Source organism: Bufo gargarizans, chromosome 9, assembly GCF_014858855.1.
Source record: "Bufo gargarizans isolate SCDJY-AF-19 chromosome 9, ASM1485885v1, whole genome shotgun sequence".
NCBI lineage: Eukaryota > Metazoa > Chordata > Amphibia > Anura > Bufonidae > Bufo > Bufo gargarizans.
The window spans coordinates 901,669-973,757 of NC_058088.1; the positions used below are offsets into that span (position 1 = coordinate 901,669).

At 44.7% G+C, this 72,089-nt stretch overlaps 3 protein-coding genes across 3 annotated transcripts in view; all 3 read left to right on the forward strand.

The window, feature by feature from the left end:
* The first annotated feature begins 4,801 nt into the window (after window positions 1–4,801).
* LOC122945977 (cytochrome P450 2G1-like) lies at window positions 4,802–37,933 on the forward strand. Its single transcript, XM_044305227.1, has 9 exons — window positions 4,802–4,994; window positions 6,267–6,429; window positions 9,518–9,667; window positions 10,318–10,478; window positions 13,690–13,866; window positions 14,142–14,283; window positions 24,008–24,195; window positions 34,690–34,831; window positions 37,244–37,933. The coding sequence occupies exons 1-9, from the start codon at window positions 4,815–4,817 to the stop codon at window positions 37,426–37,428; spliced, it is 1,488 nt and encodes a 495-aa protein (XP_044161162.1). The 5' UTR covers window positions 4,802–4,814; the 3' UTR covers window positions 37,429–37,933.
* A 12,006-nt stretch (window positions 37,934–49,939) lies between these two features.
* LOC122946513 (cytochrome P450 2A13-like) lies at window positions 49,940–56,454 on the forward strand. Its single transcript, XM_044306200.1, has 3 exons — window positions 49,940–50,116; window positions 51,014–51,176; window positions 56,216–56,454. Exons 1-3 carry the CDS (start codon window positions 49,940–49,942, stop codon window positions 56,452–56,454), a joined length of 579 nt encoding a protein of 192 aa, XP_044162135.1.
* A 15,533-nt stretch (window positions 56,455–71,987) lies between these two features.
* LOC122945976 (cytochrome P450 2G1-like) overlaps window positions 71,988–72,089 on the forward strand; it is a 16,739-nt gene continuing 16,637 nt past the window's right edge. The window contains exon 1 of the mRNA XM_044305226.1: window positions 71,988–72,089. This exon is cut by the window's right edge and continues 138 nt beyond it. Within this exon, the coding sequence (XP_044161161.1) occupies window positions 72,048–72,089 (42 nt within the window). The 5' untranslated portion in view covers window positions 71,988–72,047.

Sequence of the window (72,089 nt, forward strand, 5' to 3'; positions counted from 1 at the left end):
GCAGCAGCAGGCCATAGTGGAGTTTCAGCTGCAGCACGCACGGGTCAGTCACTACGGAACAGCACCACTTCACCACCAATGACTGGGCCTCCATGCGAGACCTGTGTGCCCTGTTGCGCTGTTTCGAGTACTCCACCAACATGGCCAGTGGCGATGACGCCGTTATCAGCGTTACAATACCACTTCTATGTCTCCTTGAGAAAACACTTAGGGCGATGATGGAAGAGGAGGTGGCCCAGGAGGAGAAGGAGGAGGAAGAGGGGTCATTTTTAGCACTTTCAGGCCAGTCTCTTCGAAGTGACTCAGAGGGAGTTTTTTTGCAACAGCAGAGGCCAGGTACAAATGTGGCCAGCCAGGGCCCTCTACTGGAGGATGAGGAGGACGAGGATGAGGAGGAGGTGGAGGAGGATGAGGATTAAGCATGGTCACAGCGGGGTGGCACCCAACGCAGCTCGGGCCCATCACTGGTGCGTGGCTGGGGGGAAAGGCAGGACGATGACGATTTGCCTCCCACAGAGGACAGCTTGTCCTTACCCCTGGGCAGCCTGGCACACATGAGCGACTACATGCTGCAGTGCCTGCGCAACGACAGCAGAGTTGCCCACATTTTAACGTGTGCGGACTACTGGGTTGCCACCCTGCTGGATCCACGGTACAAAGACAATGTGCCCACCTTACTTCCTGCACTGGAGCGTGATAGGAAGATGCGCGAGTACAAGCGCACGTTAATAGACGCGCTACTGAGAGCATTCCTAAATGTCACAGGGGAACAAGTGGAAGCCCAAGGCCAAGGCAGAGGAGGAGCAAGAGGTCGCCAAGGCAGCTGTGTCACGGCCAGCTCCTCTGAGGGCAGGGTTAGCATGGCAGAGATGTGGAAAAGTTTTTCAACACGCCACAGCTAACTGCACCACCACCTGATGCGCAACGTGTTAGCAGGAGGCAACATTTCACTAACATGGTGGAACAGTACGTGTGCACACCCCTCCACGTACTGACTGATGGTTCGGCCCCATTCAACTTCTGGGTCTCTAAATTGTCCACTTGGCCAGAGCTAGCCTTTTATGCCTTGGAGGTGCTGGCCTGCCCGGTGGCCAGCGTTTTGTCTGAACGTGTATTCAGCACGGCAGGGGGCGTCATCACAGACAAACGCAGCCGCCTGTCTACAGCCAATGTGGACAAGCTGACGTTCATAAAAATGAACCAGGCATGGATCCCACAGGTCCTGTCCATCCCTTGTGCAGATTAGACATTAACTACCTCCCCTTAACCATATATTATTGTACTCCAGGGCACTTCCTCATTCAATCCTATTTTTATTTTCATTTTACCATTATATTGAGAGGCAACCCAAAGTTGAATGAACCTCTCCTCTGTCTGGGTGCCGGGGCCTAAATATATGCCAATGGACTGTTCCAATGTTGGGTGACGTGAAGCCTGATTCTCTGCTATGACATGCAGACTGATTCTCTGCTGACATGAAGCCAGATTCTCTGTTACGGGACCTGTCTCCTCTGCCTGGGTGCATGGGCCTAAATATATGACAATGGACTGTTACAGTGGTGGCTGACGTGAAGCCTGATTCTCTGCTATGACATGCAGACTGATTCTCTGCTGACATGAAGCCAGATTCTCTGTTACGGGACCTCTCTCCTCTGCCTGGGTGCCTGGGCCTAAATATATGACAATGGACTGTTACAGTGGTGGCTGACGTGAAGCCTGATTCTCTGCTATGACATGCAGACTGATTCTCTGCTGACATGAAGCCAGATTCTCTGTTACGGGACCTCTCTCCTCTGCCTGGGTGCGTGGGCCTAAATATATGACAATCGACTGTTACAGTGGTGGCTGACATGAAGCCTGATTCTCTGCTATGACATGCAGACTGATTCTCTGCTGACATGAAGCCAGATTCTCTGTTACGGGACCTCTCTCCTCTGCCTGGGTGCCTGGGCCTAAATATATGACAATGGACTGTTACAGTGGTGGCTGACGTGAAGCCTGATTCTCTGCTATGACATGCAGACTGATTCTCTGCTGACATGAAGCCAGATTCTCTGTTACGGGACCTCTCTCCTCTGCCTGGGTGCGTGGGCCTAAATATATGACAATGGACTGTTACAGTGGTGGCTGACGTGAAGCCTGATTCTCTGCTATAACATGCAGACTGATTCTCTGCTGACATGAAGCCAGATTCTCTGTTACGGGACACCTCTCCTCTGCCTGGGTGCCTGGGCCTAAATATCTGACAATGGACTGTTTTAGTGGTGGGTGACGTGAAGCCAGATTCTCTGCTATGGGATCTCTCTCCAATTGATATTGGTTAATTTTTCTTTATTTTTTTCTTTATATTTTTATTCATTTCCCTATCCACATTTGTTTGCAGGGGATTTACCTACATGTTGCTGCCTTTTGCAGCCCTCTAGCTCTTTCCTGGGCTGTTTTACAGCCTTTTTAGTGCCGAAAAGTTCGGGTCCCCATTGACTTCAATGGGGTTCGGGTTCGGGACGAAGTTCGGGTCGGGTTCGGATCCCGAACCCGAACATTTCCGGGAAGTTCGGCCGAACTTCTCGAACCCGAACATCCAGGTGTTCGCTCAACTCTAGTCGGGATATATAGTGACAGATTTTGAAAATTATCTAAGGGATTTCTAGGGCATTTTCAGGATTTAGCCACCAATAAGTGGGGTCACCCCTTTCGTGGCTGGTGCTCTGCTTTTAAGCAGGGATATCCTGAAAGGGACACCCAGGGATAGATCCGTCTCCGACATCATATATTACAGTCATATCAGTCATGGTGGGCGTTTTTTCCAGATGAACAACAGGAACCGTGAGTAAACTTATACACGTTGCGCACATTGTTTGTGCATAGCATTTATCTATGTACAGTATATCTGCCTAGGATATGCTTTAGTATCTGATTTATGGTATCCAGCCACACTGTTTTTTTGTGGGCATTTATTATTATTTGTTTGATTTATTTGATTAATTTTGGAGTTTTTTTTCTACAGTGAGCTTCTTTCCAGACATATAGGGTCCTGTGAAGGGGGCGGTCTACCCCGGGCTTGTTTTACTCCCAACTTCCTACTGCTGCCACCCTGCTGACTCACGGCCATGCTACCACCCTGCCACCCTCTTCTCCTAATGATGAAAAAGCCCCCTCTTCACCCGGCTCCCACGTGCGATCGGCCACATCCTTGTCGACCACTGTCTGCACATCACTAATGTTACCCTCACTAGTCTCAGGGCCACGTCCCTGACTGCTCGCAACACCAGTTTCCGTGCAACTCTCATCATGACTACTTGCCCGCCTACTGGAGGAAGCAGCAGATCTCTCCTTTAGATCTTGGCTGGGCAGTAGCTGCTTACTGTCCTCTAGATTCTTGTCCTTGCTGAAAAGTGAAGCTAAGCTGATGGCATATATGTAATACTACTGAGGGAACAGAAAATTTCTAGAGGCAGGTTGAGTACAGGTGGGGGCTCAGAGCTTGTTCCTGGGCCATACCTACTATGGGTCGTGTCAGAGGAACCCACCGACTCTTGGCTGGAGGTGTCTGATGTCACTTGTGATGAAGTAGAAAACCGAGTCAACCATTCAAGGACTGCTGGGTTGCTGGTCAAGACACAACCTCTAGATGACACTGGCAGCTCAGTCCTGTCGCTGAGACTGCTGCTGCCACCACCCCCCTTTTTTTGCTGCTACTTCTGCCTGCTCCAGAAATTTTTGGGCCAATGCCCATTCCCTTAGAAGGGCCTGTTACCTGTCTGTCCGACATACTGTAAATTAAAAGAAATTGCAAGGGTAAAAGAGCAATACTATCAGACTACTATTTCACCCCAAAAGAAAGGATGAATGGAAATACTTTTACATAAGAAATAAACACACCCCAAAACTGGTTGTATCAAACTGCACTTTCACCTTAAAAGCAAGGATAAATGGTCGTACTTTGATATAGCTAATATAAAAAGCTGAGTGTATGTGTGTGTATGTGTGTATGTCCGCTAAAGGAATCCAAACCATCGCATTTACAATCACAACATTTTGCACATAGGTACATCAGGTGTCCAGGAAGCTTTTAGACCGAGTCCCAGCTCTCTAGCACATACCCTTCCAGAGATATTCCCCCAAAAAATGCATTAGCCAATAGAAGCCTGGTCACATGACCTTATCAGCCAATAGAAGCTGGCAGGCCCTTAGGCTCCACATACACACAGTTTTACACCAGGTTTCCATAACAACCCAGCCATTTTTCGTCAGTGCTGTAGGTCAGCTTTAAAGGGGCAGGGCGCTGTGGATGACACTGTTAAGGGAGCGGAGTGCTGTGGAGGTCACAGTTCAGAGAGCATGTAGGGTGGCCATTCAGACCACCCTCAAAAGACAAACTTAAAAACCCTGCCACAGATTCTGCTAAACAACGCCCCCAATTGCCCAGACCAGATATTTTTTATTAAGGTTTTGTAAAAAACAATATATTATTACAATAACAACCCTTTCACCCACCCTCCCACTCCCTAAATGAAGTTAAATTTAATGTAGCGGTGGATGGAAAAAAGAAAAGCACTGTTTTAATTCACTCTGCAAGAGCCTACCAGAGATTATGCTTCGCTTGATGGCAAAATTCCCAGTGACAAATTCCTTTTAAATAAATCTTGCTTATTATGCTAGTATTTACAATATATCATGCAATAGAGCAGCACACCCTGCATGTCCTCAAAGATCACGTGTTATCTGGAATGCTGCCATGCTCCTGGTCATGTATAAATACAGAGGGACATAGTACAATAGTACAGCCAGAGTTGTGACCACAAGGGCACAGAATGGCTCTGAACATTGCTTCGACTCTTCTCCTGGCTACAGGAATCACCCTCCTAATTTATCTCATTAAATGGTGGAGTAGAATCAAACAGAAGAACCTACCCCCAGGACCTACACCTCTACCAGGCTTGGGGAACGTCCTTCAGCTAAGCACCTCAGAACTACCACAGTCTTTAGTTAAGGTATGTACACTTACCTTCTATTTTACCCTAAGGCCTCATGCACACGACAGTTGTTTTTTGCATCCGCAAATTGTGCATCTGCAAAAAAAAAAAGCATTTTTTTGGGGAGGATTCATTTTTTCCCACGGATCCCTTGTAATAAATGCCTATCCTTGTCCGCAAATGTGAAAAAAGTAGGACATGTACTATTTTTTTTGCTGAATGGAAACACGTACAATGGACGCGGAACACAAACGGATAAACTATCAGCATTTTTTTGCTGACCCATTGAAATGAATGGGTCCCCATCCTATCCGCAAAAAAAACTGAACGGAGGACGAGAAAAACAACTGTCGTGTGCATGAGGCCTAAGTAGGACATGAGTTTTATATCAATTCCCACCATAAATCTCTTCAGGAGGTCAGGATAATCCAGCAATAGACAAGGGAAGCCTTAGGGAATTCGTAATCCCAGCAGCTGCTTTTCAAGTCCATCATCATATACAAGATATTTTATGACAGTCTGTATCTGATGCTCAGGTAGTTAAAAACAGACTACCATAAACAGCAGCCAATATTCTGCTGATAAATCCAGAGTAAAAGGGAATTTGATGCCCGGACTGCTGTCCTGTTGTGTTATGGAATCAATCCTGCCTAAAATGGGAGATACCTGATGTTAAGGAAATGATGTGCAGTTTATATAAACATGTGCACAGAGGAAATTATAACATAGGTCCTCTGTGAAAAATTAAAGGGTCATCTACTTTTGGCAGCACAGTTTTTGTTAGAAGGATCCCATGAGAGTGAGTAGATGACGGTGTGCCCTCACTGCATGAAGCATCAGCAATCAGCTGTTATGTAAAGCCAGCAGCAAATGTTAGATGTGCCTGTAGCACCACCACAGGGGAAATAAAGTATTACACGGTGACCACTGAAATGAATAAGCTAAATGCAGTGCATTGACCTGTTGAGTTCTCCAGAGAGGTGTTCTTTGTAGCTGCTCTCCTCTCTAGCTACTAAAGGAAAGTACTAAAATGCTACCCTTTCCCCTGTATTAACTTCCTGATGGTTTATTACTAGCCTGTGCATAAATCGTATCCCAGTCTCATGAGATCCAGAAAGGAAAGCAATTCCTACATAAGTCCTTTAGGTGAGGTCACGGTGTTCTTGATCCCACTGGACAGGATCATCATTTCTAGGTGTACAGCTCCTGTACAGACCCGTAATACTCTCATATGAAAACAGTAACAAGTGTTAAATTTACTATTTTTTCATGTTTTCTATATCTGTCTAGCTGAGTGAGACATATGGACCTGTCTATACCCTCTACATAGCCAATCTTCGGACGATAGTACTGATTGGGTACGATGCTGTGAAGGAAGCATTGGTGGACCGCAGCGATGCTTTTAGTGACAGGGGAGACACAGGAACTGGAGAATTGTTTTCTAAAGATTTTGGTAAGATGATAAAGTAAAAGAATAAAAAAAGTTTTTATTTATATCAATGTGAATTATTTTATAATACTTTACAGAGGTCATACTGTACATCTCTGATGACACCTATAATATTTGACAGATGGGGGGAGGGTCATCACAGTGTATGATGCTGTAAAAGTATACTTCTCTCACAGTAAGTGTGGTATGTGTGAAAGAGGCCTAAATGTAAAACCCGCTGAACCAACCTACTAGTTGAGATGAGCGAAGTTTTGAAAAATTCAATTTGGCAACTTCGCCAAAGTTCCCCAATAAATTTGGTTTGTTACAAATTAATTTGTCGCGAATCACTATAAATCAGGTATACCCCGACCACTCTGCCTTAGGGTACAGCCACAGGGAGCTGCTATGCTGCAGACAGGTTGCGGCCATGCTGCAGTGAAGAACAGCACGGCCAATTAGCGCACACCTGCCTTTCATTTAATAATGAAGAACAATGTTAATGGCCGCAGCACCCTTAATGGATCTTTAAACAGGGGCTGTTGCTAGTATGGGGTTTGACTGTTAGGTGGGGGGACAATATGCATATTATTGCTGTTCTGGCCTGCAATCTCCTGCAGGTTATTTGACAGTAAACACTGAATATTAATCAGCTCTGACATACCCACTTCTCCAACCGCAGCGCTCTCCTTCCCTACAAGTGGGAGCCCTATTTCTGCCATCTGCTTTTCCAACTTTACCACATCATCTAATAACGTTGAGAATATGTCATCAGGAATATCCAGCTTCTCCTCTCTCTCTGCACCTTGCTAACTTTTCGAGGACATGAAGACTTTGAAGGATGATTTCGAAAAGGTAAACTCAGCAAAAGATGAGGATGGTCATCATAAAGACCTGGCCTCCCTAAGAGGTGCAGACTGGATGGTATTGGTTGGCACGCTGGCAGTGGAATAATAAAGGCTTCCATATTATTGGTATTGAATTACATATCTTAGTTTACGGCTGATGTAGGAATAAGTAAATGTTGGAAAAAATAAATAAAACTTTATAGAATAAGTCTTCCTGCACTCTCTCTGTAGTCTCCCTACACTCCCCCTGCACTGTCCCTGCAGTCTCCCTCTCCAATATCGTTCTATTAATCATTTTTAGCAACACTGTCCCTAGTGCATAGCGCTTGCCACGTCTCTCCCTATGCTCAGCTCACAGGACAATGGTGGAGTCCACTCAGGATGAGGGTTTTATAGGGCTGTGACATCACAGGGAATGGCTATCTGCGGATTTGGCTGGCTGCATGGCATTATGGGTGATCTTGTGTTCCCGGGCTTCTTACTTTCACTTTGTAACAAATGTAGCACCATTTTAGGAAAACCTGAATCATTACTACGATGAGAGCGAAAATTCGGATTTGTTTCTATTTAATGTTTTCCTAAACTTCAGACCGAATTCCTTCTCTTCAAATGCTTCACCTCGCTCAATACTACCTACTACTTCTAGTTACTGTAATGGTTCCTACTGTGGATGAAAAAATGTTGCTGTTTTTTTATGAAAATGCCTATGAATCTCTTAATCAGGTCAACTCATTGAACGAATGTATCATAAAAATTTTTCCTACTGTTTAAATCAAGTTTTATTTTTGTTTTTAAAGAATTGTTGCCGATTTTGATTTAAAATAAATGTTCAAATTTTGCCGTTTTTGCGCTGGCTTCTAAAGGTGTCTGGTTGGCCAAGAGCCAATAACTTTGTCACGAAGCACATATTTTTGTAAATAGCAGGTACAATGACAAGGAACTCCGAAATACATGAGTGTAAAATTAACATTTTTTTTTTTTAAATCAAACTAACCTCCTCTATTCATTCGCAACGGGCCAGCCGCCGTCTTGCTTGAAGATCTCAGCCGAAATCCTGTGCGGCGCGAGATTACATCATCACGCCAGACAGCAGGATGATGTAATCTCGCGCAGCATGGGATTTCAGCCGAGATCTTGAAGCAAGAGGTTGGCGGCCTTGTCGATTTACACAAAGAAATTTGTCTTCTAGGCAAATCGAATTCATCTTGAAATTCGAATCGAATTCAAATTTGTGGGTTCGATTCACTCATCTCTAGTGTTTGTGTGTTATCAATGGGGATAGAGGAGAACAACGCTTCTACACACCTCTTATGCTGTTTATCTCCAGGGAGAAAAGCTTGAGTGAAAAATGAATTTGCCTGAACCCTCTACCGTATATGTCATCTTAGTCTGGAATCATCCATACACATAATACTGTTGGCTGGACCCTTTGAAAAAGGGCCATTTGTCCATTATTAGGCCTCATGCACAGGGACGGTTTTCTTTTGTTCCGCATCAGAGCCTCTGTTTTGGCGGCTCGGATGCGGACCCATTCACTTTAATGGGGCCGCAAAAGATGCGGACAGCACTCCGTGTGCTGTCCGCATCCATTGCTCCGTTACGTGGCCCCGCAAAAAAAAAAAAAACATGTCCTATTCTTGTCCGCGCTTTGCGGACAAGAATAGGCATTTATATTGGAGGCTGTCCGTGCAGTTCCGCAAATTGTGGAACATGCAAGGACACCATCCGTGTTTTGCGGATCCGCAATTTGCAGACCGCAAAACACACCATGGTTGTGTGCATGCGGCCTTAATCTAAGAAATGTATGGTTCATAAGCCTTATGATAAACTGACACTTCATCTTTCATAGAGATCACTTTCCAGTAGTCATTTCCTACTGTAATCAGGATTACTAAGACAGATAACACCTATATACAGATAACACGGTATCCAATATTTAGAATCGGTGACATCAAAGCGTATGAACTTCCATCTTTGTACAGTGACCTCTGCACAGAGCATGCCGAGTAAATGTTCCTATAGAAGACAATCAACATGTCTTGTGTATTGACTCTGCAGACTATATGACTGCTGTAAAGCATGTCTCTAAATGCTCTTAAAAGCAACTCAGGCAAGATGGCCGCCTCATAATCATGTACAGGAAATTAAATAAATCTACCATCAGAAATTTAGAACAGATTATAAAAAAATAGAATGTGCTTTAGCATCTGGTTTTAATTGGTAAATATAGTATACTCCCTTTAATTGTATTCTTGAACTTATAGGGGTCATTGCAAGCAGTGGGGAAAGGTGGAAAATTCTTCGTCGTTTTTCTCTGACAACGTTGAGAAATTTTGGAATGGGAAAGAGGAGCATTGAAGAAAGAATCCAAGAAGAAGCCCAGTGTCTTTCTGAGAAATTTATGAAGGATAAAGGTGGGTGAAGTTCCAAAGATATCTGTCTCCAACACTCAGGCCATACATATTAGGCCTCCTGCAAAACCACAGAAATAGGGAAACCTTCCGTGTGCAATCTAACTTTTTCTCAGTCCTATAAATATTAATGGCTATTCCTGTCCGCAAAAACAGACAATAGGACACGTTCTAAAATTTGTAGGACGTATATACGAATGCGGACAACACACGGGTGATTTTTTATTTTTTTTGCGGACCCATAGAAATGACGTGTCTATGTGCCACCATGAGTGCCCAATAGGTGTGGGCCCTACCTTTGGGACCTGCTTCTATCTCCAGAACAGGACATGGTCATGCCCAGCTGGGAGTGGAGAAGAAGTTGAGCATGCACAGCTCTCTGCCAACAACTCAGTGGTACTGTACTTAAAAAAAAATAGCTGAGCAGACGGACTTGGCTACTTTTGAAAGTGCTATTAAAATGAACGGAGAGAGACACACAAGCACAAATACCTCTCCATTCCCAAATCGGGGCAACGGGGCCCCTTTCTGTAGACAGTTGGGACTCATACCTATCTGATATTCATAGCATATCTTGTGGATAAGCCATAAATGACTGAGATAAGAATACCTACTTAAAGCAGTAATTAACCACTTTTTTTTTATACTAACAGATTCTCCAATTAACCCAACATATATATTACGAGCTGCTGTTTCTAATGTCATTTGCTCCGTTGTGTTTGGTGAAAGATTTGACTATGAAGATGAAAAGTTTTTGACTCTCATATTATGTCTTCACGATCTTCTCAAGTTGTTCAACACCCGTTCAGGGCAGGTAAACGTTACAAACTGTCTAACAGGAATATGGGTGCAATGTAATTACCCAGAATTTACACTCTGGAAATGTCTGCCTACCATCTGTCCATTTCATATTTCCAGGCACAGCAACCTGTTAACCTCTTTGGGGAAAGTATAGTAATGCACAATGGATGGACCTATGACTGAATGTCATTGTTTGGATGCCTTTGCATAGATCAGGGGTGATCACAGTCTTGGTTCAAAATTAAAACAGAACACCAAAATAAAGCTAGTTTCACACTTGTGGCAGGGAACTCCGGCAGACTGTTCCGGTGGAGAACAGCCTGCCAGAGTTCTCCAGATCCTGCATTGCCGGACATTACCGTTTTCCCACCAGACCTCATTGGCTATGATAATTCAACTTCTACCCGGTAAATATGCTGATAATCAGACAAAAACCACTGTGTGCTGAGTGCTGTGGCATTGCCTGCTGGACCTGTCAGTCAGATAATTCGGCCGCAGGTGTAAAAGAAGCCTAAGGAATCTTTGCAGTGTTCTGGTTCTGATCAATGGTCAGGTAGGTTGATACACTGCTCCAAATTAGATAGATAGATACGTACATGCACGGTGAGAGAAATAACACTGACACTCTATATAAGGTCAAAGCATAACTCTAATTTATTAGGTGGAAAAGTAGAAAGTACTAATTAAAAATAGTTTACTATTAAGTACCTACAAGGATGGAGGTGTAAATGCAGCTTCATTTTGCTTCACTTTTTATTCAAGATGCATTGAATTAATTAAAAAACATTTACTGTGAAGGTTAACATATGCTTTAACGCTATCCTGGGACAGCGATTTTCCGTTTTTTGCATTTTTGTTTTTCGCTCCTTGCCTCCCCAGAGCCATAATTTTTTATAGCCTTATGAGGGTTTGATTTTTGCGGGACAAATTTTACTTTCTAATTACATTTAATATTGCATAGGATGTAGTGGGAAGCGGGAAAAAATACTTGTGCTCTTCATTCTCCAGACCAGTACAAATCTGGCAATACCACATACAGTACAGACCAAAAGTTTGGACACACCTTCTCATTCAGAGTTTTCTTTATTTTCATGACTATGAAAATTGTAGATTCACACTGAAGGCATCAAAACTATGAATTAACACATGTGGATTATATACATAACAAAAAAGTGTGAAACAACTGAAAATATGTCATATTCTAGGTTCTTCAAAGTAGCCACCTTTGCTTTGATTACTGCTTTGCACACTCTTGGCATTCTCTTGGTGAGCTTCAAGAGGTAGTCACCTGAAATGGTTTTCACTTCACAGGTGTGCCCTGTCAGGTTTAATAAGTGGGATTTCTTGCCTTATAAATGGGGTTGGGACCATCAGTTGCGTTGTGGAGAAGTCAGGTGGATACACAGCTGATAATCCTACTGAATAGACTGTTGGAATGTGTATTATGGCAAGAAAAAAAGCAGCTAAGTAAAGAAAAACGAGTGGCCATCATTACTATAAGAAATGAAGGTCAGTCAGTCCGAAAAATTGGGAAAACTTTGAAAGTGTCCCCAAGTGCAGTCACAAAAACCATCAAGCGCTACAAAGAAACTGGCTCACATGCGGACCGCCCCAGGAAAGGAAGACCAAGAGTCACCTCTGCTGCGGAGGATAAGTTCATCCGAGTCACCAGCCTCAGAAATCGCAGGTTAACAGCAGCTCAGATTAGAGACCAGGTAAATGCCACACAGAGTTCTAGCAGCAGACACATCTCTAGAACAACTGTGAAGAGGAGACTGTGTGAATCAGGCCTTCATGGTAGAATATCTGCTAGGAAACCACTGCTAAGGACAGGCAACAAGCATAAGAGACTTGTTTGGGCTAAAGAACACAAGGAATGGACATTAGACCAGTGGAAATCTGTGCTTTGGTCTGATGAGTCCAAATTTGAGATCTTTGGTTCCAACCACCGTGTCTTTGTGCGACGCAGAAAAGGTGAACGGATGGACTCTACATGCCTGGTTCCCACCGTGAAGCATGGAGGAGGAGGTGTGATGGTGTGGGGATGCTTTGCTGGTGACACTGTTGGGGATTTATTCAAAATTGAAGGCATACTGAACCAGCATGGCTACCTAAGCATCTTGCAGCGGCATGCTATTCCATCCGGTTTGCGTTTAGTTGGACCATCATTTATTTTACAACAAGACAATGACCCCAAACACACCTCAAGGCTGTGTAAGGGCTATTTGACCATGAAGGAGAGTAATGGGGTGCTGCGCCAAATGACCTGGCCTCCACAGTCACCAGACCTGAACCCAATCGAGATAGTTTGGGGTGAGCTGGACCGCAGAGTGAAGGCAAAAGGGCCAACAAGTGCTAAGCATCTCTGGGAACTCCTTCAAGACTGTTGGAAGACCATTTCAGGTAACTACCTCTTGAAGCTCATCAAGAGAATGCCAAGAGTGTGCAAAGCAGTAATCAAAGCAAAAGGTGGCTACTTTGAAGAACCTAGAATATGACATATTTTCAGTTGTTTCACACTTTTTTGTTATGTATATAATTCCACATGTGTTAATTCATAGTTTTAGATGCCTTCAGTGTGAATCTACAATTTTCATAGTCATGAAAATAAAGAAAACTCTTTAAATGAGAAGGTGTGTCCAAACTTTTGGTCTGTACTGTATGTATAGTTTTTCTTGGGTTTTAATACTAAAAAAAAAAAAAAAAAATGACCCCAAAACTTTTTTATTGTTATGTCTACAGAGATATTTGGGGGCACATTTTTTGCAAGACATTCTGTAGTTTTTGATAATACTAATTTTGCGTGTGTATCGTGGATATTAGCTGGAGATTCAAACAGCAGGCCTCTGGCAGCTATGGCTCTGGCTCCGCAGCTGATGCCATCTTTAAAGACCTGACATCCGTCATTCATATACGGTGGATGTAGAGAAGAATTTAAAGTCAAGTCTTTCGCTGAATGCAATGATATCTTTCACTTGGCGATCCGTTGCTTCATTCTGGAGAAAAATGTGCAAATGAGTATTTAAGTGTCTCAAAGGTGGGCCCAAGCCTCTTTCAGCTGAACTAGTCCTACACGACGTAGTACCTGGTTTATCAGTCGATTTGCTGGTGACAGACTTTGTTTATAATGTCAATTTATATACTAACACATTTAAATATGGCACTCAACTAACAAAATAATACTGATGCTATGTTTTTTTTCTGTTACTTGATTTCTCAATTAGCTCTATACCATATTCCCCTCCGTAATGCCCTACATTCCTGGTCCTCACCAGAAGATGTTCAAAATTGTCAACAACATGAAACAGTTTGTTAAGGATATGGTGAAAAGCCACCGAGCCACCCTGGATGAAAACTGCCCTCGTGACTTCATAGACTGCTTCATCATGAAGATGGAAGAGGTAACATATTTATAGGGTTCCACAGCAGCAAAAATTTAAATATCTTCAAAAAAAAGATGTTTAAAGCATTCATTCTATTGGTTGCCATGGGCAACACTGCACTTTTTATTTACTCCAAGTCCTAATGTATTACATCAGCGACGAGTGAGTGGGGATTTGATAATATTTGAAAATTAAAATAAAAACAAATTAAATATTTTTAAAAGAAAATAGGAATCCAAAATTGGTAATAATTGATCATTAAAATAATGAGGAAATTTTTATTTTTTTTTAAGGAAAAAAATAATCCAGACACCGAATTTCATGATGAGAACCTAGAGGGGACAATATTTGATTTATTCTTTGCTGGAACAGAGACTACAAGTTTGACATTGAGATATTGTTTTATTATACTCTTGAAACATCCGGAAATACAAGGTGATTAGTCTCAAGTATTTTTTTATTTAAATAATACAGTACACATACAGTTGTGTGGCTATAGAACAGGGGTAGGCAACCTCCGTCACTCCAGGTGTTGTGAAACTACAACTCCCAGCATGCACACTTCCTCTGCGCTTCTCATAACTCCCATAGCATGCTGGGAATTGTAGTTTGACAACAGCTGGAGTGCCAAAGGTTGCTGACCCCTGCTATAGAAGTAAGGCTGCTTTCAGATCTGTGTTTTCCTTTCCAGTTTTGAGATACGGCAGAGGATTTCAAAACCAAAGGAAAACGCATCCGTTTGAATAATACAACCAGCTGCATCCGTTCAGAAAGGGTCCGGTTGCATTATTTTGAAAATGAACTTGCCGGGTTCGGCATCAAATACTATTGCAAGTCAATGGACGCCAGATATGGTTGTTCGTGTCTGAAAAAAACGGATATGGCACCATTGACTTAGGCCTCGTGCACACAACCGTAGTTCTGGTCCGCATCTGAGCCGCAGTTTTTCAAATACTATTGTAAGTCAATGGGTGCAGGATTCGGTTGTTCGTGTCTGAAAAAAATAGATTTTATGCCAGATCTTGTATGTTTAGTTTCCCACGCCAAACATAAAAACACTGCTTGCGATCGCACAGTTCCCAGTCATTGTACCCCTCAGATGCCGCGTTTATACATGATCACAGAATATGAAATTAATAACACAAAGAAAAATACTTACCTGATCCATTTTCTCACAATGGGCAGGCCGCCGCCATCTTGCTTGAAGATCTGGCAAAAAATCTGGCACGGCCCAAGATGACATCCACTTTGTGGACTTCATTTCGCTCATCACTATCTATAATAAGCACCTGGTAGGTGGTGGACCCTGTTATCAATTTTGCATTAGGACTAAAATGACCAATACCATTGGTGTCGTTTTTGATAAAAGTCTCCCTTCCCTACCACAACCTTCATCCAAAATCAAGGTCAATGAGGTTAATTTCAACAGGATCCATATATAACTTATATAACCTCTTGTAGGCTTTATTTTAGGAGCATAAGTTGGAGGAAATAGGGCTGGTGTTTTTTTCTTTTTTTTTAGACAGAAACCGAATCTTCCCCACGTATGATAGAAGGCCTAAGGAGTTGGAGGCAATCTGTGTGTCACCATAAGATGGTTCTTTTTGCAGTGCTTCTAGGAGAAAATATCTCTGTATAAAGATAGATGTATGTCTGTATTTATGTCTTCTGATGCATATGGAGGTACAATATGCGGCCAAAGATTTCTATGGGTGCTGTAGGGTAGAGCTGCATTGTACAGTTGTATGCATTGTGAATAAGACACAGTGTTGGACAGAGATGCCTAGGGCCCACCAGTAAAATGTATTCTAGGGGGCCCAGCTTCCTTATACTTTCAAATATTACCTGCTCACACAGCAGCAGAGAGCAGCAAAACACTACAGGATGATTGATTATGGGGATCACTGCAGCAACTTTGAGAAGGTGGGTTTCTGGTAGAGATAAGCGAAGTTGTCAAAAATTTGATTTGACTGCTTTGCTTAATTTTACAAAAAAAATAGATTTGTTATGAATTACTTCGCCTTGAATCACATTCCATTGTAAGTAGCAGATGCAATGACAGGGAATGGCGATTGCACCACCCCCGTCATGAAACCCTTCAGATGCTGATCGCGGCATCTGATATTAAAATTAAGGCTTTTCAGGCATTAATCAGAGTAAAAAAAAAAAAACATACTCGCCTTACCCTTCCATCCTTTTAAACAATAAGTGTGCATTGTACAAAAAGATAGTATTTCTTACAAGACATATTGTCACGGATGTTCCCGTGGCAGGTACCAGGAGATCAGAGAGACTGGCAACACGTGGGTTAAAATATCAAGTTTGTTGTGGATCTTATTGTGTCTGTGTTTTGGTAAATGCCACACCCCTTGCTTCAGGTGTTGCTTGTTGGTAATTGACCTTCCCTAAAAGTAGCCGCTTCTCATTCATGGAGGTGCGGTTTATAGATTTTCTTCCTGTCTTCTTACTAGCTGGTCGGTTTTACTCTGTGGTGCCTCTGGAGTTGCCAGTTTTCTTTTTTAAGCTAAGTCTTGTCTTTTCTTATTGTATTGTGTTTGTTATTTTCCCTGTTGTTTGTATCTGGGCCCAAAACAGAGACTTCCATTCGTCCATCTGGGGAGGAATGGGTTGTCTCTGGTCCTAACCTTATTCTAGGGCCTTATAGGGAAATAAGGGACTAGGTATCCTGCATATGAATATTCCTACCTTTAAGGTCTAATTCATATTGACAGGTAGTTAAAGTCCAGATTAGGGTTGTTTAGGAGGTGTCCTGTTCTTCCCTAGTTTAAAGGCCCAGTTACTGTTCCCCTTCCCTCCTGTGTTCAGTGTGGAGTTTTTCCCCCACACTGATTGTGACATATACTCTCCCAACGCGTTTCCCCTTATAAATAATCAAAGGTTCATCAGGAGACCAACAGTATCAGTATGGTAATATTATGCCATATACACAAAATACATAACTGATGAAAAAAAAATCACTGGAGCGCCCCAGACAAGTAGACATCTGTGATGAGGTAGAGGGACTACATCAAAGATAAAGTACTTTTAACAATGTGCACACGATAATGTACTTGATATATACTTAAAAAAAACTTAGCTCATTCAAGTCGATACAAAGACCAATCCAATCCTCTCACAGATTTAGGATACATGGCTGAGGGCTCCAGGGGGCAAGGAAACAGCTCCATTTTGCCAGAGACATGTGCTCACATTTAAATCATAAGATACTGGCGCGGGTCAGACCTCAATTCGTCAGCTCATTCCTAAGCTCCGCCCATCAAAATCCCATGACAAGAGTACAACACAATTATTGGGGAGCAAAATGAAACAAGCCACCCCAAATATATCTACCAATAGTCCTCGGACCCCACGCGTATCAGGACTCACATGGGATGATGATGATAACCCCTCCCAAAGCTTGTCAAGTCTCTTTTTGGGCATGGGAAAGCTCAGCAAAGATGATGATGCGCTCCACGTATGACGATCGTGGAGTGCATAGTCACGTGATGCAATCCGCGATCACGTGGCTCAACCCAAAATGACTGTGCGTTCCAAGCGCGATGACCGTGGAATGCATCAGGCAGGAAGTACAGCGCATTAAGTCTGTCTAGAAGCGCTAGCCACGCATCCAGTTGCTCGAACACCATGGTACCGTGTCCCCCCTCGCAATCCATACCATCCCCTAATACACTATACATAGGGGTATCAGGGGATGCCATATTTAGTAGATTCATGGTATTTAGAGCCATTATATGTAAATACAGCCCACCAATCCTGCACATTGGGGACAGAAAAGACACTCTGTGAGGAAAATTATGTGACAGATCTATCATCCTATTTAGTGATTAGACCTCCATATAGGTAGCCACCATTAATATACTATACAAATGCAGATATAGCGCCGCAGGGTATAAACCCTGGGGGAGGGGATGCAGACCGGGGGAAAGGACTGCATATCCCGATCTCCCCAGCAGCGCTTATGGTCACCAGGATTACTGGTACAGTGGGAATAGGAATTAACAAATAGTTTGCTTAGGCTCATGAGTTTACTTCTTGAGGAAGAAAAAGTTTTCTTTGAAAAATCATCAGTGAGATTAAAAAGAACTAATTGACCTGGTGGTGTCCTTTAAGGCTGACCCTGACTTTAATAAAAGAGAGTCTTCCCTACAGACTGCAGTAGAGAGATTTCAGGGCCTGATTAAGGAACGCAAACACAGGCAGTTTAATAAAGATCTCAAAAGTGTTCAAAGAAAACAGAGCATACCAGCTTGATAATAAGCCACCACCCATTATGAATCGGAGATATCATCCTAAGAACTGGAATTCTCAGATTCAGAATCCACCCATTTTAGAGGTAGAACCAACTATAGACGTGGTCAAAGGGGTGATGGTAGAGGACGGTTTAACAACAGGAGATGGCCAAGGTCAGGTGGTCAGAGGGGAAGGAGGGGGGGAATCATCGTCCTCTTCCTCTTTATCCATGTCTTACTTTACTACCTCTACACCCAGCGCCCGGGGGGATTTTTTAGCCCAAGGCACTCCCTATCAGTTACGGGACTGAAAAAAGTTGGGGAAGGAGTAATAGAAAGGGATGAATTACAATTAATGAAACTCTCTTCCCACGTACTCAGTGAGACCGAGAGCAATCTGTTAAAAAAAGGGACTATCATTTGTTCCCACGACTAAATTTGACCCATTTACTTGGATTAAAGTTCTTCATTTGTTTTCTAGAATATTAAAATGGCACAAATTCATGAAATATAACAATAAACTTACGTGTGAGCAACTTGGCATTCAGGATAGTGAGTTTGCAGATCTTAAGATATTTGTGAACCTCCTGGAGGAAGGTACACAGAAACCAGGACATGGGCCTTTTAGAGACCTTCGTCCAAAGAGTAAAAAACTCCCTCCCCCTATGAATTATGACTACATAGATATCCTTCTGAAAATGGTACTGCGGATATCGAGAAGCTAACCTTATCTGCATCATCATACCATAATCTCTCTGGTTATGAGACTGAGGACCTTATGAGTTTAGAAAAAGATTCTTCGATAGTTATTAAATCTGCTGATAAAGGGGGTAACATTGTTATTATGGATTGCAGTCATTACAGACAAATGTGCAAATGTGTGTTGAGTGATCGCGACTGCTACCGCATTTTATCATCTGACCTACCAAGGTCTTTCTTAAACAACTTGTGTCCATTCTTGATGAAAGCCTTAAAATAGGTGTCCATAGCGAGGATGAATACCACTTTCTGAGGCCAAGTTAAATCTAGATAGTTACTTTTTATGGATTACCCAAGATCCACAAGGGTTTATCTCCCTTGAAGGGTCATCCTATTGTATCTGGGGTGGACTCAATAACCCAGAATAGTGGTATTTATATCGATTAGATCCTGAAAAGGGTTTGTTTCAGCTCTTCCATCCTTCACAAGGGAGACAATGGACTTCCTAAGGAAAATTTAAAGCATTAATCTAAAACCATCATGCTCCCTTGCGAGCATTGCTGTAGAGTTGCTGTATAGCTTTATTCCTCCTTCTAAAGGGTTGATTGCGGTAGCAGATTTTTTAAAGACATGGGTAGTCTGTTATCAATCTCATAATGAATTCATGCCGACTCTCCTTGAGTTTGTTCTGACACACAATTTTTTCTGTTTGATTTGCATTTTTCTTTCACCAGCTCAGCGGACAGCTAAGGGGAGCCCCTGTGCCCCCTCTTATACTAATCTCCTGACTGGCTGCTGGGAAAATAAAGTGGTCTTCCCTGATAATAAAGTTTGGTGGTGTGACAAAATTGGCTTCTGGACACGTTGCATAGACAATGCTTTCGTGATCTGGAATGGTGACCTTGATGAATTTAAATAATTTGTCAGGATGTTGAATGCGAATAAGATTGGCCTGGGTTTTACCTTTGAGTTTCATCCAGATACATTAACATTTTTGGATGTTAAGGTAACCGATGAGGTAGACAGATTGGTCACAACCACTTTTAGGAAGACCACTGCTAAAAACAGTCTTCTTCATTGGGACAGTTACAACCCTACGAACCTAAAGAAAGGGATACCCTGTGGTCAATATTTGATTATGAAAAGAAACTGTTCAGAATCAAGGAAGCTCTATGGCAGCGAGAGGTTATCCCCAATATTTCTTAAGAGATGCATTCCAGAATGCTGAGATACTGGAACAAAGTACCCTCTTGGTCCCCAAGGAATCTGATTCCGGGGGGGGGGGGTTATTAGGATTATATCCTTGTTTTATGTTGGAAATCGTAAAGTAGGGAGATAATTGATAAATACTTGCGAATCCTCCGAATAGATCCGGATGTGACTGATGTACTGTTACTTTGTCCAAGTATCACATTTAGATGAGGTCAATGCTTGCGGGACCGCCTGGTCCATAGCCACTTTTCATGCCAAGTTCCGACAGGGACATGGTTAGACAGGAAACAGTTGGGTATTTTCCGTTGTAGGGCATTCTCAGACTGTCATTTCGTCAGAAATACATAGATAAATATATGTTCAGCCACAAATAGAAGTTACACTGTAAGGGATTTCATTAACTGTAGGAGCAAAGTAGTAGTATATCTTTGTCAGTGCTCCTGTCCCTTAGATTATGTGGGGAAAACATTTAGAGAATTTCGTCGTCAAATTCTTGAGCATGTCAATTACATCAAGAAAAATAACAATACTCCTGTGGCAAATCACATCTGGGAATGTCATAATGGAGATCTTAGGTCTGTCTTTTTCAGCATTGGAACTTATAAGAACTTTCCTCCTTGAAAAGGTGACTGGGACCGTAGAATCCTCCAAAAAGAAACAATGGATATACAGGTTCCGGTCTCAGGCACCATGGGGATTAAATGAGAGACTTACCTATTCCTGCTATATTTGAGGCTAGCTCCTTTCTGTGTATAATCAGCTTTAACCTCCTTTATGAGATGGAAATTATTATCGATGCATGAATGTCACAGTGGGAAGTGGGGGAACCCATGTACAATGTCAAGTGTAAAGGGGGAGCAGCTAGGCCAGGACGCCGGAATCAAGGAGCAGGTCACCTCCTATTGCGTCCCTAATCATCGCCCTAACTCCTAACCATATGAGCAGACCTAGATCGTAGGACGGCTCATACCCTGGATACCTTTGGCCCTGAGAATCCCTCACATAGGAGCAGGGGAGAGATGACCTGTTCTTCCAAGACACGGAGGAACAGGAGTCTCAAAGGGCCTAGCTGCAGGGAAAAATGCAAGACTGAATACAGCAATAGAGTCGGCAGGTAAGTACACCAGACAACACGCTTACCTGCCGCTGCCCCCACGACTGGAACCCATGCATACGTACAGGAGCCCACACACCAAACAGGACTCCATACCAACAACACCACACACAGGTATCCAGCACACCTGATACTGCCTGGGCCAAATACAGCAAGGTGCACGGCAGCCCCAGGCAGCACTGCATACAGACTTATGGTTCACCCCTCCGGGAAACCAGCCCCCTCACGGAGATAGACAAGTAAATGTCTAGCATACATGCTGGATGACAACACCAAACACACCAAACATGGAACAATAAGCTAGACATAACACACCACATACCTTACCCCATACCAAACATAGACCACATGTAATAAAGGGAAGACATAGCTGGAGAACCTGGGATGACATCGCAGATGACATCGATGTCTTACAAGGTGGCCCTCAAGGACTGGGCAGAAAAAACACCCTGGACTGGAGCAGAGCTCCAGCACCAGCGACTGCTGGAGTACCACTGACTCCGACCAGGGAGCCACAGGTAATAAAACCACACCACACCCAGTCAGGGAGTTAACCCTTCCAGAACCAGACAGAGGGAGGAAACCACTAAAAGGGGAAGTGCACACACCAGCAAACAAGCAACACGTTAACACAGGCAACAGCATGCGTGGCAACCATGTCACGCGCACACAGCAAAAGCCGAGACACTGCCACCACATGCCATAACAGCAACATGTTGCCCAGAGCAACTGCAAGCATGGCAAAAGTGTCACAGCGCACACAGCAAAGGCCGTGACAATGAAGCGTCATTATTCTCATTATTTAAAAATGGTCCTTCATCTATTTGACCGTTATTTTTGTATCATATTGGATATACTATTGTAGTCATGTGTTCTGCCTTGGATGTGGTTTTTACATGTGCTACATCTTCTGTATTTCTCAATAAGCATACTATTTTCCCCAAACAGAGGTTCAATAACCATTATAGAATAAAATTGGGGTTTTCTTTCCCCCGGTCTGCATCCCCTCCGCCATGGTTTATACCCTGTGGCGCTATATCTGTATTTGTATAGTATATTAATGGTGGCTACCTATATGGAGGTCTATTCACTAAATAGAATGATAGATCTGTTACATAATTGTCCTCACAGAGTGTATTTTCTGTCCCAATGTGCAGAATTGGTGGGCTGTATTTACATATAATGGCTCCAAATACCATGAATCTACTAAATATGTCATCCCCTGCTACACCTATGTATAGTGTATTAGGGGATGGTATGGATGTAAGGGGGACAACATGGTACCATAGTGTTCTTACAGCTGTATGCAAGGTTAGCGCTTCTAGACAGGCTTAATGAATGCTTGGTACTCCCTGCTTGATGCGTTCCAAGGTCATCACATGACCATGCGCTCTACAATCGCAGTACGTGGAGCGCATTACCATCTTAGTTGAGCTTTCCCATGCCCAAAAAGAGGCTTGGAAAGCTTTAGGGAAGGGTTATCATTATCCCATGTGAGTCTTGGGACGCATGGCGTCCGAGAACTATTGATTGAGATATTTGGGGTGGCTTGTTTTATTCTGCTCCCCAATAATAGTGTTATACTCTGGTCATGGGATTTTGAGGGGCAGATCTTAGGAATGAGCTGACAAATTGAGGTCTAGCCCGCCAGTATCTTATGATTTAAAAGTGCGCCCATGTCTCTGGCAAAATTGAGCTGTTTCCTGGCCTCCTGGAGCCCACCAGACATGCATCCTACATCTGTGAGAGGACTGGATTGGTCTCTTTGTATCGACTTGTATCAGCCAAGTTGTTTTTTAAGTATATATCAAGTATATTATCTTATGCACATTGTTAAAAGTACTTCATCTTTGATGTATTCCCTTCACCTCGTCACAGATGTCTACTGGTCTGGGGCGCTCCAGTAATTTATGTTTCATCAGTTATGTATTTTGTGTATATGGTATACTATTACCATACTGATACTGTTGCTCTCGGGATGAACCTTTTATTATTTATAAGGGGAAACGCAATGGAACAATATATGTTGTGTCAGAAAGTGATAGGGCTGTGTAAGAACAGGTTAGCCCAGGTACGTGGACAGAGTGCACCTACCATCTTGGTACATTTCTGGGCTGAGCAGTTTTACAAGGGCAAAAGTAGGGACAGATCTATTTTATCTTGATTTTCTGCCCCTGTAATAGAAATTGCCTGTAATTTTTGCTAACCGTCCTTAATAATGACATCTTTTTGGACTATATTTATCATGGTCTAATCTGGACCTTATGTACCTTTTGTATTTTAATATATGTAGATTAAAGGTTAAGTTTTAGGGAGTTACCCTCAGAGATTAGTGTTTTGTTACCTGTCTTTCAAATTATCCTAATACTCAGTGATTTTGTTAAAGAGGACCTTTCACTAGTATACAAACTAAAAACGAACTATACCTGTGGGCAGAGCGGTGCCCAGGGGTCCCCCTGCACTTACTAGTATGCCTGGGCGCCGCTCCGTTCACCCGGTATAGGCTCCGGTGTCTCAGCTCCGTCTGTTGTACTGGACTGATTTTTTGTAGGAGGCGTGTCCCTTGCTGCAGCACTGGCCAATCACAGCGCACAGCTCATAGCCAGGCTATGAGCTGTGCGCTGCGATTGGCCAGCACTTCAGCAAGGGACACGCCTCCTACAAAAAAATCAGTCCATTACAACAGACGGAGCTGAGACACCGGAGCCTATACCGGGCGAACGGAGCGGCGCCCAGGCATACAAGTAAGTGCAGGGGGACCCCTGGGCGCCGCTCTGCCCACAGGTATAGTTAGTTTTTAGTTTGTATACTAGTGAAAGGTCCTCTTAAATAATGATACTAGTCTGAAAAATATGAGCAATGTTATGTCTTTTATCTTTTTCAGAAAAGATCCATAAAGAGATTGACAATGTAATCGGGAAAGATCGTTGTCCATCAATAGAAGACAAGAGTAAAATGCCGTATACAGAAGCTGTAATCCATGAGGTTCAAAGATTTGCTGATATTGTCCCTGCAGGATTGCCTCATTCTGTCAGCAAGGACACAACCTTCAGAGGATATCATATTCCAAAGGTATCTGGGGGAATAAAGCTACTCCTTTTGGAGACCGCCAAGTTAGACTAGTAAATCTTTGTAAGCCAGACAAGCCTTCCTGAGAAAGGGGAAGCAGTATCCCCCCCGCCCCCTCTGGCAAAAACCTATTAAAAAGCTTGGTTGCTTCTTCTTATGGAGAAGGTTCTGGTTTTGGCTTATATCCCATTCCTCAGTCATGATTGATCCAAGGCTTGTTGAAAGGGCTACACATTGATATGTAGAGTATCTATCCTATAGGTAGCACTTGAGAGCCAGCTTCTGTTCTCCTGCATAGAGTTTATTATTATTCTAATCATATAACATACGCTATTAATCTTCTTAACGTTTTGACTGTCTTAGATGTCTACCTTTTGCTATCTTTTAAGCTAACATATCACGCCAGACAATTTATTTCAAACCTTGCTCTGCTGTTATTGAAAATGTATATGTAGGCTTCATGGCTAAGCAGGCTATCTACCTTTAGGGGATAGCCATGCTGATGAAGGTGTGCTGATCTTCTCGGCATCTTGGTTCAATACTTCCTATCATTTGCTAACTAGACCCAGTTTTTAACATGTTTACTAACAGAGATGAGCGAATCGAAGCTGACAAAGTAAAATTCGATCCGAAAACCAAAATATATTTGCTGTTCAGCGATGCAATTATCTGTGGTAAAGCCTTTTGTGACGTGTATTATCGGAAAAAGAAAATATATATTTGCTGCTCAGCGGTTCAGTTATCTGTTTTAAAGCCTATTTTGCCGTGTATTAGTGGCTAACCAAATGTATATTTGCCAGTCAGCGGTGCAGTTATCTGTTTTAAAGCCAATTGTGCCGTGTATTAGTGGCAAACGAAAAACATTTTTGCCGGTCAGCGGTGCAGTTATATGATTGAAAGCTGTGTGTAGTGTAAAAATTGAAATAAATTAGGGCCTATTTGCCGTTCAGCGGTACAGTTATATGTGGTAAATCCCTTTTTTCGGTCTGGACCAAATTACGTAGTGGTTAAATTCCGAATTCCATCATCCTGTCATTGGTGAATTTTTTTATTGCAAACATGCTGATTCCTTCATATATCTGTCTACACTATGTCCACACTCTAGCAGCTAGGTACTGGATATAATAACTTCATACTTGTAATTAGCAATTCGCAGAGTGGTCTCCCTAACGGCAAGCAAAATCCTCTTTGTACAGGATGCTTTCCTAAACTCTGTTCCACAATGTCCATAGAGGAATGTGGTAATAGACAACCATACATATAGTCGTCCGGTTGTGTCCAGGCGCTTTTAGGCTTCTCCCGTCACTGGTGCTTGTGGAGCACATGAGCTAATGCTGCTTCTATCTCAACTAGACTCACTCTATATCCATAAGCAACTCTGGTTTGTGCTAGGTAGCTGTAAGGCTGGTTTCCATGCTCCCTCAGCCTGGCCACAGCCAAGGGGCTAAAATGGCAGCTACATCCTGGACAGGTGCTGCTCCACACCTCCTCACACATAACTAGCTTTCTTCATGTTCTCCCTTGTATCAGCAAACCCTCTGAAACATATAAAAGGGGTGCCAGAATATTAGAATAGCAAATTTTAATCTTGAATATCGGCACTTCGAGAATTCGCGACTATTTAGAATATAGTGCTATATATTCATAATTACGAATATTCGTCATTTCTTTTCATCTGAACACATGATTCCTCTCTGCTTCTTGCTTGTGGGCCAATGACGTTATTGGCCTACAAGCAAGAAGCAGGGAAGAATCATGTGTTCACTTCAGATGGAAAAAAATATATGAATATTCTAAAAACGAATATATAGCACTATATTCTATAGTTCTATATATTCGTTTTTGACCCACGCCTGTATTGAGTGCGTAATATTCGCATTTTACGCTATCATTACCTTGCCAATTTTCCCGTAAAAAAAAAAGAATGTAGAATATAACAAATATAGGAATTTGCTAATATATGATGAATATTCTAGAAAAAATATTTGCAAAATATCACAAATTCGAATATGACCCCTGCCGCTCATCACTACTCATGACCATCACTAAGTGGGACACTGCAAATGTCTCCAACTATGCCCCTCTCGCGATTTACTCCCTGCGTGGCACACGTGTTCAATCTGGTTGTCAAGCGGTTCCTGAAATCTTCCACCCATCTGCAAGACATCTTAAAAATGGCCAGGAAACTTTGCATGCACTTCAGCCACTCGTACACTGCAAAGCACACCCTCCTTGATTCTTTGAGCTGCAGCGGCAGAATGGAATCCCCCAATATAGGCTGATATGCAACGTTTCCACCTGTTGGAATTCCACCCTCCATATGTTGGACCAACTGTACGAACAGAGAAAGGCCATCAACGATTTATTGATGATCCAAGCGGACAGGAGTACTCCCCTGTGTAACTTCGATGTCAGCCAGTGGCAGCTCATGCATGACACCTGCCATTTGCTCAGGCCCTTTGAGGAGGCCATATTATTTGTCAGTCGCCAGGACTATGGGATAAACACCGTCATTCTACTGCTTCATGTCCTGGAACAGATGCTGGTAAATCTGGCTGGTCAGGGGACTAGAGACCTGGCACCTAGAAAGATGGGGGCAGAGTTTAATACATTTGTCTGTCAAGATCTCTGTTTACAGTCAGTGAACGGGTACATCATTTATTGCAAGGATATGCAAACACCTACCAATGAGGTATTAAGTAGGTCATCGGCACAAAGGAGCATTCATTTTCAAGCTTGACCTCTGCATGTCGACGGTCTGCATTGCGAAGCTTGTCTAAAATAAAAATCCTGCAGTGCACCCCCTTGGAGGAAACTCTTGATCCGGCACAGGCTGCTTTGCTCCTTCAAAAACAATAGACTCTGTACAGCGTGACACTGATGTATAATTTCTCATACACCAGACTGAAAGCGTATTCCAAGCACCTCTCTGCCCACATAGGTGCCATGAAGCAGAAGGGTCTTGTCATTGAAGTGAGCTCAGAGCTGAACCTAAAAGGCACATATTTCTGTTTACCTGGACTCAAAGGAAAGGACAGTGGCTGTGCTCATACAGATTTCATCCAAACCTCCACTCACCAAGGCAAGCACAGAGGACCGGATTGTGTGGATAGGTTGGTTCTGCAGTATGTACACAGAGGATGATCTATTGGAGGTGTTACCAGAGACATTTACTTCCCTCCCGCTCTTCCTGTATAACGGCTCCGAGGAGCTTGCGGCTATCGTAGGGACGTGGTTCCAAAGAAACTTTGACTGTTGTTTCGGTAAGCTGGTCATCAGTTCTCAGGACCTTTTGTGGCTAGCAGAGATGTGGACCGGGTATGACGTGTCTGGATCAGTGTTGGCCACAGAGCGTGTTGCTGTTGAACCTCACATGGACATTTCTAATGCTATCCACGCAGAGGACTTCAAGACTTTATGGAATGATATTCATAAATTAAAGGACGAGGCCACGTTGGAGGAAGTGGACAATTTATTCCAATGTCTTAACTCTCATTTCTTCATATAATCCACTTATCAGCAACCCAGCTCATCAAGGTGACGGCATCTGTGGCATCAGTGCATTGTGAAGAAAAAGTGAAGTTCCTCAGTAAGGACTACCAGTGTTGGACTAGGATAACTAGGGCCCACCAATAAAATTTATTGGGCCTACAGTACGGATACATTCAAATATAATAAATAATCTAACATGTTTTTTATATGCTAAATATTTTTTTTTTTATATTTACATAGGCTGGTTGAGGCGCTGTACTTGGAATATATGTATGTAGTGCAGTAAGTCTAAAGTGTTATGTGCCACTTGTGCAGGGAGTAGGAGATTAGGGACCCACCATTCTCAGGGGCCCACCAGGGGAATATCCTGTATCCATGTGGGTCAATCCGAACCTGAGGACTACCTAATCCGAGTGTTGGGATTCATCAAGGAGCTGGCCATCAATAACATCCAGTATTGAACACATGGACGACTCTCATCTCAGACCTTGTCCACAATGTTTGGGAGCCCCCGGAAGTCTTACATGTCTTAGACATGATCCCTGCAGTGCTTACTACATGTTACACCGCTTCTTACCGTTCTGTTACAGCGCCTGTGAGACCTGCACATGCTAAAGCTTATTTTAAATAAGTGAGTACAAAACACAGAAGACATGCAAATATTCCTTTCATCTCTGTTTTGGATCCACTCCTGTTTTTTTGGCATTAGCAATACTGATGGATTACTGACCAAATGTTGACCGAGTGAAGGCAGATGCTCAACAGACAGGATCAGTTTTTTTGGGGTTATTGTTCTGACGGATCAGAGGAAGGGCAAAATAATCAGTGACGTCAACACAAACTTACTGCTGACATCCTCTCCACTCTGAAGAAAATTGGGTCAGGAGCAGCACAGCAGACGGCTTGTAAAGGGCGATCTAGTGGTCTTGCAATAGCTGGGCAAGGGGTCACAGATCCAACGTGATCCAAAGGTATATAGAAAAGGTAGGAGGCCACAGCAGCATATCCACGAAATCCTCTTTATTCAAACGAGCGCCTCACGACAAGGCATAAAATTAACAGCGACGTTTCGGCTATGACTAGCCTTTATCAAGCATGTATAACAATTAAAATCACTGCATATAAATACCCATATTAGATACGCCCACAATACTGCTCAACCAGTGAAATCTAGAAACTGCAGGTAACACCCACCCATCACTAGATGTCATCAAAATTAATCACATAAATCAGCTGACTAGAATCCCATATTCACCTGTGGGGAATTGTGTCATCCATTTCTCCTTACAGGTGATGGCGTTACGCCGTCCATAATGCGCATGTTGTCTATCTCCATCACATCATCAAACCGCGTCAACTGCAGAGCGCCGTCAAGCAATCACGTGATGTGTACGTCAAAGGGCAGCTCTCTGCTCCGCCTATCCGCATTGATGAGCGTCATCAAACAGCGGCCCGCTTGCGTCATCGGAAGCGGCCGGCTATGCATCATCAATACGGGCGGCTGAAAAGACGTCATCAAGCGGCGCCATGCTTATGAACTAAAGTCGCGTCGCGTAGCGATGTGAAAAACAGACATGCGCATAAATGAGCAGCGAAACAACAACTGAGCAAGGTTCATATGTCAAAACAAATACTGTATGGAGTGACAGATATAGAGACACATAACCCCATACATTCTGACAAGTAATACAATAAATAAGGTCCATATTGTGAATGTAAAGGTCAGGGGTGAGTGGCATGTGGGCCCAATGGTTATGGGGCCCCCATGCCAACCAGGCCGTCCCTTAAAGAAAACAAATAGGTGGGTGTATTGGGCAATCAATTATATGGTAATGCAGTTGAAAAATATACAACATTAAAATACAAGACAATACAACACAAGAGAGATCAACGTATGCCTGCCACATTGAATTCTAAATTCAACCCAAAGGGGTGTAAAGACTTCAATGTGTAGATCCACTTGAGCTCCTTCTTCCTTAATATTGCGTCCTTGTCTCCTCCTCTCCGCAAAGGTCCCACACTATCTATAACTCGAAAACGAAGTTGGTTGACCGAATGCCCTGCATCTACAAAGTGCTTTGCGACAGGTTTATCCATGTTTTTGTTACGTATGGTACTCTTATGCTTATTAATACGCTCCCTAACCTCCATGGTGGTCTCACCCACGTAGGTGAGGCTGCAGGGACACTGGATGGCATATATCACATCACGTGACCTACACGTATAATAACCATTGATTTTATATTTCTTGCCACTATATGGATGGAAAAAATGGTCCCCCTTGAGAACATTCCCACAATTGCAGCATGATAGACATGGATACGTCCCATTTTTGCGGGGAGCAAGTAATTTTTGTTTCACTGTCACATCGCATATATCTGTTTTAACCAGCCTATCACGTAGGCTAGGATTCCGCCTGTATGCCATCATCGGTTGGGAATTGAATTCTTTTATCTCTGGCAACCCCCGCTGGAGTATATGCCATTCCTTTCTTCACTACTTGATCCGGGGAGCGTGCACCAGGGAGTATACCTACGTTTAATATATTGTTTGTGATCATGGATCTACTCCCAGGCTCTGATAGGAGCACTGAGACGCCGAACGACTTGGCATATTTGTACACAGAGGATGAGATTAACAGATTGATCGGCACAGATCCCACTGATGTCTCCTTCCTTAGCACTCCCTCCATTGATTTATTGAAGCGTAAGTGCGAACAGGAGTCGAAAAGACTGACTACCATGGAGCTACATTTGAGCACTTTACGTGAATACTACAGGAATCGACGCATTCCAAGAGGGTTGCGGTCCCATCTACGACCAAACCTCTTTCCGAATGACACGGATTTTTGTAGCAAATTCAAAGCGGTGAGTAATAAATACTCTTTTGAACTGATTTTGCTTAACATAGATTATCTATGTAAAGAGGTGGACAACATCAAAAAAATGATTGTTGATTTGAACACACAAATCCAGGCTCTGTCTAATGTTGATGAATTTACGGCATATAGTGATAAGATCACACAACAGGTCCAACGCCATAAAAGCGAAACAGAACGTGTCAAAAGAGAAAAATGGCACAGAGACTTGGAAGATTATCAGGCCGGCAAAGTCTATAATTGGCGTAATCAACAGCCGCAAGGCAGACCTAGGAGGAGATACAACAGAAGGTTTGACCGTAGCCATTTTGGCTTTTCTACACTCTCTGATTCCACCGATGAGCCCTCCACGTCAGCACCTTTTTTAGGTCGGCAAGGCGACAGGGATGTCGCCGAGGTGGAAGGAAACACCAACGGGCATACAAAAGAGAAACCACCGTCGCACCAAGCTCAGTCTGTGAGATCGACCAGACGCAACCCAAGGAGATAATGCAACTGGTTGTGAACATTTCCTCCATAGTACTCACTCCTGAACAAGTTCAAGTACTTAGCCGTGGACTCAGTTTTTCTCCCACCATCGAGAGGGACTGGTTTTCTTTGGAGCTTGATTTACAGCGCTTCTTTAGAACTTTGCGTTTAAAGGGCTTCTTTGCCTCCAAAAAATTGGAAAATAAAGTATCTATAATTAACAAAATACCTGATGCATTGTTAACATGTAATGAGTTAGCACTTAAGAAACCCAGTGTCTTTTCACCACCGCATTCCAATCATGTGGTTGAATCATATATCCACATAGTCCACAAGCAGATCGAATCCCTTAAATCGACCAGCCTTGGACGTAGTAATATTTCCAAGGCTGAGCGACAAGCTATCTCTTCTTTGGAACGTGACACCCGCATTACTATCAAACCTGCCGATAAGGGTGGGGCGGTGGTCGTCATGGACACTGCTAGGTATGTTTGCGAGATTGACAGACAATTAAGTGAAGTTGAAGTATATAAGCGATTACCTGGGGACCCTAAATGGGATATCATGCGTGACGTCGGGGTGATATTGGGTGAGGCGCTACGGGATTCAGTCATCGATGATGGTCTGTATCAATATCTTGTGGTGCCTCACCCTGTCACCCCGATGTTATACATACTACCCAAAATTCACAAAAGGTTGAATGACCCACCGGGCCGACCAATAGTCTCCGGTAGGGGCTCGGTTTTCAATCCATTGTCTGTCTTTCTCGACAGACTGCTGCAGGTCCGGGCGACCTCCGCCCCATCCTATATCAAGGATACTGGCCACTTTTTATCGAAATTACAGGATTTGGAATTACCCGCCCAGTATCTATTGGTCAGCTTCGATATTGTATCACTATACACCTCGATTGACCATGCTTATGGATTGGGTGTCGTCGATGTGGCCCTGGCCGACATGGGGCTCTCCCCTGGGGTGTGCCGGTTTGTCCTCCACCTCTTGGAGTTGGTCCTGAGGAGGAGTTACTTCCTCTTCGGGGACACCTTCTACCAACAACAGCGGGGTGTGGCCATGGGGTCGAATGTGGCCCCAACTTATGCTAACATCTTTATGGCCGAGGTGGAGGACAGACTGGTTTACCGTTCCCCTTTTTTTGGGAGGGTCCTATGTTGGTGGCGCTACATCGACGACATCTTTATGATTTGGACAGGTACAGTGGATGAATTGGATTCTTTTCATGTCCACTTGAATGCGGGAGTCCCTGGATTACAATTCACAGTCACCTCTTCGACTAGTGAGTTGCAGTTCCTTGATGTAAGGGTGTACGTGACCGGTGGTCGGTTGGCTACTGATCTCTATCAGAAGCCCACTGACAGGAACACCCTTCTGATGCATGATAGCTATCATCCACGGAAAATGCTTGACTCCATTCCATGGAGCCAGCTTCTACGTGTGAGAAGAATTGTCTCTGATGAGGAGGTGTGCACACAAAAAGTGGATGCTATGTGCACACGTTTATGGAACGGGGTTATCCAAAATCTTTACTTGATAGGACTAAAAAGAAGGCGAAGTTGGTTGACAGACGCACTGCACTACAGAAAACAGTGAGAACTCCATCCGAGGCTAGGATTCCGTTTGTGTCCATCTTCGGTCGGGATAGTGGTGATATTGCCCACGTCCTTAGAAAGGAATGGCATATACTCCAGCGGGGGTTGCCAGAGATAAAAGAATTCAATTCCCAACCGATGATGGCATACAGGCGGAATCCTAGCCTACGTGATAGGCTGGTTAAAACAGATATATGCGATGTGACAGTGAAACAAAAATTACTTGCTCCCCGCAAAAATGGGACGTATCCATGTCTATCATGCTGCAATTGTGGGAATGTTCTCAAGGGGGACCATTTTTTCCATCCATATAGTGGCAAGAAATATAAAATCAATGGTTATTATACGTGTAGGTCACGTGATGTGATATATGCCATCCAGTGTCCCTGCAGCCTCACCTACGTGGGTGAGACCACCATGGAGGTTAGGGAGCGTATTAATAAGCACTAAGAGTACCATACGTAACAAAAACATGGATAAACCTGTCGCAAAGCACTTTGTAGATGCAGGGCATTCGGTCAACCAACTTCGTTTTCGAGTTATAGATAGTGTGGGACCTTTGCGGAGAGGAGGAGACAAGGACGCAATATTAAGGAAGAAGGAGCTCAAGTGGATCTACACATTGAAGTCTTTACACCCCTTTGGGTTGAATTTAGAATTCAATGTGGCAGGCATACGTTGATCTCTCTTGTGTTGTATTGTCTTGTATTTTAATGTTGTATATTTTTCAACTGCATTACCATATAATTGATTGCCCAATACACCCACCTATTTGTTTTCTTTAAGGGACGGCCTGGTTGGCATGGGGGCCCCATAACCATTGGGCCCACATGCCACTCACCCCTGACCTTTACATTCACAATATGGACCTTATTTATTGTATTACTTGTCAGAATGTATGGGGTTATGTGTCTCTATATCTGTCACTCCATACAGTATTTATTTTGACATATGAACCTTGCTCATTTGTTGTTTCGCTGCTCATTTATGCGCATGTCTGTTTTTCACATCGCTACTGCGACGCGACTATTAGTTCATAAGCATGGCGCCGCTTGATGACGTCTTTTCAGCCGCCCGTATTGATGATGCATAGCCGGCCGCTTCCGATGACGCAAGCGGGCCGCTGTTTGATGACGCTCATCAATGCGGATAGGCGGAGCGGAGAGCTGCCCTCTGACGTACACATCACGTGATTGCTTGACGGCGCTCTGCAGTTGACGCGGTTTGATGATGCGATGGAGATAGACAACATGCGCATTATGGACGGCGTAACGCCATCACCTGTAAGGAGAAATAGGATGACACAATTCCCCACAGGTGAATATGGGATTCTAGTCAGCTGATTTATGTGATTAATTTTGATGACATCTAGTGATGGGTGGGTGTTACCTGCAGTTTCTAGATTTCACTGGTTGAGCAGTATTGTGGGCGTATCTAATATGGGTATTTATATGCAGTGATTTTAATTGTTATACATGCTTGATAAAGGCTAGTCATAGCCGAAACGTCGCTGTTAATTTTATGCCTTGTCGTGAGGCGCTCGTTTGAATAAAGAGGATTTCGTGGATATGCTGCTGTGGCCTCCTACCTTTTCTATATCCTCTCCACTCTGTCAGGGGGCTCTACTTGTATAAGCGTTTAATAGAACAGGTTCTGTAGACATTTATGTGGAATCAGCTGATGAGGGTGTAAAAGGAGTGCTCTTCTTCTTGACGCTAACATCGACCTGTAAGGCTGAGTTCATACTTGAGTTATTTGGTCAGTTTTGGCCTGTGACTGCCCAAATAAGTGAAGTGTGCAGTGATTCTAAGAGCGACGCCTGTCATCTGCATGTCATACTGACTCACAGTATTGTTTCCCTACCACAGCAGACTCCCTATACGTGTTACTGCAAGGCACAGTGTTCTTCACCACTATAAAGGCTCTCTGCAGCTAGGAAATAGCAGTTTTATACCGCGATTCGCCACGTATATATTCGGATCGAACTGAATTTTTCCCAAAAATGAATACATTTTGGAAAAATTTTGCTCATCTCTTTTTTCTAACTTTCAGGGTACCGTGGTGTTTCCAGTCCTGACCTCTGTGTTGAAAGACCCAAAACAATTCAAGAACCCAGAAGAGTTTGATCCTTCACACTTTCTTAATGAGAATGGTTGCTTTAAGAAGCATGATGCATTTATGCCATTCTCTACAGGTAACCTTATTAGTTGATCACCAATTTTTAGCTAAGTTGAAAAAAAAATCTGTAACCAATGGCTGTGCTGGGTGAGCTTCATATTGGGGCTTGTTCACACGACCGTGGTTTTGTTCTGTATCCGAGCCGCATTCCATTCAATGGGGCTGCAAAAGATGCAGACAGCACTCCGTGTGCTGTCCGCATCCGTTGCTCCATTCCGTTGACTCGCAAAAATTATGAGTCATGTCCTATACTTGTCCGTTTTGCAGACAAGAATAGGCATTTCTATAATAGGCCTCCTGTTCCGTTCTGCAAATTGCAAAAGGCACACGGGTGGCATCCGAGTTTTGCGGATCTGCAATTTTCAGACCGCAAAACACGGTACGGTCATATGAACAAGCCTTTAACCTGGGTTTGGTATTGGAAAATATCAGAGGACGTTTGTGGTTGTGGATCTATACTGTGTTTTATGACCAAAACATGGCAGAGCTGTGAAATCAATTGCCTTGCCCATTCGTTATATGAAGAAGGTCAGAGCTATTGTCCATAGTAGAAAGGTTGTTCTCATTGACATATCATAACAAGAAGGACAATCTCTTTATTAAGGCCCCTTTCACATGGGCAAGAATTCCGCGTGGGTGCAATGCGTGAGGTGAACGTATTGCAACCGTACTGAATCCGGACTCATTCACTTCAATAGGGCTGTTCAGATGAGCGGTGATTTTCACGCATCACTTGTGCGTTGCGTGAAAATCGCAGCATCCTCTATATTCTGCGTTTTTAACGCAATACAGGCACCATGGAATTGAATGGGGATGCGTGAAAATCGCAAGCATCCGCAAGCAACTGCGGATGCAATGCTATTTTCACTCATTGTTACTAAGGCAACGAGGGATGAATTACCCAGGACTCTATTTACTTTATTATTTTCCATTATACCATGGTAATAATGAAAAATGATAGCATTCTTTAATTTAGAATGCTAAGTAAAAGGTCCATTGTGGGGTTAAAAATTAAATAAAATATAACTCATCTCATCCACTTGATCGCGCAGCCAGGCTTCTCTTTTTACTTCTTCTTCTTGCAGGACCTGGCTGGAAAAGGACCTTCGGTGACGTGGTGAGCGCGGTGACGTCAGTGCAGGTCCTGCTGAATGAAGATAGAAGGTTCTTCTATCTTCATTCAGCAGGACCTGCACTGACGTTACTGCGCTCACCATGTGGTGAGCACGATGATGTCACCGAAGGTCCTTTTCCAGCCAGGTCCTGCAAGAAGAAGAAGAAAGAAGACAGGCCCGGCTGCGCGATCAAGTGGATGAGGTGAGTTAATTATTATTATTTTTTAACCCTACAATGGACCTTTTACTTAGCATTCTGAGTTTAAGACTGCTATTATTTTCAATTATAACCATGTTATAATGAAAAATAATAAAATAAACACCGATCCCAAACCTCAGTGGGTACCACAGTCAGTTTTTTATCACACGCGTGCAAAACTGACTGCACCCGCGCAATAAAAACTGAACATCGGAACGCAATCGCAAACAAAACTGACTGCAATTGCGTACCTACTCGCACGATTTTCCCTGATCGCAGACGCAACGCATCCGGACCTATTCTGGACATGCTCGTCTGCAAGGGGCCTAAAGGGCCCTTTCTATGGGCCGAGAATTGCATAGATCATTCAAAGTAACGCTCGCTAGGGATGATCTAGCAGTGTAAATGTACAGCCGATTTTCCTGATGAACGAGCAAAATGTTTGTTCATCAGGTAATTGAATAGTTTGTGCAAACACAAAAATCCTAATTTTCAGAGATTCTGCTGTGTAAACAGGTTCTGCTTCCGGTATACAATGAGTCATGGGGAGTTATGGGGAAGAGGGATGGCGTTAGTGATCGTTCCTTACCATTTCTGGAGGAGATCGTGCATGTAAATAAAACGGTCTCCTCCACCAGTGAGCAGCAGATTGTCAGGAAGGAATGCTTCCTTCCCAACAATCTGATGTAATATCATCCCGTGTAAAGAGACCTTGAAGGGCCGTTTTACTGGCTAAGGCAGAGCTAAATCCCACGGATCAGTGCCGGTCACCGGGGTTCCTGTCAGCCCCATGGAGAGGCCTGGTACGTCACCGGAACTCCTAAAAATTCCTTTGCCCGGCGCAATTTAGTGCAGGGCAAAGGAGAGCATCGGAGCATGGAACGGGGGCTGTCGGGGTGAAAATGGAGGAATGTCCGGGTTCAGCTCTGAACCCGGACAACCCCTTTAAGTACACAGTACTAATGTAACAGAATTAAATATGTCCCTGGACTATCTCTTTTGTGCACTTATTGAGTTAAGATAGCTTATCAGATTTACCTTCACTAGAGTGGAAAACTACCAGTATCAAATTTAGCTTGACTTCTTAATATGTATGCTTGCTGTATCTTCTTAGGCAAACGCTTATGTATGGGAGAAGGCCTGGCTCGCATGGAGCTCTTCCTCTTTATCACCACCATACTGCAAAAGTTCACCTTGGAGCCTACAACAGACAGAAAGAATCTGAGCATAGGACCTAAGCCCAACACCAACGCTTCAAGACCTCATTCATATCAGATGAAGGTTGTCCCTCGCTTCTGAGTTGAGGAAAAACTTCTTGCATAGAGGAAACCAAGAAGATCTAGAACATGAAGAAAGCTCAACATTTTTAAGAGTTTTTCTGGGATTTTATAGGTCATCAATGTCAGATCAGTGGGGGTCCGACACCCAGCACCACCGCAGATCAGCTGGTTGAAGAGAAGCCTACTCGCTATCATCAGTGCAGCACTTGAACCGCATGTGACCTTCTCTATTGATGACCTATCCTGGGGAAAGGTCATTAATATTAAAATACTGGAAAACCCCTTTAAGAATATCAATTAAAACACACACACAAAAAATAAAAAAATGTTAAAAAATAATATAAGAGACTTCTTATGGGAAAAATCCCTGTAAATTTATGTTGTTTTTAGTATTGGTCATATCTGATTATTGTACATAATTTTTAGCACTTTTAACTCCCTTCTCTGTCCCCCAGCGCCCCCACCCTCTCCTCTCTTCTCAGCTGAGGACTTTGCCAAATATTTCAAACAAAAGATAGTCCACATCAGAGAAAGCTTTACTACACAGTCCCCACAGACCCTCTACACAACTGCTCGTTCCTCTCCCCCCAAAACCCGCTTCTCCACCATTACAGAAGAAAAACTCTCCACTCTACTCTCCAGATCACATCTCACCACCTGTGCACTTGACTCAATCCCATCCCACCTCATCCCTAACCTCACCGCAGTGTTTATCCCAGCCCTAACTCATCTCTTCAATCTATCACTAAACTCTGGTGTCTTCCCCTCTGCTTTTAAACATGCCTCCATTACACCCATCCTCAAAAAGCCTTCACTTGACCCATCTTCCTTGTCCAGTTATCGCCCCATATCACTTCTTCCGTATGCCTCAAAGCTACTTGAACAACATGTCCATTCAGAACTGTCCTCCCACCTCTCCTCCTGCTCCCTCTTTGACCGCCTACAATCCGGCTTCCGAACCCACCACTCAACCGAGACTGCCCTTACCAAAGTCACCAATGACCTACTGACAGCCAAAACCAAGAAACAATACTCTGTCCTCCTTCTCCTTCACCTGTCCTCTGCCTTTGACACGGTTGACCACTCCCTTCTGTTGCAAACTCTCTCATCTCTTGGCATCACTGACCTGGCCCTCTCCTGGATCACATCATACCTCACAGACCGGACGTTTAGCGTCTCCCACTCCCGCACCACCTCCTCGTCTCATGCCCTCTCTGTTGGTGTCCCGCAAGGCTCTGTCCTAGGACCCCTGCTCTTCTCAATGTACACTTTTGTCCTGGGACAGCTCATAGAGTTCCATGGCTTTCAGTATTACTCCTATGCTGATGACACACAAATCTACCTCTCTGATCCAGACATCACCACCTTACTATCAAGAATCCCACAATGTCTATCTTCTATATCATCCTTCTTCGCCTCTCGCTTTCTTAAACTTAACATGGATAAGACAGAATTCATAATCTTTCCCCCATCTTGTTCAACCCCCCCAACAGACCTATCTATCATGATCAATGGCTGCACATTATCCCCAGTCAACAAAGCCTGCTGCCTTGGAGTGACCTTGGATTCTGCCCTTTCCTTCCGACCGCACATCCAAGCCCTTTCCACCACCTGCCGCCTCCAACTCAAAAACATCTCCCGCATCCGTGCTTTCCTTAACTTCGAATCTGCGAAAATGCTGGTACATGCCCTCATTATCTCCCGCCTAGACTACTGCAACATTCTCCTCTGTGGCCTTCCATCTAGCACCCTCGCACCCCTCCAATCTATCCTCAACTCTGCTGCCCGACTAATCCACCTCTCACCTTATTACTCCTCTGCCTCTCCCCTCTGCTAATCCCTTCACTGGCTCCCCATTGCCCAACGAATCCAGGGCCGTCCATAACCTGTCCCCTCCCTACATCTCTGAGCTACTTTCCCGATACTTCCCCACACGCACTCTCCGATCCTCACAAGACCTCCTCCTCTCCTCTTATCGCCTCTTCCCACAATCGAGTCCAAGATTTCTCCCGTACATCCCCCATACTCTGGAACTCGCTACCCCAACATATCAGACTCTCACCTACAGTGGAATCCTTCAAAAGAAACCTGAAAACCCACCTCTTTAGACAAGCCTACAACCAATGACCCTGCTGCCTCTATACCGCCATGACCAACTTAACCCGCACCTACTGTGTCCTTCTCCCACACCATGTAGATTGTAAGCCCTCACGGGCAGGGCCCTCTCTCCTTCTGTACCAGTTTGTAACTCATCTTGTTTATGATTAGTACAATTGTCCGTGTTATGTATGTGCACTGCTTATCATATGTACAGCGCTATGGAATGAATGGCGCTTAAATAATAATAAATAATAATAATATAATTCTAATCTTCTTCATGATTTTTTGCTTTTGTTTGTTTAATTGAAGCATGTATGGTGCCTGACTGGTACACTAAGCTAAATCATGTGTTTCGCTTGTGAATTATTTTGGATAAAGTTTCTTTGTGTATCTAAAGCTGTGCATAACTATGGCTAGGCTGAGTTCACACTTCAGTTATTTGATCTGTTATTTCCATTAGTTATTATGAGCTGAAACCCATAGTGAAGCCTACTCAGAGATCAGGTGTAATGGAAAGATCCGCACCTGTTCTGTTTTTTTGACTCGCACCTGGTTTTGGCTTATAATTAGGGTTGAGCGAACCCGAACTGTAAAGTTCGGATTCGCACTGAACTTTAGGATTTTTGGACTCCGAACCCAAACATTTCAGTAAAAGTTTGTGTTCGGTGTTCGGCGATTTAAGCAGCCAATCAACGAGCGTTCAACTCTTGTGCCCTTAGAAGCCATCACAGCCATGCCTACTAATGGCATGGCTGTAATTGGCCAGTGCAGCATGTGACACAGTCTCTATATATAACTGGAGTCACGTAGCGCTGCACGTCACTCTGCTCTGATTAGTGTAGGGATAGGATGCTGCTGCTGTGAAGGAGAGAATAGGAAAGAATCTGTTATCAGAACTTGTTAACTCTGCGATCTACAGCGATTTTGTTTTGTGGGTGCAGTGCAACATTTTTTTACCGTGCCCTGAGCCCAGTGACGCAGAAAAATAACTTTTATCCATCTGTTAGCTATGTGGGCGTCGGCGGCCATTTTGTGCAAGTTCAGTGCACCAGTAAAGCATTTGTGCCAGGGACAATAATTTAACCCTGTTCTTTTAGTTCGGTGGGCAACATATACCCATTTTTTAAGTGCATATGTGCCAGGGGAAGGCAAAATAATATAGGGAATCGCTCTGTGAGTTCAGGGACCCAGTGGGTGACTGTCATGGAACCATGAACCAGACGTACAACAAGAGATAAGTGGAAATAAGAAGGCTTTATTGAAAATCAAGCTGTAAGCAAAAGTCCAAACGGATGGCTAAACCGAAGCAGGGTCTTGCGTAGACAGGGGTCAGGAACTAGAAGGGTAGTCAGACGAAGCCTGGATCAGGAACCAGCAGGGTAGTCAGACGAAGCCAGGATCAGGAACCAACGGGGTAGTCAGACGAGGCCAGGATCAGGAACCAGAAGCAGCAGCAGTCTTAGAAGCATGTGAACACAGGAGGACCAAGCAAGGAACTGAAGCCACAGACCTCCTATATATATGAGCTAGGCATCCAGCTCGTCCCAGTGGGAAGGAGAAGCCGCAGGGTGGGAGGCTACAAGAAACCCAGAAACCAAGATGGCCGCCAGCACATGTCAAACGAAGGAGAACAGTAAGAAGGTAAGACCATGACAGTACCTCCCCCTCAAGGGCCCCTCCTCCGCGGAGTAAGGAACGGTTTCTGAGGGAAGCGTGCGTGGAAGGCTCGGAGCAAAGCAGGAGCATGGACATCTGCGGAGGGAACCCAGGAACGCTCCTCTGGACCATAACCACGCCAATGGACCAAAAACTGCAACCGACCGCGGACCAGGCGTGAGTCCAGGATATTGCTCACCTCATATTCCTCACGATTGCCCACTTGGACCGGACGGGGCCGAGGAACCGAGGAAGTGAAACGATTACACACCAATGGCTTCAACAGGGAGACATGAAACACGTTGGAGATCCGCATGCCAGGAGGAAGCGCAAGGGCATAGGCTACCGGGTTTACCCTGCGAAGCACTCGGAAGGGACCAACAAAGCGAGGCGCCAGCTTGGGAGTGGGCACTCGAAGGTTGAGGTTGCGGGTGGACAACCATACACGGTCTCCGACCTGGTAGGAAGGAGCGGGCGCTCGTCTGCGATCAGCCTGGAGTCTCTGGCGCTGCGCAGAGACCTCAAGGGACCTCTGGATCTGTACCCAAGAAGCACATAGGACGGAAAGGTGATCCTCCACAGCCGGAATATCCTGGGGAGAGAATACCTCCAGTAACACGGCAGGTTGGAACCCATAATTTGCCATGAAGGGAGACGTCCCAGAGGAAGAGTTCACCGCCGTGTTCCTGGCAAACTCAGCCCAAGGCAGGAGGTCAACCCAATTGTCTTGGTGATCGGAGACATAGCAACGAAGGAATTGCTCCAAGGCCTGATTGGATCGTTCTGCGGCCCCATTGGACTGAGGGTGGTAGCCCGAGGAGAAAGAGAGATGAATCCCCAACTGGGAGCAAAAGGCGCGCCAGAACCTGGACACAAACTGACTCCCCCGATCCGACACAATCTCCTTGGGCAAACTGTGCAACCGGAAGACCTCCCTGGCGAAAATCGTGGCCAACTCTTGTGCAGAGGGTAACTTCTTGAGAGGAACACAGTGGCACATTTTGGAAAACCAATCCACAATCATGAGAATGACCGTATGGCCTCGGGATGCAGGGAGGTCCACAATGAAATCCATCCCCAGGTGTGACCATGGGCGCTCCCCGGTGGCTATGGGTTGCAAAAGGCCCAACGGAAGGTGCCGAGGGGACTTACTCTGGGCACAAACGGAGCATGCCGCTACATATGCGGCGATGTCGGAACGTAGAGAAGGCCACCAGAACAGACGTGAAACAGCCCAGGACAGCTGATTCTTACCAGGATGCCCCGCGGCCTTGGAGTTATGGTAGGTTTGCAACAACCGAGTGCGCAACTCCTCTGGCACAAAACACCTGCCGTTGGGTCTCCCAGAGGGAGCACCAGATTGAGCCGCCAAAATCTGCTCACCCAGGGGAGAGGTCAGGCTGGTGCGAATGGCGGCCAGGATCTGATTCGGAGGTATGACCGAAGTCGGAATCGACTCCTCCCCGGACAGCTCGGAGTACTGCCGTGATAAGGCATCCGCTCTGATGTTCTTGGAACCGGGTAGGTAGGAGACCACGTAATTAAAACGTGACAAGAACATTGCTCATCTGGCCTGACGTGGTGTCAATCTCTTGGCCTCAGAAAGGTAGGTCAGATTCTTGTGGTCCGTCAGGATGAGAACCGGAACCACCGAACCCTCGAGCAAGTGCCTCCATTCTTTAAGGGCCTGCACGATGGCCAATAACTCCCTGTCACCAATCTGATAGTTGCACTCCGCGGAAGACAGTTTCCGGGAGTAAAACCCACAGGGAAGCAGAGGACCCTCTAGTGTTCTACGTTGAGACAGAAGGGCGCCTACTCCCGTCTCAGACGCGTCCACCTCGAGGACAAAGGGCAACCCAGGGTTGGGATGCGACAGAATCGGAGCCGACACAAAGGCGGACTTTAGAGCCTCAAAAGCTCGGATGGCCTCGAGCGGCCAGACCTGGAAATTACTGCCCTTCCTGGTCAGATCCGTGAGAGGCTTGGCTAGCATAGAAAAGTCCCTGATGAACTTCCGATAATAATTGGCGAAGCCCAAAAAGCGCTGCAGGGCACGGAGACCACTGGGCTGGGGCCACTGTAAGACAGCCGAAACCTTCTCAGGATCCATGGAGAACCCCTCAGCGGAAATGATGTAACCTAAGAAGGTTACCTGGGATCGGTAAAATTCGCATTTCTCAAGCTTACCGAACAGCCTGTTCTCTCGTAACCGTTGCAACACTCGTCTGACATCCATAATGTGGGCCTCCATGGATTCAGAATATACCAAGATGTCATCCAAATAGACCACCACACACTGCTGCAACAGGTCACGGAAAACATCGTTGATGAATTCCTGGAAGACTGCGGGCGCATTGCACAACCCAAAGGGCATAACCAAGGATTCATAATGACCGGTCCTGGTGTTAAACGCGGTCTTCCACTCATCGCCCGCCTTGATCCTTACCAAGTTATATGCCGCCCTCAGGTCGAGTTTGGTAAAGACCGTGGCCCCTTTGAGGCGATCGAACAGCTCGGAAATCAAGGGTATCGGGTAAGCGTTCTTGATCGTGATGCGATTGAGACCCCTGTAATCGATGCAAGGCCTCAACTCACCGCCCTTCTTTTTCACAAAGAAAAATCCAGCCCCTGCCGGGGACGAGAATTTGCGAATGTGTCCGCGTGAAAGCGCCTCCCTCACGTACTCCTCCATGGCCTCATTCTCCGCTACCGACAGTGGATAGACTTTGCCACGAGGAGGAACGGCACCAGATTGTAACTCTATGGCACAATCGTATGGGCGGTGCGGAGGTAGGGCAACCGCGCGCACCTTATCGAATACATCCCGGTACTCTTCGTATTCAGGAGGCAACAGAGAGTCCGAGGAAGTACACAGCAACTTGACAGGCCCATGGATGCAACTAGCCCCACACTGCGGTGACCACGAGAGGATCTCGGCCGATCTCAAATCGAAAGTCGGATTATGCTTCTGGAGCCAAGGGTACCCCAAGACCACCGGGTAGTGTGGAGACGAAATCACCTGGAGACAGACCGACTCTCTGTGAACGGCACCAATGGCTATCCCCACTGGAAGGGTCTCATGAGTCACGTGTGGCGGCAGAAGGGGTCTGCCGTCTATCGCCTCAAGAGCCAGTGGGGAACCTCGAGGCTGCAGAGGAATGGAATTGGCGGCAGCGAACACACTATCAATGAACAAACCACCAGCACCAGAGTCCACCAACGCCTGGGTCGTCACCGAGCCCCCGACCCAGGAGAGGACAACAGTGATCAGTGGTTTGTCAACACGGGAAACCGGGGACGAGGAGACTCCACCCAAGATCTGCCCCCGACAGGATCTCAGGTGCGAGCGTTTCACGGACGGTTCGGACATGCCAACCGAAAATGCCCACCGAGACCACAGTACATGCATCGGCCCTCGCGTCTCCGGAGTACCCTCTCCCCCTCGGACAGGCGAGCAAACCCAGCTGCATGTGTTCACCCCCAGACAAGTCATCCCCAGGAGGCGTGGGAGGAGAGGGAGGCACGGGTGGGACAGCAAACGTAGGCGCCAATCTGTTAGAAGACCTCCGCAGGCTCTCCTTAAAGGAAGGCCTCTCCCTGAGTCTGGTGTCAATCAAAATCAGGAAAGAAATAAGAGACTCGAGCTCCACTGGTAGGTCCTTAGCTGCAACCTCATCCTTCAAGGCATCCGAGAGACCATGAGAGAAAGCAGCGACCAGAGCCTCATTATTCCAGCCCACCTCTGCTGCCAGGGTACGAAACTCAATGGCGTATTCAGCTACGGATCGTGAACCCTGTCTGATGGACATAAGGAGCTTCGCAGCAGAGGCAGCACGAGCCGGCACATCGAATACCTTCCGAAGAGAAGCAACAAAACCGGAAAACTCGGCAACCACCGGATTGTTGTTCTCCCATAAAGGGCTGGCCCAGGCCAAGGCCTTGTCCGAGAGCAGCGAGATCAATAAGCCCACCTTTGATCTCTCAGTAGGAAAGGCATGTGGCAGCAACTCTAAATAAATGCCCGCCTGGTTAAGGAAACCTCGGCACTGAGTTGGCTCTCCCCCAAAGCGCTGTGGAAGGGGGGCAGAACCGGTCATACCCCGAGACACCGCAGGCGCAGCAACAGGTGTCGGGGTAGACTCTTGCGCAACAACCGGAGCGGCAGTAGGAGCGGGCCCAGGAGCGACAACCGACCCATCGGCAACGGAAGCGAAATGAGCCGTGCGTTCAAGCAGGGTTTGCAACGCCACAGCAAACCGACCCAACAGGTGATCCTGCTGATCAAGTCTGGCAACCAGCGTAGGTAGCGAGGATGGCCCTGTACCGTCAAAATTCATGGCTTGGTCCTAATGTCATGGAACCATGAACCAGACGTACAACAAGAGATAAGTGGAAATAAGAAGGCTTTATTGAAAATCAAGCTGTAAGCAAAAGTCCAAACGGATGGCTAAACCGAAGCAGGGTCTTGCGTAGACAGGGGTCAGGAACTAGAAGGGTAGTCAGACGAAGCCTGGATCAGGAACCAGCAGGGTAGTCAGACGAAGCCAGGATCAGGAACCAACGGGGTAGTCAGACGAGGCCAGGATCAGGAACCAGAAGCAGCAGCAGTCTTAGAAGCATGTGAACACAGGAGGACCAAGCAAGGAACTGAAGCCACAGACCTCCTATATATATGAGCTAGGCATCCAGCTCCTCCCAGTGGGAAGGAGAAGCCGCAGGGTGGGAGGCTACAAGAAACCCAGAAACCAAGATGGCCGCCAGCACATGTCAAACGAAGGAGAACAGTAAGAAGGTAAGACCATGACAGTGACATATTCATATTTTTTTCTGTAAAGTACAATCCAAGTAAATCAATCTATTAGATTCTGTGGGGACGAATTATTTATTTTTTGCTAAAAAGTATATTTGCGCCCTGAACTGCATTTGTGACAGTCCAATACAAGCGTTAAATACCGCTGTTATATTCTGGTTTAAAAAAAAACACCCATTTTGTGCAAGACCCTACATTTGGGGCCTTTGCTGCATTTGTGACAGTCCAATACAAGCTTTAAATACTGCTGTTATATTCTGGGCTTAAAAAAACACCCATTTTGTGAAAGACACTACATTTGGGGCCTTTGCTGCATTTGTGACAGTCAAATACCAGCTTTAAATACTGAAATTATTATCTGGGTTTAAAAAACACCCATATTGTGCAAGACCCTACATTTGGGGCTTTTGCTAAATTTCTGAGAGTCCAATATAAGCCTCAAATACTGCTGTTATATTGTGGTTTTAAAAAACACCCATTTTGTGCAAGACACCACATTTGCGGCCTTTGCTACATTTCTGACAGTCCAATACAAGCATTAAATACTGCTGTTATATTCTGGTTTTAAAAAAAACACCCTTTTTGTGCAAGACACTAGATTTGCGGCCTTTGCTGCATTTGCGACAGTCCAATACAAGCATTAAATACTTCTGTTATATTTTGGGTTTAAAAAACACCCATTTTGTGCAGAGCCTAAATTTGGGGCCTTTGCTGCATTTGTGACAGTCAAATACAAGCTTTAAATACTGCAATTATATTCTGGGTTTAAAAAAACACCCATTTTGTAAAAGACACTACATTTGGGGCCTTTGCTGCATTTCTGAGAGTCCTATACAAGCGTTAAATACTGCTGTTATATTGTGTTTTTTTTTAAAAACAACCATTTTGTGCAAGATACTACATTTGCGGCCTTTGCTGCATTTCTGACAGTCCAATACAAGCGTTAAATACTGCTGTTATATTGTGGTTTTAAAAAAAAAAATCGTCAGGCAAAATGGGAAATATTCAGAAAATGTTGAGGTCTAAAAATACAGAGGTCAAAACTCAATAGCAGGGTATATGAAAAGACACCTTAATTACAGGCAATTGTGGCCAGCAGATGCCTGCTTGAATAGAGCGCTCCCCATGTCACCTGGAACATCCTCCAACGTGACCTGAGATGTTATCACTGATTACGACATCCCTCCTGATTGGTCCCCAGACAAAGGATGCCGGCAGGGCAGCCCACAATGGAACGCGCCTGCCGGCTGTCACGGCCAATTTATGTTTGACCGTGACGCTGTTCCCGGGGGCAACGTGTAGTTTTCTGTTTGCACGTACACTTTCCTTTATTTGGTGCTTTCCCCGTTTTGGTTGTCACGAGGTTAATTTAGGTGTGTCTGCTAGGTGTGGTGGGTGTGACCTCAGGCCTCTTTATATGATGGTGTGTTGGAGCTTGTGGTCAGTCTTATTTTGTTGTCTGCCTGTGTAGGAGCTCTGCTCCCTGGCGGTATGTCTTTGTCTGTGTGAGTCACCCTTATTTATTATATTGTTTCCTTGCCCTGGCTGTGTGTCCCCATCTGGTGTATGTTTTATTGATGTGGTTGGTGTATGGAGGTTTTCTGGTGGTGTCTTGGCTCCGAAAGGAGCGTGCTTTCCCAGAGGGGTTTAAGCGAAGACAAGACTGTGGGTTTCCCAGCCTGGAGCCGCATTCCATCTTGGCTACAGCAGGTAAGTGTGGATAGCATAGTTATGTTGCTGTGTAACTTACCTGCCGTACTGTTTTTCCCATGATCTTGCTTCCTGTCTGCCACTGGGCCTCTGGAGACACCTTTTCATCCGTGGTGTAGGATGAATTGGTGGTCTCTGCCCTGTCATTAGGCCTAGAGCATTACAGGGATAGTAGGGTCCCAGGTTCGTGAGCATGAGCCCTCTTACCATCTGAGGTGGCTCATGCGCTAGGAGTCCAGGGAGAGCTCAGGGTTACTTTAGGTGGTGACCAGCTCCCTGTGCCCTGCTATCTGGCGTTGCAGCCACTGCCATTGCACGGTGGGGTTTTTTCCCCGCTCCCCGCCGTGACACCGGCATAATGCAGTTGGGCCGAGACACAGCAACAAGAAGAGTGAACCTGGCAGCCAGGTAGGCCTGTTACCTGGTAATGGGATGCCGACAGTGCAGCTTCAGGTGAGCGCGTCTGCCAGCTACCGTGGAGCTGAGGCAGAAATGTCAGCAGCACTGCCTGCCAGCAGGGCACCGGCTATCATCTGTTTACCATAGCCAGATTTGTCGCTGTCACTTTGATATTACTAATGCTATCTTGGCATTACTGAGACTGGAATGGCTTGAATACAATCCAGGAGACCTCAGAGTGTCCTACATGACTATTTAGGGCAATCTATGCACTTTAAAGTCAGGTAGAATTATTTAGAATGTGCTGAGTCCTAATCAAACTGTTCGAATTTGCCCTGAAACACATTTAAAAACAATGTCCTCATCGATAGTGTTCCCTTTTTCTTAGTCACCTCCCTATTTTCCACCCTGACCCCAACTAACTTTCCATTTACATCTTCTGTATCCCACTCTCTCTTTCTCTCTTTGCTCAATCTACCACCATTTGTGTAAAACCCCCTTCCTTTCCCCCAGATTGTAGTTTAAAGACTCCTCCAGGCATCTAATCATCCATTCACCAGGACACAAATGACATTTTATTTTACTGTAAAATAATTTCACCATGCAAACTTAATAACTCCCCATCATATCGCTCATATCAGGAGTATAATTTGATCAATAAGCTTCCATGTATTTGTACAAGTCATCTGAGGTTAAAATCGATCGTGTTTACCACGTGTGCAAATACAATCTGACTAACCTCTGACAGTCAAGTGCTGATTTAACACTATTAATGCCAGCATGCTGTCCGATTACACCAAGTGTGAGTACATTTACTTTATTACTACCTTAGCAAAATCAAAAAAGTTCAAAAAGTTATCCATTTCTTAGGGCTTGTTCACACACCAGTTTTTCAGGTCTTTTTCACCCGTGCCCTCATTGAACCTTTCAGATGCTGCATTCATTGCTGATTGCAGCATCTGAGATGACCATTAGGGCTGTCAGAGGTTAATCTGTTAAAAAAATTTAACTCACCTTATCCACTTGATCGCGAAGAGTCAGCCGCAGCCATCTTGATTGAAGATCCAGGATGAAATTTTGCGCACTGCGTGATGACGTCATCACTAGGGATGAGCGAATGGATTTCGGATAAAACAATCAAAGTCGATTCGCATAGAACATGTACTAATACTATACAGAGCAGGAGCTCCCTACAGTATTAGAATGTATTGGCTCCGATGAGCCAAAGTTAATGCTTTGCGAAGTCTTGCAAGACTTCGTGGAATAACTTCATAAATTAATTTGTACTGTAAAAAAACATTTCCCGAATTCGGGTTCAGTTCCAAATGAAACCTGTTTTGGCGCTTGCGCAGCACAGCACATTCTTCAAAAGAACTGTACCGTGCATGAAACGATTACTTACAGTATGGCGCAGGTGTGAGATTACTGGGCCGGGTAAGTGGAGGATTTGAATGCCAAGCCCTGTTTATTGGCCAAGGCCAGGTAAGGCTTCAACAAAATAGTGATGAAGATGGTTGCACCGATGGGTTAGAGAGTCTTCCCTCAAAGGTTCTTTCTCGCAAATGTAGCAGTGGATGGACAAAAGAAATGCACCGTTTTAATTCCCTCTGCAAGAGCCTACCAGAGATTATGCTTCGCTTGATGGCAAAATTCCCAGTGACAAACTTCCTTTAAATAAATCTTGCTTATTATGCTAGTATTTACAATATATCATGCAATAGAGCTGTAATCTACACAAGCACACCCTGCATGTCCTCAAAGATCACGTTATCTGGATTGCTGCCATGCTCCTAGTCATGTATAAATACAGAGGGACATAGTACAATAGTACAGCCAGAGATGTGACCACAGGATGGCTCTGAACATTGCTTCGACTCTTCTCCTGGCTACAGGACTCACCCTCCTAATTTATCTCATTAAACGGTGGAGTAGAATCAAACAGAACCTACCTCCAGGACCTACACCTCTGCCAGGCTTGGGGAACGTCCTTCAGCTAAGCACCTCAGAACTACCACAGTCTTTTATTAAGGTATGTACACTTAACTTCTATTTTACCCTAAGTAGGACATGAGTTCCATATTAATTCCCACCATAAATCTCTTCAGGAAGTCAGGATGATCCAGCAATAGACAAGGGAAGCCTTAGGGAATTCATAATCCCAGCAGCTGTTTTTCATGTCCATCATCATATACAAGATATTTTATGACAGTCTGTATCTGATGCTCAAGATGCCATAAACAGCAGCCAATATTCTGCTGATAAATCCAGAGTAAAAGGGAATTTGATGCCCGGACTGCTGTCCTGTTGTGTTATGGAATCAATCCTGCCTAAAATGGGAGATACCTGATGTTAAGGAAATGATGTGCAGTATATATAAAAATGTGTAAAGAGGAAATTATAACATAGGTTCTCTGTGAAAAATTAAAGGCTCATCTACTTTTGGCAACTTAGTTTTGTTAGAAGGATCCTGTGACAGTGAGTAGATGACGGTGTGCCCCCACTGCATGAAGCATCAGCAATCAGCTGTTATGTAAAGCCAGCAGCAAATGTTCAATGTGCCTGTAGCACCACCACAGGGGAAATAAAGTATTACATGGTGACCACTGAAAAGAATAAGCTAAATGCAATGCATTGACCCGTTGACTTCTCCAGAGAGGTGTTCTTTGTAGCTGCTCTCCTCTCTAGCTACTAAAGGAAAGTACTAAAATGCTACCCTTTCCCCTGTATTAACAACCTGATGGTTCATTACTAACCTGTGCAGAAATCATATCCCAGTCCCATGAGATTCTGAAAGGAAAGCAATTCCTACATAAGTCTTTTAGGTGGGGTCCAGGTGTTCTTGATCCCACTGGACAGGATCATCATTTCTAGGTGTACAGCTCCTGTGTTAAATTTACCTTTTTTTATGTTTTCTATATCTGTCTAGCTGAGTGAGACATATGGACCGGTCTATACCCTCTACATAGCCAATCTTCGGACGATAGTACCGATTGGGTATGATGCTGTGAAGGAGGCATTGGTGGACCGCAGCGATGCTTTAAGTGACAGGGGAGACACAGGAGCTGGAGAATTTTTTTCTAAAGATTTTGGTAAGATAGTTTTTATTTATTTCAATGTGAATTATTCTATGATACTTTACAGAGGTCATACTGTACATCTCTGATGATACCTATAATATTTGACAGATGGGGGGGAAGGTCATCACAGTGTATAATGCTGTGAAAGTATACTTGGTGAAAGTGGCCTAAATGTGAACCCCGCTGAACCAACCTACTAGTTAAGATGAGTGAATTTTTGAAAAATTCAATTCTGCAACTTCTCCGAAGTTCACCAAAACTTTTTATTTGCTACAAATTAATTTGTTGCGAATCACTATAAATCAGGTATACCCAGACCACTCTGCCTTAGGGTACAGCCACACGGAGCTGCTGTGCTGCGGACAGGTTGCGGCCATGCTGCAGTAAAGAACAGCACGGCCAATTAGTCCACACCTGCCTTTAATTTAATAATAAAGAACACTGTATAGTTCTTCTTCATTGTTAATGGCCGCAGCACCTTTGATGCCCCTTTAAACTGGGGCTGTTGCTGGTATGGGGTTTGGCTAGTTAGGTGGGGGGACAATATGCATATTATTGCTGTTCTGGCCTGCAATCTCCTGTAGGTTATTTGACAGTAAACACTGAATATTAATAAGCTCTGACATACCCACTTGAAATGTACTTGAGAATATATTTATAATAATGTAATATTTAAGTATTTTCATTTTCTTAATTCCAGGAGAACCCCTTTAAATAATCTACCCAGTTTTTTATATGATCATAGGCTGGTTTAGGTGCTGTAAATTGCCTATTTATACTGTATGTAGTACAGTAAGTCCACTGTGTAATGTTCCATTTGTGCAGGGGCTGGCAGACTAAAGGCCCACCTTGCTTAGGGCCCCACTAGTGGATTCACCTGTACCTTTGTGGGCAAGTCCGAGCCTGGTAAGACATAAGACTTTGCTTGCAATTGAACTATGGCTACAATTAGGCTAATAATGATCTACATATCAGAGACTGGCAACACGTGGGTTAAATTGACAAATTCCTTGTGGATCTTATTGTGTCTGTGTTTTGGTGAATGCTGCACCCCTTGCTTCAGGTGTTGCTTGTTGGTAATTGACATTCCCCATAAGTAGCTGCTTCCCATTCATGGAGGTGCCGTTTATAGATTTTCTTCCTGTTACTGTTCCCCTTCCCTCCTGTGTTCAGTGTGGAGTTTTTCCCCCACACTGATTGTGACACATATACTGTCCCAACGCGTTTCCCCTTATAAATAATCAAAGGTTCATCAGGAGACCAGCAGTATCAGTATGGTAATAATATGCCATATACACAAAATACATAACTGATGAAACATAAATCACTGGAGCGCCCCAGACCAGTAGACATCTATGATGAGGTGAAGGGAATACATTAAAGTACTTTTAACAATGTACATACAATAATGTACTTGATATGTACTTAAAAAACAACTTAACTGATACAAGTCGATACAAAGACCAATCCAATCCTCTCACAGATGTAGGATACACGGCTGGGGGGCTCCAGGGGGCAAGGAAAGAGCTCCATTTTGCCAGAGACATGTGCTCACATTTAAATCATAAACTACTGGGCGGGCTATACCTCAATTCGTCAGCTCATTCCTAAGCTCCGCCCCTCAAAGTTCCATGACCAGAATTCAACACAATTATTGTGTGTCAGAATGAAACAAGCCACCCCAAATATCTCAACCAATAGTCCTCGGACGCCATGCGTATCAGGAGCAGTGGCGGATCCAGGGGGGGGGCAACGGGGCAAATGCCCCCGCCCGAGCTGGCGGCGGGCGGCGGCGGCGGCAGCGGGGCACAGGGAGATGAGCGCTTCCATTGTGGAAGCGCTCATCTCCAGTCATCTGTATCGCCGTCCTCAGGACAGCGATACAGATGCCTGTGCTGCGGCAGGGAAGGGAGAGGCGTGTCCCTTTCCCTTCCTCTGATAGGCTGCCGGCCTAGTGCCTGCAGCCTATCAGAGGCCGGCGCAGGGGGGCGCGATGAGCCATACAGCGTGGGACACAGGCCTGAAGAGGCCTGCATCGCATCGCTGACATGGAGGTAAGTATGTGTGTTTTTTTTTTTTCTTCATTACATACAATATTTTTACTGGCACCTGGGGGCGGCTATGACTGGCAAAGGGGGGGCTATTACTGGCAAAGGGGGGGCTATTACTGGCAAAGGGGGGCTATTACTGGCAAAGGGGGGGCTATTACTGGCAAAGGGGGGGCTATTACTGGCAAAGGGGGGTCTCTTATTTCTGGCAAAGGGGGGTCTCTTATTACTGGCAAAGGGGGGTCTCTTATTACTGGCAAAGGGGGGGCTGTTATTACTGGCAAATGGGGGCTGTTATTACTGGCAAAGGGGGGCTGTTATTACTGGCAAAGGGGGGCTCTTATTACTGGGGGCTGTTATTACTGGAGGCTCTTATTACTGGCTCAGAGGGGCTGTTATTACTGGCACAGAGGGGCTCTTATTACTGGGGGCTGTTATTACTGGCACAGAGGGGCTCTTATTACTGGGGGCTGTTATTACTGGCACAGAGGGGCTATTACTGGCACCGGGGGGCTGCTATTACTGGCACAGAGGGGCTATTATTACTGGCACATGATTGGGGGCACTATAGGGGCATCTACTGAGGCCACAAAGAAGGGGTATTTTATATGGGCTCTCTGTACAGTACAATTTTATACTGGGACACATTATGGTGGGTACTATGGGGAAGGGGGGAGAGGAGTACTATGGGGTCATCTACAGGGGGCACTAAGAAGGGGTATTTTATACTTACAAATTATGGGGGACACTGAGGGCATCTACTGGAGCATTTTATACTGGTACATTATGGGGGGCACTAGGAGGAAGGAGGGTGTGGAGGACTATGGGGTCATTTACTAGGGGCACTATATAGGGGTATTTTATACTGGCACATTATGGGGGCACTATGGGGACATTAGCTCAACTGGGGGCATTACAAGGGGGTATTTTTTGCACTGTCACATTATAAGGAGAATTATTACTACTGGGGGGGGGGCATTATGGTGGGCTTTATTACTCCCCCATGGTATGACGCCCTAGTAGCAGCACCAGCCTCTTTCTGCTCTGATATTCCTCTGCCCCTTCTCCAAATACTTATTATGAAATCTTTCTCATTAGGATAAAACACATCAGCTCCGCCGAGCCCCCGGCCAAAGTGTGGAAGTGGCGTCCGAGATCCCGAAGGGCCAAGCCAAGTAACTGTAAGTGTTCATGTGAAATATGATGGTTATACACATATAGCATACACTGTGGAGTCTGTTCTATAGGCACCATTGTTTTGTGGCGGCGGACAGAAAATAATCTGAAAGTGCCCCTCCCGAGACGAGGCTCTGGATCCGCCACTGATCAGGAGTCACATGGGATGATGATAACCCCTCCTCAAAGCTTGCCAACCCTCTTTTTGGCATGGGAAAGCTCAACAAAGATGGTGATACGCTCCACGTACGGCGTTCATGGAGCTCATGGTCACGTGATGCAATCCGCGATCACGTGGCTCAATCCAAAATGGCTGTGAGTTCCACGCGCGATGACAGTGGAACACATCAGGCAGGAATTATAGCGCATTTATTAAGCCTGTCTAGAAGCCCTAACCACACATCGAGTGGCTCAATCACTATGGTTCTGTGTGTCCCCACTACATCCATAATGGTATTTGGAACCATTATATGTTATTACAGCCCACCAATCAGCTGACGGCTATGCAGAGCCGCTGTTCCCCCACTTATACTAATCTCCTCCTGAGCTGGTGGGAAGATAAAGTGGTCTTCCCTGATAATCAAGTTTGGTGGTGTGACAAAATTGGCTTCTGGACATGTTACATAGATGATGTCTTCGTGATCTGGAATGGTGACCTTGACTAATTTAAATAATTTTTGTCAGGACGTTGAATACGAATGAGATTGGCTTGGCATTTACCTTTGAGTTTCATCCAGATATATTAACATTTTTGGATGGCAAGGTCAACTCACAGCCATTTTAGATTGAGCCACGTGATTGCAGATTGCACTTGGAGTGCATCACCATCTTAGTTGAGCGTTCCCTTGCCCAAAAAGAGGCTTAGCTAGCTTTGGGGATGGGTTATCATCATCTAATGTTAGTCCTGAGACGCATGGCGTCTGAGGACTATTGGTTGAGATATTTGGGGTGGCTTGTTTCATTCTGCCACCCAATAATGGTGTTGCACTCTGGTCATGGGATTTTGAGGGGCGGAGCTTAGGAATGAGCTGACGAATTGAGGTCTAGCCCGCCCAGTAGCTTATGATTTAAATGTGAGCACATGTCTCTGGCAAAATGGAGCTGTTTCCTGCCCCCTAGAGCCCCCCCAGCCGTGTATCCTACATCCGTGGGAGGATTGGTCTTTGTATCGACTTGTATCAGCTAAGTTGTTTTTTAAGTAAATATCAAGTACATTATCGTGTGCACATTGTTAAAAGTACTTTATCTTTGATGTATTCCATAGATGTCTACTGGTCTAGGGCGCTCCAGTAATTTATGTTTCATCAGTTATGTATTTTGTGTATATGGCATACTATTACCCTACTGATACTGTTGGTTCCCTGATTAACCTTTCATTATTTATAAGGGGAAACGCGTTGGTACAATATACGTTGTGTCACAAAGTCCTAGGTCTCTAAGGACAGGTTAGCCTAGGTACGTGGACAGAGTGCCCCTACCATCTGGGTGCATCTCTGGGCTAAGCAGTTTTGCAAGGGCAAAAGTAGGGACAGATCTATTTTATCTTGATTTTCTGCCCCTGTAATCAAAATTGCCTGTAATTTTTGATAACCGTCCTTTATAATGACAGCTTTTTGTACTATAATTATCATGGTCTATTCTGAACCTTATGTACCTTTTGTATTTTAATATATGTAGATTAAAGATTAAGTTTTAGGGAGTTGCCCTCAGTGATTTGTGTTTTGTTACATTACCTGTCTTTCAAATTATCCTAATACTCAGTGATTTTGTTAATAATGATACTAGTCTGAAAAATATGAGCAATGTTGTGTCTTCTATCTTTTTTAGAAAAGATCCATAAAGAGATTGACAATGTAATCGGGAAAGATCGTTGTCCATCAATAGAAGACAAGAGTAAAATGCTGTATTCAGAAGCTGTAATCCATGAGGTTCAAAGATTTGCTGATATTGTCCCTTCAGGATTGCCTCATTCTGTCAGCAAGGACACAACCTTCAGAGGATATCACATTCCAATAGTATCTGGGGGAATAAAACTACTCCTTTTCGAGACCGCAAAGTTGGACTAGTAAGTTCTGGTTTTGGCTAATATCCCATTTCTAAGTCATGATCCAAGGCTTGTTAAAAGGGCTACACATTGATATGTAGAGTATCTATCCAATAGGAAGCACTAGAGAGCCAGCTTCTGTTCTCCTGCATAAGAGTTTATTATTATTCTAATCATATAACATAATGTACGAATCTTCTTAATGTTTTGACTGTCTTGCTGTCTACCTTTTGCTATCTTTTAAGCTAACAAATCATGCCAGACATTTGACAATTTATTTCAAACCATACTCTGCTGTTATTGAAAATGTATACAGTATGTAGGCTTCTCGGCTAAGCAGGCTATCTACCTTTAGGGGATAGCCATGCTGAGGAAGGTGTGCTGATCTTCTCAGCATCTTGGTTCAATTCTTCCTATCAATTGCTAACTAGACCCAGTTTTTTACATGTTTACTAACAGAGATGAGTGAATTGAAGCTGCCGAAGTGAAATTTGATCAAAATTTCAGGCAAAAAAAATCGATTCACACCAAAGATGAATTTCCTTGTGCTTCGTGGTAGCGAATCACATTTTCTTCCTAAAATGGCCACTGCACGTGTGAGGACATAGAGAAAGGAACTCTGGTAAGGCGGTATCACCCAGATTGACATGCATTCATGCAGCCAATCAGCAGCCAGCCCTATGATGTCACAGCCCTATAAATAGCGGCAGCCATCTTAGATTCTGCCATTTACCAGCGTACTTAGTGCAGGGAGAGACGTCTGCAGGCGCTAGGGACAGTATTAGAAAAAAAAATTAATTGTGCAGAAAAAGCGATTTACCAGTGCAGGGAAAGACAATTCAAGGTGTAGGCAAAGGATAGGGAGGAATCATTCCACAGCATTTATGTAGAACAGGGTTCAGTCGGGGAGGTTACAGCCTGGGTAATAGGAACAATCCTATCACACCTTGCTGCACTGACTGGGGACCCAAATTGCCATTATACTGCATTAATAGGGTTTATTACAAGGAAATATTTCTATGTGTTATTTGCCCTTGCGCAGTGCAGTTATATGTTCTAAAGCATTTTTTGGCTTTTATTAGTTGGAAGAAAAGGGCTTATTAGCTGTTGAGCGGTGAAAAGCTAAAATTACTAGAGGTAGGACGAATCCAATTTTTTTCCAAAAAGGTTCTCGAATATATTGAATCTTTCAAATCTCAAATACTGCGAATCCTGTACATAAGAATTGCGTGAACTGTGTAAGAAACAAAGAGATCCAAACACGGAGTGCTGTCCACTTCTTTGGCGGCCCCATTGAAGTGAATGTGTCCGCATTCGAGCCGCCAAAATCGGGCTCTGATGCGGACCACAACAATGGTCGTGTGCATGAGGCCTTATGGGGGGGATCTGTGGATGACACTGTTATGGGGGGATCTGTGAATGGCACTATTATGGGGGGGATCTGTGAATGGCACTGTTATGGGGATCTGTGGATGGCACTGTTATGGGGGATCTGTGGATGGCACTGTTATGTGGGATCTATGGATGGGACTGTTATGGGGGATCTGTGGATGGGACTGTTATGGGGGATCTGTGGATGGCACTGTTATGGGGGATCTGTGAATGGCACTGTTATGGGGGATTTGTGGATGACACTGTTATGGGGATCTGTGGATGGCACTGTTATGGGGGATCTGTGGATGGCACTGTTATGTGGGATCTATGGATGGGACTGTTATGGGGATCTGTGGATGGGACTGTTATGGGGGATCTGTGGATGGCACTGTTATGGGGGATCTGTGGATGGCACTGTTATAGGGGATCTGTGGATGGCACTGTTATGGGGAATCTGTGGATGGCACTGTTATGGGGGATCTCTGGATGGCACTGTTATGGGGGATCTCTGGATGACACATATATAGCATCCTATGCTATGTGCCATCCACAGATCCCCCTTAACAGTGTCCCTGCAGTGTGAATGACCCCCAGTACAGGGGCTGGGGGACGGCATGTGGATTATGAATGACAGCGGGGACCGGTGCAATCCCTGTATTCTAATTGTAGTATAATCTTATCTAACCTGCATTGTTAAGATATAATAATAATTCATGTGTAATCCATCTGTATTACTTACATCATTAAGTTCTATAGCAGAGAGAAGGGAGGAGGCAGGCGCATGACGTAGTGAGTGATGCCCGCCCGCCCTCACGGCCTGCCTCCTCCCTTCTCTCTGCTACGGAACCTAATGTTGTAAATAATACAGATGGATTACACATAATTATTATATCTTAACAATGCATGTTAGATAAGATTATACTACAGTGAGCGGGGCCGGTGCATTAGAATACAGGCACTGCACCGGTCCCGCTGTCATTCCTAATCCAGATGTAGGCCCCCAGCCCCTCCTCCCTCTGTTGAAACACCCATCCACCACGCTGTGCAGCATGGCAGCAGCCGTGTATCATTAGGTTATATGATATATCATGTTGCGGGAGTCGTCGGATTAAAATTTAACTAAATACGTCGGGATTCGAGTCCACGAATCCCACAAGATTCGAGGGATTCATGGATTCGACAGATTCGTCGTCCCACCCAGGGCCGTCTTTAACAAGAGGCAAAAGGGGCAGCTGCCCTAGGCCCAGTTGCTCCTGGGGGGCCCAAGACAGCTGCCTCTTGAGCCCTGCTGGCCACTGCCCTGGGTGTCAGGCTGTCAGCTACACAGTGGGGTGCTGACATGTCATGCCTGCCTGCTGGCACTCCAGGCAGTGAACTGTGAGAGCTGTGATTCTCTTAGGAGAAAGGACCTTAGTTTACATCATCACCATGTGACTAGTAACCTAGCAATATTACTGGTCACATGGCTATGAGGTCATCAAAGGTCCTTTCTCTCTACCAGGAGTGTTGCTGCAGGAGAAGTTTGCCTTAACTGTGGAGTTTTTTTGTGAAGATTACATCAGGAAAAGGTGACAGCGGCTGTTATACTAATATACTGTAAGCTACTGTATAGTGTGGGGTGGGTGCTGTATACTGTGGGGTGCTGTATATTGTGGTGTGCTATACTGCTCTACTGTATACTATGGGGTGCTGTATACTGTGGGGTTCTATACTGCTCTACTGTATACTGTGCGGTGCTGTATATTGTGGGGTGCTGTATATTGTGGGGTGCTGTATACTGTGGGGTGCTATACTGCTCTACTGTATACTGTGGGGTGCTGTATACTGTAAGGTGCTGTATTCTGTATAGTTTGGGGTGCTGTATACTGTGAGGGGCTGTATACCGTGAGGTGCTGTATACTGTGGTGTGCTGTATATTGTGGAGTGCTATACTGCTCTACAGTATACTGTGGGGTGCTGTATACTGTGGGGTGCTGTATACTGTATAGTGTGGGGTGCTGTATACTATAGGGTGCTATACTGCATACTGTGGGGTGCTGTATACTATAAGGTGCTATATTGCATACTGTGGGGTGCTGTATACTATAGGGTGCTATACTGCATACTGTGGGGTGCTGGGGTGCACTGTGAACCCGGTCTCCTTCCTGCAGAGTGGTGCCCACTTCCAGCCCTGAGCCCAGCTGCCCAGATCACTGATCCTGAGCCTCTGGAGTCTTCAGAACTGGAAGTATTTACAGTCATTCACTGTACTCTACCAGGTGTGTGGATTATTTTTTTTGTGTCTGTGTGTTTTGTGGTGAAGGGTGTGATTGCATGCTAGGGTGTGGGAAGGCGGGATCCAGGGGCCCAAGTAAATTTTTGCCCAGGGTCCACTCAATATTAAAGACGGCCCTGGTACCACCTCTAAAAATTACAGCCCTTTTTGCCGTGTATTAGTCCGGCAGCCTGCAGTGTCTGTGAGGCCCCTCCCCCCTGCTGGGCAATCATGCTCAGAGAGTCATGGGAAGTAAGTGAAGACAGTAACATGTGGCTGTCCTGCGTTCTAATATAGTTTTACACACAAAATCAATTTTGAGCAGCAAAACAATAATTCACTACTATACATCAGCCCAAAAACATGTTAGCTAGTTGCCAAATGATTTGTGTTTTTGCCTCCCCTAAAATATTACCATCCCCCACCGACCAGCACTGATGCAGATTTGTTTCCATTACAGCTCTACTACAGTTGTGTATACACTTTAGGCCTCATTCACACAAACGTTCCATTTTTTGTAGTCTGAAAACCATGGATCCGCAAAAAAACGGAAGCCGCCCGTGTGCCTTTCGCAATTTGCCGAACAGAACGGACCGCCCTTGTAGACATGCCTATTTTTGTCCACAAAACGGACAAGAATAGGACATGCTATATTTTTTTTTTGTGGGGCCACGGAACAGAGCAACGGATGCGGACAGCACACGGAGTGCTGTCCGCATCTTTTGCGGCCCCATTTAAATGAATGGGTCATCCCCCGAGCCGCAAAACATGCGGCTCAGATGCGGACCACAACAACGGTCGTGTGCATGAGGCCTCAGACCATGCATCTGTATAGATGCATAAACAGCTCTGCTATATCTATTTTCGCCAGTACCCTCTAGTACTGTGGCAGAACTGCTTCCTATACAGCTCTGCTACATCTGTCTTCGCCAGCATCCTCTAGCACTGTTCTGCTACATATATTTATATATATATACTGTATATATAGTGGGGATCAGCTCAAACAGTGACTTCAGGTGTCATTTAAATAATAGTCTTTTATTTTGTTCAACACAGACTTAACAAATGCTCGCTTACTTCAGCGGGTAAACACAAAGAAACACAGTTCATATGAAATGGTACAACTCATAGTCCTCTGTAGTTCCAGAGTTCCACCACGCGCTGGAGAGGGGGGGGGGGGGGAAGAGTAGGCAACGGAAGGCTTATCCACAGCAACACACCACACAGCTTTACTCCCAGCCTGTTACACTTCCAGACTAGGAACCACACCCCCAGCTCTCCTGGGATTCCTGGCTTAAATAGGCCAGCCAACACCTGGCCTGGATACATGGGAGTAGTCATCCCACCCTGCTCTTTTACTACTCAAATGAAACCCGGCCCGGATCAGCTGCAGCTAGCAGCTAAAATACTTCTAGCAACTGTCAGTAACCTAGAGTTACTGACAAAACATTACCGGTTCATTTCACTGAGGCCAGGCACCTCAGTGAGAACATATCTATCATCTATTATGGCACCTTGTGCCTTCTCACAATATATATATATATATATATATATATAGTTCCATATACGGGCGGAAAAAATATATTTGGAACGGACAAAAAATACTTTCTTTTGCATGAGCCCTAAGGGTAGGTTCACACTGAGGCTATTTTAAGCAGGTTTTGAGGCAGATTTCCCTTCAGATTTTTCAGCCAATGCCAGAAGTGAATCCAGAAGGAAGGCAATGTTGAGTCCTTCTTTTACATTTCCGATTCCTTTCGGACCCACTTCTGGTTTTGAATGAAAAACCTGCAGGAAAATTTGCCTCAAAACCTCCTTCAAAAATCTCTGTGTAAACCTACCCTTATTCATGTCCTTTAACGCAAATAACTGAAAAATAACAGGGCATATCTGTAAATTTTCGGAATAAAATGCTGTATTTATGAAGCGCTGCTCTGTACCATGCACTAGTGTTGATAAACCTGCATTCACACTGCAGTCAGTGGACGCAATTGGCGTATGTAGCCGTAGGCCTGTATTCACCTGATGGAGACCAAAAAAGCTCCCTCTTGGCTTCTATGGCAACGTATTACCTCATAAAAGAGAGCATCGGGCTGCCTATTCCTATACAGTAGGCATAGCTTTTATATTTTTTAACCGATTGTCTTATGTAGGGGCTCATTTTTTGCAAAATGAGATGATGGTTTGATTGGTACTATTTTGGGGAGCATACGCCCTTTTGATTGTTTGGTGTTGTACTTTTTGTCGTGGTAGATGACAAAAAATATTATTATTTTATTTTATTTTCTTTTACGGTGTTCACCTGAGGGGTTAGGTCATGTGACATTTCTATTGAGCCGGTCGTTACGGATGCGGCAATACCTAATATGTATACTTTTTGTTATTTATTTAAGTTTTAGATAATAATAGCATTTACAAATCATACAAAATAAATAATGTTTTAGTGTCCCCATAGTCTGAGAGCCATAGCTTTTTTTATTTTTTGGCGAATTGTCTTAGGTAGGAGCTTATTTCTTGCGGGATGAGGTGACGGTTTAATTGGTACCATTGTAGGAGGCATACGCCCTTTTGATCGCTTGGTGTTGCACTTTTTGTGATAGTAGGTGACAAAAAAAAATATTTTTAGGCACTGTTTTTATTTTTGATTTTTTACGGTGTTCATCTGAGGGGTTAGGTCATGTGATATTTTTATAGAGCTGGTCTTTACGGATGTGTTGATTCCAAACATGTTTAGGGTATTTTATTTTCAAGATTTTTAATGAATTATAAAAGTGCGTATATCGGAAAATTTTATATATATTTTTTTTTTTTACTTTTTTGACTCTTGAAGATCCATTGGGTCTGATGCCTCTATAATACACTGCAGTACACTGTATAGTGTACTGCAGTGTATGTTGTATTACACTTAGCCTGGTCAGGCTCCTGCCTTTAGAAGGAGCCTGATCAGGCTTAGATATACCATGGCAAGCCGGGTGCCTGTGAAGGCGTCCAGTTGCCATGGTAACAATCGAGGCTGACACAGCAGCGCAGTGCCCGATGGGGGAGGGAGCTCCCTCTATTTTAACCCCTTCCATTCAGTGGTCCCTACAGACCGCGGTATGGAAGGGGTTAACGGCTGACATCAGTGCCGGCATGGGGTTTCTCCTGAAAGTGAAAGGGGGGTCAACACAGTTATACACAACAGCACAATCCTCTCATAATTCACTGAGGAGATCCGGGCTGCGCTGCTGAACACTGCGATTGGTCACTCAGATTTGAGTGAGCCAATCACATTAGTAACATAGTAACATAGTACATAAGGCCGAAAAAAGACATTTGTCCATCCAGTTCGGCCTGTTATCCTGCAAGTTGATCCAGAGGAAGACCCCTCTCTAGTAGCTATAGCCTGTAATATTATTACGCTCCAGAAATACATCCAGGCCCCTCTTGAATTCCTTTATTGTACTCACCATCACCACCTCCTCAGGCAGAGAGTTCCATAGTCTCACTGCTCTTACCGTAAAGAATCCTTTTCTATGTTTGTGTACAAACCTTCTTTCCTCCAGACGCAGAGGATGTCCCCTCGTCACAGTCACAGTCCTGGGGATAAATAGCTGATGGGATAGATCTCTGTACTGACCCTTGATATATTTATACATATTAATTAGATCTCCCCTCAGTCGTCTTTTTTCTAAAGTGAATAACCCTAATTTTGATAATCTTTCAGGGTACTGTAGTTGCCCCATTCCAGTTATTACTTTAGTTGCCCTCCTCTGTACCCTCTCCAGCTCTGCTATGTCTGCCTTGTTTACAGGAGCCCAGAACTGTACACAGTACTCCATGTGTGGTCTGACTAGCGATTTGTAAAGTGGTAGGACTATGTTCTCATCACGGGAATCTATGCCCCTTCTGATGCAACCCATTATCTTGTTGGCCTTGGCAGCAGCTGCCTGACACTGGTTTTTGCAGCTTAGTTTGCTGTTTATTAAAATTCCTAGATCCTTTTCCATGTCAATGTTACCGAGTGTTTTACCATTTAGTATGTACGGTTGACTTGCATTTTTCCTTCCCATGTGCATAACTTTACATTTATCAGTGTTAAACCTCATCTGCCACTTATCTGCCCAAGCCTCCAGTCTATCCAGATCCCTCTGTAGTAGTATACTGTCCTCATCAGTGTAAATTACTTTACACAGTTTAGTGTCATCTGCGAAAATTGATACTTTACTATGCAAGCCTTCTACAAGATCATTAATAAATATATTGAAGAGAATAGGGCCCAATACTGACCCCTGAGGTACCCCACTAGTGACAGTGACCCAATCTGAGTGTGTACCGTTAATAACCACCCTCTGTTTTCTATCACTGAGCCAGTTACTTACCCACATACAGATGTTTTCTCCCAGTCCGAGCATTCTCATTTTATATACTAACCTTTTATGTGGTACAGTGTCAAATGCTTTGGAGAAGTCCAGATATACGACATCCATTGATTCACCGCTGTCAAGTCTAGAACTTACCTCCTCATAGAAACTGATTAAATTAGTCTGACATGACCGATCCCTCACGAAGCCATGCTGATATGGCGTTATTTGCTTATTTCTGTTGAGATGCTCTAATATAGCATCTCTAAGAAAACCTTCAAACAGTTTACCCACAACAGATGTTAAACTTACCGGCCTATAGTTTCCAGGGTCTGTTTTTGGCCCCTTTTTGAATATTGGCACCACATATGCCATGCGCCAATCCTGTGGGACATTCCCTGTCAGTATAGAGTCTGCAAATATCAGAAATAAGGGTCTGGCTATGACATTACTTAATTCCTTTAGGATACGGGGGTGTATGTCATCCGGTCCTGGCGATTTGTCTATTTTAATATTTTCTAGTCGCTGTTGTACTTCTTCCTGGGTCAGACAGGACACTTTTAATGGGGAATTAATTTTTGCATTCTGCATGTCATCTGACAATTTATTTTCCTCAGTGAATACATTGGAGAAAAAAATATTTAACAGCTTTGCTTTCTCCTCATCGCTCTCTGCGACTTCCCCCTCATTACTCTTTAAAGGGCCGACACCTTCAGATTTATACTTTTTAACATTTATATAATTGAAGAACATTTTAGGGTTAGTTTTACTCTCTTTGGCAATTAATCTCTCGGTCTCTAGTTTGGCCGCTTTTATTTGTTTTTTACATGTTCTATTTTTTTCCTTATAGTTTTTCAGTGCTTCCGTGCTCCCCTCCTGTTTCAGTGAATGATATGCTTTCTTTTTGTCATTTATTGCTTTCGTTACAGTTCTATTTATCCACATTGGTTTCTTTTTATTCCTTAACCTTTTATTACCATACGGTATGTACCTCTCACAATGAGATTTTAGGAAGTTTTTAAAGATATCCCATTTTGTGGCTGTATTTTTCTTTTTGAGGACTTTGTCCCAGTTAGTTTGGCCTATGGCCTCTCTTAGTTGGCTAAATTTAGCTTTTTTGAAGTTTGGTATTTTTGTTCCTCCCTGTAGAAACGCTCTTTTGAATGATAATTGGAAGGTTATTACTTTGTGGTCACTATTTCCCAGGTGTCCCCCAACCTGCACGTCTGTTGTTCTGTCCGGCCTATTGGTTAATACTAAGTCCAGTATGGCCGTCCCTCTAGTCGGGTCCTGAACCAGTTGGGAGAGGTAATTGTCTTTGGTTATTGCCAAGAACCTGTTTCCTTTATGAGATATACAAGTTTCAGTTTCCCAGTCTATATCTGGGTAGTTGAAGTCCCCCATAATAACCACCTCATTATGATTTGCCGCCTCGTCTATCTCGTTTAGTAATAGATTTTCTGTGGACTCTGGTATATTAGGTGGTTTATAGTAAACTCCTATTAGTAATTTATTGTTGTTTTTAGCTCCATGTATCTCTACCCACAGTGACTCCACATGTTCATGTCGCTCATTTATATCTTCGCGGAGTGTGGGCTTTAGACCGGACTTTACATAGAGGCAGACCCCTCCTCCTCTCCGGTTTTGACGATCCTTTCTAAACAGACTGTAACCTTGTACATTAACCGCCCAGTCATAGCTATCATCCAGCCATGTCTCAGTTATTCCCACTATGTCATAGTTCTCCTCACACATCACTAATTCCAGTTCACCAGTTTTATTAGTCAGGCTTCTGGCATTAGTATACATACATTTGAGAGGTTTATGTATATTTTTTACCCTACACCTTTCCTTCTGAACTGTTCTAGTCCCTCCTTCCATTCCTCCCCCAGTCCCATTACTTTGCCCCCGGTCTCTATCTGCACTATCTTCCCGTCCTATAACGTAATTACCCTCCCCCCCAGTCCCTAGTTTAAACACTCCTCCAACCTTCTAGCCATCTTTCTCCCCAGCACAGCTGCCCCTTCCCCATTGAGGTGCAGCCCGTCCCTACGATAGAGCCTGTAGCCGATAGAAAAATCGGCCCAGTTCTCCAGGAACCCAAACCCCTCCTTCCTACACCAGTTCTTGAGCCACTTGTTAATCTCCATAATCTCCCGTTGCCTTTCTTGTGTGGCTCGTGGTACAGGCAGTATTTCGGAAAATACTACCTTTGAGGTCCTTGCCCTCAGCTTTTGACCTAAATCCCTGAAATCATTTTTAAGGACTCTCCACCTACCTCTAACTTTGTCATTGGTGCCGATATGGACCATGACCGCTGGCTCTTCTCCAGCCCCTCCCAGTAATCTGTCAACCCGATCCGCAATGTGTCGAACTCTAGCGCCAGGAAGACAGCACACTGTTCGGCGATCACGGTCTTTGTGACAGATTTCCCTATCTGTTCCCCTAATAATGGAGTCGCCCACTACCAGCACCTGTCTGGCCTGCCCTGCTCTCCTGGTTCCCTGCTTACTGGAGCTGACATTCCCCTGACTGGCAGAGGAAGTGTCCGGCTGCAGCAGTGCCGTCCCCGGACTGACATCCCCCTCATCTGCCAAACGTGCAAACTTGTTGGGGTGTGTCAGATCAGGGCTAGCCTCCCTGGCACTCTTCCCTCTACCCCGCTTTCTAACTGTTACCCAGCTAGCTACCTCACTTTCCTCAGCCTCCTCTCTGTCACCCTCCCCCTCATCTACCCCAAAGAGTGCTTGCTCGGTGAGAAGCAAACTCTTTTGCAAATTATCAATGCCTCTCAGTGTTGCAACTTGCCCGTTTAGAGACTCGATTTGCGATTCCAAACGGGTTATTTGCTCACATCTAGAACAAAGATATGCACCCTTGAACTCCTGTTCCAGGACTGCATACATCATGCAAGATGTGCACTGGACTGCGTTGTAAATTGTGCAACACATACTAAATGGGGATTACAACAGTAAAAAAGTAAAACAGTATATATGATTCAGACCTAGACCCTGTCTGCTGTAGCCAAAGGGCTACGCAAAACCAAGCCAACAACACACAAGGAAATTATATCCAACCTTAGTTTCCAAACTCCTTTTCTTAAACTCCTTGTTTTTTTAACTCCACTTAATAAGAAGGCCACTTAGTAGAGCAAGCCCCAGGAAGAGCAGGCTCTACAGAGTTTTAGTGGGTCAATTTATAGCACCTGGTTGCCCAGGGCACTCCCCTTAATTAAGCAGAGAAAAAAAAAAAAAGTTTAAATTTTAAATGGTCATTGATCACAAAGATCACGGACAGCTCTCCTCCTCCTCCGCTGATTTTCCACCATTCTCTCTCCCTACAGCCGCGTGCGCGCTCTCATGCTAAAGCCCGGCTGCCTGGGTGAAACGTAAGTGCAGTCTGTGCAAGCACGGCCCATAGATGCGGCCGTATCTATGGGTTGCCAAGTGTAAACAATGGGGTAGGAGGGAAGGCAATTTATTTAAGTGGGTGCATTAATGGCACCAGTGTAAACTTTTGAAACATGATAATCAAGATGGGAATACCTCTTTAAGATAACTCATCTGATTTGCCTTCACTAGAGTGGAAAACTAACAGTATCAAATTTAGCTTGACTTCATAATATGTATGCTTGCTGTATCTTCTTAGGCAAACGCATGTGTATGGGAGAAGGCCTGGCTCGCATGGAGCTCTTCCTCTATCTCACCATCATACTGCAAAAGTTCACCATACCAGATGAAGGTTGTCTCTCGTTTCTGAGGTGAGGAAAAACTTCTTGCATAGAGGAAACCAAGACGGGATTTTATAGGTAATCAATATCAGATCGGTGGGGTTCCGACACCCAGCACCCCCGCAGATCAGCTGGTTGAAGAGAAGGCTGCTTGCCATCATCAGTGCAGCACTTGCACGGCACATGACCTTCTCTTTAACCAGCTGATCGGACCCCGGCCATTCTAATATTGATGACCTATCCTGAGGATAGTTCATCAATATTAAAATCCTGGAAAACCCCTTTAAGAACAGTAATAGCCAGTTCGCACTGTTCACCCGCGAACACATGTGGGCTCCATATTTTCTCACAAGTCCGGCGAGGCACAGGTAAGTCCTTACCTGTGCCTGCGCCGTGAGCCGGTCTGAAACAAATGCGGTCATTTGTCTCTGTACATCAGATTTGTCTCTGTACATCATCCAAATGTATGGGCTCCAGTGAGGGAAGTTAGTTATCAATGAAGTCTCGCAAGACTTTGGTGAATAACTTTGGGATTTGATTTTTTGACTTTGATTTTTCGCATTGAACTTCAATCTAATATTGTACGGAGCAGGAGCTCCGTACGGTATTAGAATGTATTGGCTCTGATGAGCCGAAGTTATTGCTTTGCGAAGTTTCGTGAGACTTTGCGCAATAATTTCATAAATTAATTTGTACTGTAAAAAAAAACATTTCCCGAACTTGGGTTCAGTTCCAAGTGAAACCTGTTTTGGCGCTTGCGCAGCACAGCACATTCTTCAAAAGAACTGTACCGTGCATGAAACAATTACTTACAGTATGGTGCAGGTGTGAGATTACTGGGCCGGGTAAGTGGAGGATTTGAATGCCAAGCCCTGTTTATTAGCCAATGCCAGGTAAGGTTTCAACAAAATAGTGATGAAGATGGTTGCACCGATGGTTTAGAGATAGAGATGGCCTTGCGGTTCGCAGCGAACTTCACTCGTTCGCGATTCGGCGAACATGCGAACATATGGCGATATTTGCACCTGCCATATTCTTTTACATTGTGAAGAACTTTGACCCATGACACATCCATCAGGTGGTACAGGACAGCTAATTGAGACGTTTCAGCACATGGACATACTCCCTACCTTATAAATTAACCTGATCTGGCCGCCATTTTACATTCCGTCTTTTGCCAGAGTAGGGAGAGGTTGCTGTGTGGAGCAGGGACAGACTGTTAGGGACACAAATTGCTAGCTAATAGGGCCACAAAAGTCCTTTTAAGGACTGGTATAGGTGTGCTATCGATAGGTGTGACTTACTGAGGGGTGTAATATACTTATAATATACTTTCTAACATAGAAAGTATATTATATTGCAATTGTATTGTGCAGCAGTTGTGTGCGGTTCTGCTGCGTCACTGCATCTACACAGAGTGACAAACGCAATTTGAAGAAATAATTTCTACTGGTGTGATTTAGCAGTTGACCCCCAAAAAAACTGATTGAGGCAGGGGTGTGATATACCTTCTTCCAGAAATACTGCTCTTCTATTGGGACTTTTGTCACAGGGTCATTTTGAAAATGACAGGCAGAGGAAGAGGCAGGCCATTCCGCAGGGGTGGTAGAGGTCGGGCAGGTGCACCTGGCCGGAGCCTAAGTGGGAAGTTGCAGAAGGTGAGTGCGATTACGTCAAAGGAAGCACCAGACTTGGTTGAGTGGCTCACTCAGCCTTCCGCTTCTGCACCCTCCTCATCCTCTCTATCTGCACCCTCTTCACCCTCTGTTGTGTCCACCCCCAAAGACACCACCACAACCACCATATGCCCTCCGCTCGAGTCAGAGGAATTATTTTCCCATGCATTACAAGACCTTACCGATGCTCAGCCATTCTTGGCATCGAATCAGGAAAAGGGGGTATCAACGGTCGCCACCCAGCAGTCTGACGACAGTACCCAGATCAGCCCAAGGAGGGTGGTCCTTCTGTTGCTGCCTACTCCGAGATCTCTAATGTCAGTGGTGATGAAGGTAACGAATCAGATGATGACGTGTCGATGGACGTCACGTGGGTGCCCACAAGAGAGGAAGAGAAGGGGAGTTCAGAGGGAGAGATGGAGCAGCAGATAGGGAGGAGAAGCAGGCAGAAGTTACAGTTCACAGGAGGCAAAAAGCAGACTGCTAATGTATCTGGAACAAAACATCCACCATGCATGGTCACATCTGGCGCTCCCAGGATGCCGGCAGTGTAAGCTTTTTTTAATGTGTTCGCTGCTGACAATAGTGTTGCCATCTGCAGCCTGTGCTGTCAACGCATAAGTCGCGGTAAGCCCAACACTCACCTAGGAACGACTGCCTTAAGAAGGCACCTGGCCTCCTATCACCGAGCCCAGTGGGAGCAACACCGTCAGAACCCACAAAGCCACACAACGGGTGCTCCACGTCTTGCCTCTTCTCCTTCTCCTCTCCGTTATCCTCCACCTTCCACCATGCCATCGTCGCGTTCATCTGGTAAAAGGCAGGCTTCCTTGCCCCAAATGTTTGAGCGAAAAAAGATGATGACGCCGGATAACCCGCTTGCCCAACGGCTGACCGCTGGCTTGTCAGAACTGCTAGCCCGCCAGCTACTGCCATATAAACTGGTGGACTCAGAGGCCTTTAGAAAATTTGTGGCCATTGGAACACTGCAATGGAAGGTCCCTGGAAGGAAATATTTCTCCCAGAAGGGCATCCCAGAGCTATATGGCCACGTTCAGCGGAAAGTAAATGTATCTCTGGCACACAGTGTCAGTGCCAAGATACATCTGACCACAGACACGTGGTCTAGCAAACACGGGCAGGGAAGGTTTATAACTTTTACTGCCCACTGGGTAAACCTTCTGACGGCAGTCAAGCATGCAACCCGTGGCACCCATGTAGATTTGGTGTTACTGCCACGGATTGCATGCAGGCCTGCCTCTTCTTCTCCTCATCATACTCCATCCTCCCTCTCCTCCTTGGCTGACTCCCCCATTTCCGCTGCTACTGTCTCTTGCCAGGTGAGACGTTGCCATGCTGTGCTGTCTCTGTTGTTCCTGGAAGCCAAGAGCCACACCGTTTCTGCACTACTTTCAGCTCTACAGTCACAGGCTGATCAGTGACTAACCCCGCTCAATTTGACAGTTGTAAAAGTGGTGTGTGACAATGGTGCCAATCTACTGAGCGAGCTGAAACAGGGCAAAATGACACACGCGCTGTGAATGGCACACGTCCTGAACTTAGCCGTGCAGTGATTCATTGCCAAATTCCCCGGGGTCCAGGACGTAGTAGGCCGCGCATATTTTGCGCATGCACATAGGCAAAAATTGTATTGCAGACATTTCGCATTGAAAAAAATAATGGAGAACGCAAATTTGAATAATACATCTGGCATGTCACTGTCCATATTGTGGGACTATTTGTGCACTTCTAGTAAGTATTTGGTGGCTGCAAAAATGACCTGAAGGTATTCCAGGTTCGCCTGCCTTTAAAGTGAATGGGGCCCGCTGCGAACTTGCGGTTCGCAAACATTTGATCGCGTTCGCGGACCGTCCCGGCCGATGTTTGTCCATCACTAGTTAGAGAGTCTTCCCTTAGTGCACTTATTGATTTCAAAGGTTCTTTCTTGCAAATGTAGCAGTGGATGGAAAAAAGAAAGGCACCATTTTAATTTACTTTGCAAGTGCCTACAAGAGATTATGCTTCGCTTGATGGCAACATTCCCAGTGACTAATTCCCTTTAAACAAATGGTGCTTATTATGCTAGCATTTACAATATATCATGCAATAGAGCAGCACACCCTGCATGTCCTCAAAGATCACGTGTTATCTGGATTGCTGCCATGCTCCTAGTCTTGTATAAATACAGAGGGACATAGTACAATAGTACAGCCAGAGCTGTGACCACAGGGGCGCAGAATGGCTCTGAACATTGCTTCGACTCTTCTCCTGGCTACAGGA

Excerpts from the sequence above, each read along its gene's own strand:
- LOC122945977 (XM_044305227.1), top strand. The coding sequence starts at position 4,815 with ATGGCTCTGAACATTGCTTCGACTCTTCTCCTGGCTACAGGAATCACC. Across the intron at positions 13,867-14,141 it reads TCATCATGAAGATGGAAGAG|GAAAAAAATAATCCAGACAC; the intron begins GTAACATATTTA and ends TTTTTTTTTAAG. Across the intron at positions 24,196-34,689 it reads GAGGATATCATATTCCAAAG|GGTACCGTGGTGTTTCCAGT; the intron begins GTATCTGGGGGA and ends TCTAACTTTCAG.
- LOC122946513 (XM_044306200.1), top strand. The coding sequence starts at position 49,940 with ATGGCTCTGAACATTGCTTCGACTCTTCTCCTGGCTACAGGACTCACC. Across the intron at positions 50,117-51,013 it reads TACCACAGTCTTTTATTAAG|CTGAGTGAGACATATGGACC; the intron begins GTATGTACACTT and ends ATATCTGTCTAG. Across the intron at positions 51,177-56,215 it reads ATTTTTTTCTAAAGATTTTG|AAAAGATCCATAAAGAGATT; the intron begins GTAAGATAGTTT and ends TATCTTTTTTAG.